General features: G+C 33.1%; 4 protein-coding genes across 4 annotated transcripts in view; all 4 read left to right on the top strand.

Moving 5' to 3' along the window:
• Window positions 1–4967: 4967 nt before the first annotated feature.
• LOC107915054 (stearoyl-[acyl-carrier-protein] 9-desaturase, chloroplastic) lies at window positions 4968–10716 on the top strand. The gene is made up of 3 exons (XM_016844162.2): window positions 4968–5148; window positions 9412–9916; window positions 10004–10716. Exons 1-3 carry the CDS (start codon window positions 5024–5026, stop codon window positions 10562–10564), a joined length of 1191 nt encoding a protein of 396 aa, XP_016699651.1. The 5' UTR covers window positions 4968–5023; the 3' UTR covers window positions 10565–10716.
• Window positions 10717–41740: 31024 nt separating this feature from the next.
• Window positions 41741–44719, top strand: LOC107914927 (stearoyl-[acyl-carrier-protein] 9-desaturase, chloroplastic). The gene is made up of 3 exons (XM_041102193.1): window positions 41741–41933; window positions 43470–43974; window positions 44059–44719. Exons 1-3 carry the CDS (start codon window positions 41818–41820, stop codon window positions 44617–44619), a joined length of 1182 nt encoding a protein of 393 aa, XP_040958127.1. The 5' UTR covers window positions 41741–41817; the 3' UTR covers window positions 44620–44719.
• A 1673-nt stretch (window positions 44720–46392) lies between these two features.
• On the top strand, window positions 46393–48185 carry LOC121222051 (uncharacterized). Its single transcript, XM_041101937.1, has 5 exons — window positions 46393–46437; window positions 47114–47224; window positions 47313–47419; window positions 47750–48011; window positions 48171–48185. Exons 1-5 carry the CDS (start codon window positions 46393–46395, stop codon window positions 48183–48185), a joined length of 540 nt encoding a protein of 179 aa, XP_040957871.1.
• A 22078-nt stretch (window positions 48186–70263) lies between these two features.
• Window positions 70264–72089, top strand: part of LOC107914601 (stearoyl-[acyl-carrier-protein] 9-desaturase, chloroplastic) — a 4974-nt gene continuing 3148 nt past the window's right edge. The window contains exon 1 of the mRNA XM_016843547.2: window positions 70264–70537. Coding sequence (XP_016699036.2) covers window positions 70413–70537 — 125 coding nt within the window. The 5' untranslated portion in view covers window positions 70264–70412. The remainder of the gene's footprint in view (window positions 70538–72089) is intronic.

Raw genomic sequence — 72089 nt, 5'->3', positions numbered from 1 at the left:
AGTTGATTAGTTAATGTCTTGATGTCGAAAATTAAAAACTTAGAAGAATTTTAAAAATACGATTTTTGTATTAAAATGTTGAAAATTTTCGAGAAAAGGGGATATTTCACGTTAATCGAGAAAATGAATCATATCCAGTAAGTTAGGACACAATGTCTTGAATTCTCGATGCGCGAACGAATGCCAAAATTTACTTATTTAAAAAGATATTTAATTATCTTGGATTTTAAAAGAAAGGTATCGTGCCCAGTAAGTTAGGACATGATCTTTTCTTAATTCCCGAGATCATTTTAAACTTTGAGAAAAAAAGACACGATCTTTCTAATTCTCGAGATTGTTTTAAAACTTGAGTTTGAAAAGATTCGTGTATTTAAATTTATTGTGAAAATCGAAACCCAGTAAGTTAGGGTACGACCTTCTCGAATCTAAACACGAGATTTTGCTTATTCAAAAAAAATCGTAATTTATGCATCAAATAAAATTAATCTAACATAAAATGGTAAAAATAAAATACGGTGTCAATATGCGAACAAAACAAAAATGAATACGATGATGTAACATAAATAATACGAGTAATAGCAAAGAAAATAAATTAGATAAAAAGGACAAATCAATGACATACAAAATAATAATGCATATAACCAAATAAAATCAAAACATTCTTTCAAAATAAATAATGAAAATGTAAATAAAGAAATAAACAAAGAAAATGTATAAAACTATAAAAATATAAAAGATATATATATGTATATACATGAAATTATGGAAATATGAAAAATATATGTAAGTATATACTTTAAAATTATTATATAAAATATATATACATATATAAGTAAGCATATAAAAATTGTAGAAGGTATACAAAAGTATGAATATGTATGAAAATAGAATATGTACATAGTTATATAGATATGCATATAAGTTGTAAAATATAAAGAATGTACAAGTATATATATGTTATAAAAACGCACGTATGTATATATATATATGCATATAAATATATATAAAAATTATGAAAATAAAAATAATATAAATATATATATAAATATGTGTATATATATTTACAAAAGTTAGAAATATGTACGTGTATATATATATTATAAAAAGTAGGTATATTATAAAAATATATATATACATGTGTATATAGATAACAAAATTTGAAGTTTAACAAAGTATAAATAAGTAAATAATAATTAATAGTAATAATAATAGCATCAAATTTACTAAATTTAATGAGAAAATAACCAAAATAACACAAAAAAGGCTAAATTGAATTTAAAACAGGACTTTGGGGGGGAAATCCGCAAATAAATAAAGGAAAAGGACTATTCTGAACACGCGCCTGACATGAAGGGACTAAAAAGGCAATTTGTCCCTATCTTTTAAAACGACGTAGTTTCGGAATGGACTAAATTGAAAATGCAATAAATTAACAGGGTAAATTTAAAAATATAAAAAAAACCTGATTGCGAAAACATTAAAAAGTGGAAGGGCTAAAAGTGAAATTAGCCCTTCTATTGAAAACACGCGGATCCCCCTAGAGCGAGTCGGGTCACACGCGGGTCGGCCTTAAAACGACACCGTTTTGTGCCTGAGAGGCTTGCCCCAAAACGACGTCGTTTTGGGGCCTATAAAAGCTAAGTTCTTTAGAAAAAAATCATTTGGTCTTTTTGTTTAAAAAAAAACTTGAAATTCTCTCCCCTCCCCTTTTTAGCCCAAACTCTGGTCAACATCCGGCGAGTGCTCCGGCAATCGGCGCCCTCGCGCCGGCCACCGTACACGGTGGTCGGAAAATCCAAAAAAGGTATTTTTTTTCTTTTTTTATACGTTATATATATAGTTTTAAAAAATAAAAGAAACAAAATCAAATACAAATAGTTTGAAAAAAAAGAGAAAAAAAATAAAAATAGAAAAGGAAAATAGATATACTGAAAAGGGTTTTTGAATATGCTTTTTTGCTTTTTTATTTCTTCAAATCGTGAAAGAGGGGCTGAACCCCTATTACAGATGTTTGAATGGCTTTTTATAGCCTTTTTTACATGAATTTTTAATCTGTTTTTGTGCACTTGTCACTTCTTTCTTTCTGTTTGCAGGCACAAGTGGGGTGAGAGTCGGTGGTGGCAGGTGCGGCGCTGGTCAGAGGTAGTGGCAGGGCAAGTGGCCGATGGGACGTGCGGCGCTAGGCAGAGAACCCTAGGTGTGGCGCACCTAGGGTTTGAAAATTTTGTTTCTGATTTGGATTTCTGGGCTAGGGTTAGGTTTGGGCTTATTGGGCTGGTTTTTTTTTGTTGTTTGGGTTTTTTTTTAGTTTGTAATGGATTTTGGGCTGGGCAAAATATTGGGCTGTACAATTATTACTAACAAAAACCTTTAAAATAAATTATTTGAATGCTCTCTTGAAAACCCAAAACAAAAATCTATTCTCTAATCCCCTCTATTTCTTAAAAACACACAAACAAAATCCTCTTTTTTCTAATTTTTTACCCGCCAAAAACCTAAAAACATTTTATTTCCTACTCTTTCTTTTTCAAACGGCAATTTTTTCCCTTCCCTTTTCCTTTCTTCGTCTCTTTTTTTTCCCCTTTTACTTTCTTTCTCATTTCCTTTTTCTTTTACTTTCTCTACTAATCTCTTTTTCTTTCTTTTTTACCTTCCTTCTTCTCTATTCTGCTTTCTTTGTTTTTCACTCTAAAATTTTCCACTCTTATTCCCAATGGGGGACCATGGTTATAAGGACCCCCCATACATCTTTTTTTCAGATGAGTCAAGTCCTATGTCCCCCAACCCTTAAAATTTCTATTATGTTTAAGTCTCATCTCCCCATCTGCCTGAGACGCTTTTGGCATGGTAGTGTGACAGTGGTGCTGCTTATCAAATGGGCTTCACCCCATCAGTGCCACCTATCAAATAGGCTTCACCCAAGTGATCCTTTCTCGTATTTCTACCAAATTTTTGACCCACAACCTATATACTAAACTCGTATTTTGAAACAAAAATCAATATAATATTATTTTTTTAAGTAATCTGTTAGTGTCAAAACTGTTGGGGTGGTGCCGCCTCTGTACCACCCCCACCACACCAACCATACCATTTTCATAATTAATCCAGTTGGTATCTCATTTTTTTTTTATATTATACATGTAAAAAAAGCCTAAATTTAACAAAGAATTTAACAATGTTAACAATTCTTAAAATTCGTATAAGCTTTTTAATTAGAATAAGTATTTAGACTAACTATTAAACTAACTATTAACATTGTAAAAGTTAAGGTATCAAATTATGTCAAAATTTGAAGTATGGAGATTAAATATCAAATTTGAACATAATAAAGGGACAAAAACTAAAAATTGACCATTGCTATATAATCTTAAAAAAAACAGAGGGATAAGAATTGAAATTTAACCATTATGCTATAGTGTAAAAAAGAAGAGAGAGAGAGAGACTTGGATGTGTATCAGTGTATCATGTAAGGAATGCCTTAAATTATAAAAGCTAAGATTGTAAATTATAGAAAAAAAAATTAAAGTATATAGATTAAATTTTAAGCGCAATATAGGGACTAAAACTAAATTTTGATCATTGTTATATAATTTGACTTATCATATTGAGATAATTTTTTTGTATTAGATAAGAGTTTTTAAAAATAATTTGTGTATTTTAACCGATTATTGAAACATAATAACTATTTGAACTAAGTAATATCATTGTAAAAATTCAAATCTAAATTATTATGTCAAATAAAAATAAAAATATTAAATTATAAATTTGATTATAATAGAGGAATTAAAACTGAAAATTTATCATTTATCCTCCACTAAAAAAAAAAAAAAGGATGGTGAGGAAACACACGTGACATGACAGGCAAGGAAGGCCGTATATATATATGTATAGTTAGAAGGTATAGAAATTTAATGATTTCCCTAACATAGATATGCGTCTTAATTATATTAAATTCTCGAGTAAATAATATCTTTTATATAAAATCAAATAATTTTTTTACCAAATACTTGGGGATTTAAAATCAAATTTTCTATTTTAATTTGTATAAAGTGATTATTAAAGTTTTTATTAAACGCGGATTTAAATTGTGTTACTCATTTTTTTTACTTTAATATTGTATAAAAATTATACATATTCTTTCATAATAGCAATATTTTCAATTATTCTATAAAATAGTTATTAACATTAAAAATATGCTGGTAAGTTACTCAAATTAGATATTAAAAGAAGAAGCAATAATTTTATAAAAAAGAAAGTTATCTTAGTTCTTCATTTAAATTTTCACGTCTTTTGATCTTTAAACTTACAATATTTGTCAAATCATCTCAAAATGAATGAAAAATTAATGTTTGTTAACTTTGCTAATGTAGCATACACGTGAATTGTCATGTGGATATCATGTCAACAATTAATTAATTTTTTAAAATTTAAAAAGTTATTTTAAAAAATTAAAAATTATTAAAAAGTATAAAACTATTTTTAATTTTTTAAAATAATTAATTGTTAGCGTGACATATACATGGATTGTCAAGTCAGTAAAGTTAACAGACATTAAATTTTCGAGAAGAGATTATATGAAACTGTGATTTCAGGTCATCCCTATCCATTTCCAATAAGAGAATGACCAATCAGATTTTTACTCTTGAAACATTTAAATTCTACTAAAAATACTAAAAATTAATAGGAAAATTTTGATTTGTCATTCTACTATTGGAAAGGGATAGAGATGAGGTAGAATTTCACTTTCATACAATCCTTTCTCTTAAATTTTCTATTCATTTTGGAGTGATTTGATAAACAATACAAATTTAATGACTAAAAAAGTTTAAAAATTAAAAATAATTTTGAAGAAGTGAATAAATCATTATATCCACCATACAAGGGCAATCAGTAATTTAAAGAAAAGTTAGGGGTAATGTGATAAAAGTAAGAGTATATATAGGGCTCATTCTTCCTTAGAAAAGCAGAGGGGAACTCCCGAATAAGAAAGAATCTAAATATAAATCAGAAGGAAGAAAAGAAAATGGCATTGAAATTGGTTAGTATGAGTTTCCAGTCGCAGGAAGTCCCATGTTTTGGTCTTCCAGCAATGGCGAGCTTCGGATCTCCCAGGTTTTTCATGACATCCACTGTGCCTTCTGCCAACATGTTAGTTCTTATTGTGTTACTCTTGTTATTTCTTCGCTTGAGTTTCTGCACTAAGTTCCTTAGTTTTAAATTTTTTATTTAAAAATTTTATCCTAGGAACAAAGAGAATAATCCCAACATAAACATCTGATAATCAGTCCTCATAGTATACCTCCCAGGTCCACCACTCCCTGCAACCAAACAACAAATGATCCACAGCAACTGCCTATGAATATATATTAAGATAAAATTCGATTTGGACAATACTATTACATATATTACTACTTTTACTGTCTTTTGTCCTTTCTCTTTGTTTGATCAATGTTTAGGATGGGCTGAGAAAGAATGAAGAACAGTTAAGACCAACCACAAGTACACCTAATCCCAAGCAGTAATGAAACTCCAATACAGTTGCTCTGACACGCCTTGTATAGAACAAGAATGCACCAATGTCAGATGAACCCAAAAATAGAAACAAAGAACGGGATGTCCACCCCCAAGTTTAGCATAAAACCAGTTCCTTTCCCAAAATTAAACCTCTTGCGTTTTAATAATATTTGTGGAATTCGTTAACTCCCATGAATGATACATGCATCTCCCAATAAAGTTGACGTCTCCCCCAGAGTTTTATACCACCTTGCCATATTAATGTCCCATTCACCTTTCCATTTCTAGTTCACCTTAGGAGGGAGATTCAACACCATTTTCCCTTCCTTTTTTTTTACTATACTTACCACTAAAAACTTCATTTATTTGATATACATCTTTTTATTAATTTTTCTAAATTTAAATGAATTAATTATATAATAATAAATTCCGTTAGTTTAATTAAATACAGTAGGTTAGGCCATAACTAAGCCATTAAATCGTAGAATTTTACATTGATTTCTTTTAATATAATTTATTAGAAGAAGATATTAAACATTTAATATTTTAGGGATAAATTTAGAGTAATTATTGCATAAACTATTCATATAAATGAAATAAAATATTATTTACTCTTTTAAGAACATAATCATCTTTAAAATACAACTATTGAAACTATGTTAAGGCAACTCACAATCATCTTTTTTTTTTGTTAAAAAAATAGAATATTTTTTATTACATAATTTGATCACCATGTTAAATAATTCTAAAATAAGAGCTTTAAACGAGTAAAATACTTAGTGAATGATTAATATATAAACAAATAATTAAAAAATTACACATTTCTAGGATTGCAAAAAAAAATTGAAGAAAGGAATTTCATTTTTATGATTAGTAATTAATTAAAAAATATAATAGAAAATATTGATCATAATTATCCTAATTATAAAGATTAACAATTGTAAAACGATTGTGCATGATGAAAATATTGATAGTAAACTGTATATGATGCATAAAAAAAGAGAAAAAGAGAGAGTAAATTACACATAAAATTACTCTACTATGAATCAGGTTTGGGTTGACTTTAATCATTACAGCTGTCAATTTAGGCACCAAATTTAAGACCTATAATTATTATATCATTTATAGGATGTTAGATGATATCGGTAGCCACCACAAATGTCATGTGGCTATATGAATTTTAAAAATGATAATGACTTAGCTTTCAATGTTAAAAACAAAAACTTTAGCTTCTCACTTTTTTTAGTTTTTAAACTTGTATTTGTTCATCAATTCACTCATATGAAAATTTTAATGTTTGTTAATTTTGCTAATGTGACATAACGTAGATGTAATGTTAGCAATTAATTAATTTTTTAAGTTTTTTAAAATTCAAAAAATATATATAAATTATTTTTTGAAAAAAAGTATAAAATTATAAAAAATATATTTTTATTTTAAAAAAATTAATTAACTGACATAGCATTGCAACACCAACAAAATTATGCCTATTTAGAATGATAAACGATATAATTTACTCTAATTTTAATAGTTGGGATAGAGTCCAAGCTTATTAAATAGTTAAATGATTATCTATATGTAATTTATTCATAATATACAATAAATTTCATAAATAAAATCTAAATTTGTATAAATTGTAATGATTGATAAATAACATTTATAGGCACCAAATTTAATGATATTAAAATTTTAGTTACTTATTTATTGGTCATTAATGGTTATTATAGCATTTATAGGAACAACATGCAGCTACCGCATTTTGTTTCAACTTTATTGTTTCTCGTTTAATTTTTTTTTTAATCTTTTTTTTTAGCCTTTAAATTTGAGTTGGGTTGTTTGTCAAATCACTTGAAATGGATAAAAAAATTTTAACTTTTGTTAATTTTACTGACGTGGCATCACGTGGATATCACGTCAACAATTAGTTAATTTTTTAATTTTTTAAAAATTCAAAAAAAATATAAAAATTATTTTTTTTAAAATAATTAAGTGTTTACGTCGCATATGCATGGTAACATCAACAAAATTAACAAATATTACTTTTTTTAATCCATTTTGAGATGATTTAATAAACAATACACTTAGAGGTAAAATAATAGTAACTAAATAATAACATAAATGTAAACGCATCATTACATATTAATAAATAATTTACAATACACAAGTAAAGTGTATTATGGGTAAAATAATATGCCACAAAAGTAAATGATTGATAGTAGAAGATAATATTAAATTTTATAATTATGATTCTAAGCATTTATATACGTTATTAATTAAGTAAAAAGTATTTTTATAATACATAATTGAAATTATATTTATAAAATTTATAAATTTATAAAACTAACTTAAAATTGTATTATCAATGATATATTTTTTAAATTATTTTATCAAAATTAAGTAATATAATTTTTTATAAAATATTCATATTTTAAGTAATTCGTGTAACAATATATATATATATATTTACTTATATAAAGTTATTGATTGGATTTGATGTTATAAATTAACAAAGAATCAATTTAGAGTGTGTTTGGTAAATTAAAAATTTTAGTGTTGATAAATTAAGTACTGAATTTTTACTACTAAATTTTATAAGTGCTGGATTTATATTAGAAAATTGTTTGGTAAATTAGTGAATATAAGTATTGAATATAATTATGTTTGTTTGATTCAAGTAAATATTGATTTTTAAAAGATTATTTATTTTTAATTTTAATCTTATTAACATAATATTTTATATTATTTTAGATAGTTTTAAATGAAAGATAAATACGGTAATTTGAATAATTCTTTTTTTAAATAAAAATGATAATTTATTTTAATTTTTTAATAAAATAAAATAGACTAAATATTTTTTATATTAAGTGATAAATAGTTACCAATCTACTTATCTTATTTAACTTTTTTTTGTTGAAATTTTTTTATTAAATAAAAAATTAAAATATTTATTAAATGCATTTAATTTGAAAATTTTCAATGGTATCAAATGCTCCCTTAATTAGAAAGACTGCTCTGTTTTGAGAAAAAAAAAACTAGATTAAGGATTAATATTTAATGCACTTACCTTATACAATTATATGTATTGTCATTTTTGGCATAATGACTTATTTGGCTCTCTAAATTTATAAAAAAAAATTTATTTGAGCCCTTCATTTAATTTTTCGCCTTTTTTAGTCTTTAAATTGATTTTTTTATCAAATCACCCCAAAATAGATGGAAAAGTTAACATTTTTTTAAACTTTTTTGACATGGCATACACGTGGATTGCCACGTGGATGACACGTAAGCATTTAATTAATTTTTTAAAATTTAAAAAATTATTTTTAAAAAATAAAAATAATTAAAATTATTTTTAAAGTATATAAAAAATATTTTTAATATTTTTTAAATTTTGAAAAATTAATTAAATGTTAATATATCTATGTGTATGTCATGTCAGCAAAGTTAATAAATGTTAACATTTCTATCCATCCATTTTGGGTTGATTCGACAAAAACTGAAAATTCAAGGACTAAAAAAGGTAAAAAAATTAAACGAATAACTAAAATGACTTTTGTAAAGTTAAAGTTTTTTTTAAAATAAATCCTTTTATATATATGTCAGCATCTAATTTATTGATAATGCATAAAATTATAGAGCATCAAAATGTAAATCATTATTTTAACACAAATATATTTTTATATAAATATTTCATAAATATATTTTCACATAATCTTTTCTCTTTTCATCTAAAATATTTTCCCTCGTACACTAGAAATAGGAGAAAACAAGATGTTATTTTGAGGACTTAGCTTAAAGCTTAGAGTGCTGACACAAAACTTACCCACTTGCTACCACCACCATGTTATATAATCTAGTATACATCTAACCATATGAATGAAATTTATTTGAATCCAGGAAAGTTGAGAATCTAAGAAAAAAATTCATGCCTCATCTGAAGGTGCAAGATCAGATCACACATTCTATGCCACCGCAAAAGATTGAGATTTTTAAATCATTAGATAACTGGGTTGAGAACAACATTCTAATTCACCTGAAACCAGTTGAGAAAAGTTGGGAACCCCAGGATTTTCTTCCAGATCCTACGTCGGATGGATTCAATGAGCAGGTGGAAGAGTTAAGGGAAAGGGCAAAGGAGATCCCAGATGATTACTTTGTGGTTTTGGTTGGAGATATGATCACAGAGGAAGCCCTTCCGACTTACCAAACAATGCTTAATACCTTAGATGGAGTTCGTGATGAAACAGGCGCTAGCCCTACTCCTTGGGCAATTTGGACAAGGGCTTGGACTGCTGAAGAAAACAGGCATGGTGATCTGCTTAATAAGTATCTCTACTTGTCTGGAAGAGTCGACATGAGACAAATCGAAAAGACAATCCAGTATTTAATTGGTTCAGGAATGGTAAGTAGGTTACTCACTTCTTGTAGTATAAGATATTTACTATATCTATTACTTTATTAAATAAAATTTTCTTTTGAATGTTTCTAGGACATGAAAGCAGAAAACAATCCATATCTTGCATACATCTACACATCATTCCAAGAAAGGGCAACTTTTATTTCCCACAAGAATACTGCCAAAATTGCTAAAGGGCATGAGAATATTGAGTTGGCTAGACTATGTGGTTTCATTGCCGCAGATGAAAAGCGGCATGAGACAGCCTATACTAAAATCGTTGAAAAGCTGTTTGAGATCGATCCTGATGAAACTGCCCGAGCCTTTGCTGACATGATGAGGAAGAATATCACCATGCCTGCTCAATTCATGTATGATGGCCAAGATGAAAACCTTTTCAACCACTTTTCAACTGTTGCACAAAGACTCGGAGTTTACACTACCAAGGACTATACTGATATTCTAGAGTTCTTGGTGGATCAATGGAAGGTGAAGGAATTAACTGGACTTTCGGCTGGTGGGCGAAAAGCTCAAGAATTTGTGTGTCAACTTCCTCAAAGACTTAGAAAGCTGGAAGTGAGAGCTCAATTAAGGGCTAAGGAAGCACCCAATGTTAAATTTAGTTGGATTTATGATAGAAAATTGAAGCTCTAAGGTATGTGCTTTATCCATGCAAGGGGCGAAGAGATGAAAGTTGTTTGTGGTTATTTCTGCTTTTTTAAAGTTTTGTTTCTTGAGTGTGTTGTTGGGTACCTCTTATGCTTTAAATGAACTCAATATAATTATAAACCAATCAACTTTATTTATTTTGTAGCTTCATTTTTGAGTTTGTTCCATAAAAATTTTAAAGTTATTCATTTATTAAAAATTACAAGACCTTAGAACAATTTAAAATAGATATTTATAACCTTCAAGATAGTTAAAATTCAGAAATCCTATAAAATAACTTTTAGAATGCAAATTGGGTCTTTATTTGTCTGCAACTGCATAGAATACTAACAGAGAATTTGCTTAGTTAATATTGATAAACAATCAACATTTATGTAATTATAACTAAGTTAATTGCATTATTAGAAGTTGATGTTGATTCAAGATGATGAAGAGGAGAATAGATTGAAGAATAAGCTCAAAATTATACATGAACTTTAATTTGGTGAAACTCTAATTGTGGTTCAAATGTATACTTGAAACTTTAATTTTGATTTAATCATACACATTTAAAGAAATAACGACATCAATATATCTTTATATTGGATAAATATAATTATTTATGTATGCAATATATAAACATAGAATGATGTTATATCAATAATTGTGTTAATAAATTACAAGAATCGGATCAAATCAAAATTTTATTATATACAAAATTTAAAACATTATCAAAATATTTTCTTGCTATATTATTAATTAGTTAAAATTTTAAATAGATAAAATCATTGAATAGATTCAACATAAATAAGTATAATAAATAAATTTATAATATTAAAAATATAGTTTTATTAAATTTTACAATTATTTCCTAGTTTGTTTGGAGATTGCCACACAACTGAAATGTAGTCTTGGGAGTACTACGGAAAGTCATATCTTTTAAGCTTCTAATTTGTTGATCGAGTTTTGATTTTTAAGTTTCATTCTTAAATTTTAATTTATTAAGAGATTTGCGAAATTCGTTGCTCATGTGTCAGTTTAGTAGACTAGGTAAGTGATTTGGCATTTCTTTAATGTTTAATTCTCAAAAAGCTAGCTTCAAATGTGTAATGCCATTTATGCAAAATTTATATATGATATTTTGACCATAAGTATATAGGAATATATTTTGTACTAAGCTCCGATTTTTATTGTTTTGAATTTGCTCCTAATATACCATGTTTTAATCTTATCAATGGGAGTTAAACATTGGTCATGTCAACATGTATTTCGTGTTTAGAAATCGGTTTCAACCATGCCACCAATTTAGAATAGTGATTTTTGACCCATTCCCACCGAGGTTAGTTGTGTTTTTTGCTCCAACCCACTCTTATGAGGGTTGGTTGTGGTTTTTGGCCTTTTTCAATGAGGTTAAGGATGGCCATAGAGATAAAAAAGAAAGTTGATTTTTATCTATCGATATTTCAAGAATTATTAGTTTGTCTTTAACACATTTTATATAGAGAATATGCTTTGAATTATTTATTACGAATTATCCATAAATCTTGCAATTATGCATTAATTTCTACTAAATATTTGGTCTAAACGTTTTCGTGTTTGCTTAACCTAACTAAAGGCAATGTGAGTTTCTTATTGAGTAGTTAAACTCACTCCCTCTTTTAATATTTTTACAGATTCTGGCTTGATTCTTGAACGTGAGACATTTTCAGAGCAGTGATTAGAGATTTCAATAAATTTTAAATTTTCGATACTACTAGAAAAGTTTTTATTTTAAACTTTCTTCATTTATTACACATTGTCGAAGCCTTTTTTTTTGAAATCGACTTTATTTTGAAAACGAAGATGGAGTTGCCACCAACCTTTTTTACATAGGTGTGATTGGATCACCTCAAAACTCGACCATTTTAATAAAACGTTAGATTTGTTAAAACGATAATATTCAGTCTTACAAATCCAAAAAAAAGGGTTCGGGAGTCGGTTACGTATGAGGAATGATTAGCACCCTCATAATGCCTAAAATTGGTACCTAGTTGGTTACTTGATGTTTTGATGTCGGAAGTTGAAAATTCGAAGAGAAATTAAACTACGACCCCTCTTTGTTTGCATGACGTTCTTTAAGACCAATTAGCTAAATTAAATTTTACGAAAAGGCCTTATTACGAGTTAGTCGAGGAGAAAAGATCGTACCCCGTGAGTTAGGACACGATGCTTTGAATCTTCAAAAACAAGAACAAACACCATTTGGTCTTATTTTAAATCTTATTATTATTGTCAAAACCATTTTTTTGAAAACAAAAATTTAGTTGTCGACTTTAAAAACAAAAATTGGAGTCGCCACCGATCCTTGATTGAGGTGTGATCGGCTCACCTTAAAAATAATTTTGGTCTGCGAAATTTGAGAAAATAGGTTCGGGAGTCAGTTACGCACGAGGAAGGGTTAGCACCCTCGTAACGCCCAAAATCGGTACCAAATTGATTATTTAATGTCTTGGTGTCGAAAATTTGAAAAGACTTTAAAAGAAAACTTCTTATCTCGTGAATGAATCAAAATAACAAAACATTCTCACTTCAAAGAAATAAAACACCACGCCCAGTGAGTTAGGGAACAATATTTTTAAATCTTCAAAATACCGAATATTGCCTTTTGTTTTAGAAATTCTTATTTCAAGATAATAAAATGTCATGACCAGTAAGTTAGGACCCGACATTTTTGAATTCCCGAGAATAAGCTTTTATTTGAAATTTGTGAATTTATTGCGAAATGAATACTTGGCTTTCTAAATTCATCGAAAAATAATCGCAATCCAGTAAGTTAGGACACGATCTTTCTCAAGAATCATAAATAAAAAAGGACAAACTTGAATGTGCGAACAACAATGGAGGACTAAAAGGGAAAATAATCCCGCCCCTAAAACGCTGCGCAGCAATGGGGACTATTTTGAAACAAAAATAAGATGTGTGGCCACATTTAAAAGAAACAAAAACTGATTTAAAAAACGATTTTAAAAATTAAAGGAACAAATTCGCAAATGGACCATTCAGGCCAGAACGCGCGGACCCTACTTGCGGGTCGGGTCAACGCGCGGGTCTGGCCATTAAAACGGCGCCGTTTTTGTCTTAGTTTTAATTAAACAAAACAAAGCAAAAAAAATTAAAATCATTTTATTCTTTTTTTAAAACCATGGCACTGCTAGGGTTTCTTCTTAACCCATTTTGCGCCGCGGTTCGCCTGTGCCAATGCTCCAATCGCGACGGAGATGGCAACAATCCGGCAACTTCGACAAAAAAGGTAAGATCTCATCTCTCCTTTCTTTATATTTTGAGCAAAAATAAAAACAAATGATCTAAAAAAATGGCGAACATTAAACGAAGATAGAACGAAAAAATCACCTTTATTCAAAGAACAATTTTTTGTATCTCTCCTTTAATTTTTTTCTCTGTATATCTTAGTATCTCCCCCTTTCACTGATCTTTCACGGCTTTAAATAGCCGAAATAGAAAAGAAAAAAAATGAACAAAATCAAAAGAAATCTATTTTGTTTTTTGTTGTTGTTTTGTTCCTTTTTCTTCGTTGTATTGTTTGCGTTTGTTGTTGCAGGTACTGCTGGCGTACGGAGCGGCGTGTGCCGTGTTTGCGGAGGGGTGGTGCGCAGGGTGATGCGGCGCTGGGGCAAAATCTGTAGGGTTCTTTTTCTTTTTTTGGGTTAAGGCTGATATGGGCTTGGGTAAATTGGACCTTAGATGGGTTTAGGCCTGCTATTACAAAAAACGGACTGCCTGCTTTGTTTTGTGCGGGCCCAGGCCAATTGGGCCTGTTACAGTTGCCCCTCTTTGCTCTTTGTCGTGTAACGGGAACAGAGCAAAGACTAAAAGCCCCAATTGTGCCCAGTCTTACTGGCTTGACTTTTTCAATGCTTTTCTTCTTCAGGTAGCCTTATTCCTTCCTACTGCATCTTCAGAGGTATAGGAACTGGTACTTCAATCTACTCCACCGTAATGTCGGGGAGATAGGATTCATACGTTGTAGCTTCTTAGAAGAACAAAATTTGCTATCTTTAATCTGCTTCGCTACTAGTACAGGTAGACAAGATCTGCTATCTCTGATCTACTTCATGTCAATACATGAAGACAAGATCCATTATCTTCGATCTACTTCACCACCAGTATGGGAAGACAAAATTTGCTATCTTTGATCTACTTCATGTCAATACATGAAGACAAGATCCATTATCTCTGATCTACATCATGTCAATACATGAAGACAAGATCTGCTATCTTTGATCTACTTCATGTCAATACATGAAGACAAGATCCATTATCTCTGATCTACTTCATGTCAGTACATGAAGACAAGATCTGCTATCTCTGATCTTCTTTATGTCAATACATGAAGACAAGATCTACTATCTTCGATCTACTTCACCACCAGTATGGGAAGACAAGATCTGCTATCTTTGATCTACTTCATGTCAATACATAAAGACAAGATCCATTATCTCTGATCTACTTCATGTCAATACATGAAGACAAGATCTGCTATCTCTGATCTACTTCATGTCAATACATGAATACAAGATCTGCTATATTCGATATATTTCACCACTAGTATGAGAAGACAAGATCTGCTATCTTTGATCTATTTTATGTCAATACATGAAGACAAGATCCATTATCTCTGATTTACTTCATGTCAATACATGAAGACAAGATATTTTATCTCTGATCTACTTCATGTCAATAAATGAATACAAGATCTACTATCTTCGATCTACTTCACGCCAATACATGAAGACAAGATCTGCTTTCTTCGATCTACTTCGCCACCAGTATGGGAAGACAAGATCTGTTATCTTTGATCTACTTCACGCCAATACATGAAGACAAGATTTGCTATCTTCGATCTACTTCACGCTAATACATGAAGACAAGATCTGCTTTCTTCGATCTACTTCTCCACCAGTACGGGAAGACAAGATCTGTTATCTTCGATCTACTTCACGCCAATACATGAAGACAAGATCTGCTTTCTTCGATCTACTTCACTACTAGTATGGGAAGATAAGATCTGCTTTCTTTGATCTACTTCGCCACCAGTATAGGAAGACAAGATCTGCTTTCTTCGATCTACTTCACTGCCAGTACAGGAAGACAAGATCCACTATCTCTGATCTACTTCATGTCAATACATGAAGACAAGATCCATTATCTTCGATCTACTTCACCACCAGTATGGGAAGACAATATCTGTTATCTTTTCAACCTGCTCCACTGTTGCTCAGGGAGATAAGGCTTTATGATTTCACCGATTTGTTCTCTGTGGAACATAACCTGTATAATTTATCTTATGAACCTAATTATGCCTAATAGGATGTCATGAACAGAATGAATCAAATGCTCCTAACTAGACATGTATGAATGACATTTGGATGAATATAGAATGTCATTTTTCGAAAATGATCCCTCATTATCACTTGGGTTATCACTACTCAAAGTTTATTAAATTTTTATCGCAAATGTGCTATAGCGCCTTTTTTCTCAGCTGGCGTCTCCAAAGAAACACTTGACCAGATTGCCCCCACTGTAAACCTCCAAGTTTGATCCACTGGGATGCAAAAATTTATACCATCTTCCTCCCGTTGTAACCCAAGAGTAAAAAGTTTTGGCCTTTTCTCAATCCTCTGCTATCACAATTCAAGGATACAGGATGTGAAACTCTTTGGTCTCTTACACCATTCCCAGGGTGTCATACCAAATGCACATGCACAAATGAAAAATTTTCTTCTCCAAGAACAACTTCTTATTATTATTCGGTGATCATTGCTTGCTTGTTCATTAAAGCTTTGTCACCAACACGACATCTTGTCATTTTGTTTTAGACAACAAAGTTCAAAGGGATAGTCTTAATTTAGACTCTTCCTTATTATATTTCCAATCTTTAAACCTTGTGCGTTCTAAACAATAGTCCTGTTTCAGGTTCCTATATTATTTAAAAACTTCTAGAGCAATATGCAAAACTTCAATTGTGAAAGTTTTATTAGCCTATTAATCATTATTCTAATGCAACATGCTTGCAAAAAGAACAAAATGATGGATAAAATAGAATTGGTTCTTATAGCTCAAAATGAATAAATTGTCAAAGATAATAAAGATGAATAACAAAGAAATTGATTTAGGAATGCGTGTCTTGAAAACGAATGAAGTGTTCCAAGAATAACAAAAATGGTATAAGGATTAGGTGCCCCAAATATCATAGCTTGAACTTCTCTGTACAAACTTTTCAAAGACCATTCTGAGTTTAACATGTGTTTCGGAGATCTATACTACTTTGTCGATGCCCCACGATGTCGCTTACCCTTTTCTATTGATTCAGGTATAGCAAGACCACTGCATGCCCCATTCTGATCAGTATTTGAGCTGCTCTGATAATCTCATGCCCTATTCTGATCAATATTTGAGCCGCCCTTTTCAAGTTTTCAACTCAAATCCCCTTTGGTCTAAGGTGCCCTTTGCAGGTTTTCACCTTAGCCTCTCCATTTTACTTTTTCCATTTTTCATTTTTCCTTTTCACTTTTTTATTTTTTTCATTTCATCATTTTTTAATGACTCAAAGTGCCCTTTGTTGGTTTTTACCTTGGTCATCTCCTTCTTTAAGCGGAGTATTTCCTGACTAAATCTGAGTTTACAGGACTTATCATCCATCTCGCTCACAAGCAAAGCTCCTTTGGAAAAAAAAACTTTCTCTATAACATAAGGTTCTTCCCAATTTGGCATCCGTTCCCCTCCAAAACATTTTTTATAGAGGGAAAATCTTCAAAATTTGGTCACCCTCGTAGAATTCTCTGAGACGAACCTTTTGTTATAGGCTCGCATCATTCATTTCTGGTACATCTGACCGTAATGAATAGCTTTTAGCCTTTTTTCTTCTATCAAGTTCAATTGATCACATCGCGATTGGATCCGTTCTACTTCATCCAACTTGCTTAACCAATACCCGGAGAGAAAGAAATTTGACTTCAATAGAAAAAGAAACTGTTATAAACTAAAAAGAGAGGCATTGCTCTGGTAGAGTTTTCACTACATCATTCATGATATTAATCTGGAACATACTGTAAATTTTTGATATCGTGCTGTTGTTCAGATTGTAATGACAGTGCTTAACCCGGGCATACTCTGGTATGACCATGCGAAGATATCTTTGAATTCTTGAAGTAACTCAATAATGTCTTGCTTTGTCTCTTCGGTCATGCATATTCCCTCAAGGTCACGGTCTCCATTGTCTCCTCATGAGGTAAATTTGTTTCTCTTATTGCTTTACCATCCTCAACAAGTTAAGAGATAAGTTACAATCTATGACATCTTCAAAGTCATGAGATCCCTCTAAACACATGTCTCACTCAAAAGGAGATTCTGAGTCTGTAGCAGCGTCACTCTTGTCATTGATATCCAGGGACCTATTGTAGGTGCTAAAGAATATACAAAGAATGTACGGGTTTATAAATAATATGATTATGAATGAAAGAATGGTTTGACAGAAAAAATCCAAAAGAATAAAAGAATCGTAAAATGAAAGAACGTTTGCTCAAAGATGATTGCAATAATGTGTTTCATTAAAACAATAATGTTCAGACATGAGCCTATTTCACAAAGAAGTTCTTATTGCTTCTAGGCTAAAAGCAACAAGTGTGTTCTGAACATTACTCTAACAAACTCTAAATACTATAGAGGTTTCTTCTGTAGTCCAATTATTTAGAACACCTCAAAGGCGAATATCTAACAAGAACCATTTTCATTGTGTCTGCACATATGGCACCGATGTGAAAATTTCTCACCACTTCTTCATACATTGCATTTACCCCATTATCAATCATGATTGGGTAGCGAATTTTCTGCACTAGATCAGTCACCAAACTTGACAACACCCATGTCAATGAGTCTTTCAACTAGTTTCTTGAAGACAGTGCAATTCTCTATTGAATGTCCCATAATTCCTGCATGGTAGTCACATTGTGCGTTCGCATCATACCATTTGGGATACGGAGGTTGTAGAGGCTTCACATGAAAAGGGGAAACAACACGTACATCGAACAAATTTTGATACAGTTCCCTATACGGTATTGGGATTGGTGTAAACTGGAACTTCTCAGTCTTCATGCCGGAATCTTACCTCGATGAATTCTGTTGATTACCAGCCACTTTTCCTGGCTGACTCATGGTAACTGATTTAGAGTAACTTGTGTTGTTAACCTAATTTTCTCTTCTCTTTGAGACTGACCTCTTGTTACTCTCCTCTACATCAATTTTCCCGTTCCTTATAGCATTTTCGATCATTTCACCATTCATAACTATGTCAGAAAAGCTCTTTGTAGCACTTCCTAACATATGCGTAATGAATTGGGCTTTCAGCGTATTGATAAAGAGTATTGTTGTTTCTCTTTCCAATAGCGGCGACTGAACTTGAACAGCAACTTCCCTCCACCTTTGTGCATATTGCCTAAAGCTCTCGTTCGGCTTTTTTTCCATATTTTGAAGGGTGATTCTGTCAGGTATCATGTCTGTTACATGATTGTACTGTTTCATAAACGCTTGTGCTAAATCCCTCCATGAACCGATCATGGTACGGCTCAATTGATTGTACCATTTAGATGCTTCCCCTGTGAGGTTATCTTGGAAATAATGTATCAATAGTTGGTCATTGTTAACATATCCAGCCATTCGCCTGTAGAACATGGTGATATGTGCTTCCGGGCAACTTGTCCGATTGTACTTTTCAAATTCCGGCATCTTAAACTTATGAGGGAGTACCAAGTCCGGGACTAAACTCAGCTCTTTAGCGTTAATCCCACGATAACTTTCAGTGACCTCCATCGCCTTGAACTTCTCCTCGAGCCACTTGCACCTTTCTTCTAACTGTTTCAGTAACTCTTCCTTTATTCTTTCCTTCTCAGCCACTTCATCAAAGTCAGGAATGGTAGAGTTAACAGGGTTGTTTCCGGGGTTAGAGCCCGATCCAGCCTGGAATTTTGAAGCACCGGCCTAGAACTGCTGAGGCCTAATTGTGACAGTAGATTTGTGCAGATATTCAACTTGAGTTCGTACACGTGGATGAGTACAGCCTGGAGGATAGAGTGATTCATCCTCGTTACCCTATTCGATATCAGCCATGGGACCCTTTCCCTTATCACCCCCTCTAGTCAACAGTTGGGTTAACTTTGCCATCATATTGTTTTGGGATTCCTGCATCTTCTCTGACATATCCCGTTGCATCTTGTTTAACCGCTCCTGTACTTGTAACTGGAGTTGGTCTTGCATTTCTTTCTGGTGCTGTTCGAGCTTTTCCAATCTCTGATCCATGTCTTTAATCTTTGCTCGAGTGCCATAACTGAGCAGTGATTTAATTAATTAGGATTATTTAATGGTGTGTAATGCATATGATGTAATGGAATGCAAATGCATGAAATGAATGCAAAAAAGATACTTGATTCTGGTTCAATTCTTTAGTAAAAAACTTCTCTAGAAAGCAAATCTCTTTACACAAAGCGGATATATATATACGGCTTCGCCCTCATACTCCAAGCAAAGACATCGACCATTCAGGTATTAAGATGCATCTCACGAATTTGATCTCCTTTTTGTTTGATCTAGGTTGTAACTCCTTGCTTACTCACGTTCATTAGCTTCTTTAAGAGGTTGGGACCTTTGGTGACTTTTGAATAACCTTTGACAATTTGAATCCTCAGGTCACGCAGCAAAGTCGTATACTCCTCTTGTTAGGCTTTTCGTGTTATGTTTTCTTAGACTATATTCAGACAACCGTATTATCTTCCGCTTTATCAAGAAATCCATTTTCCGTGGCAAGCTCTCTATTTAACAACCAAACATGAATCAACATCTCTTTTCTATGATGAAATGTCATGTAGTCAAAAATGCCATGCAGCCAAAACAAAACACACAAGTTAGTATCATGCATAAAATCATAATTGAACGTACACAAGAAATAATAAAAGCACCTATTCAGGACTCCTATAGGGTTGACACCCTCGTAACACCCAAAATCGGTACCAAATTGATTATTTAATGTCTTGGTGTCGAAAATTTGAAAAGACTTTAAAAGAAAACTTCTTATCTCGTGAATGAATCAAAATAACAAAACATTCTTATTTCAAAGAAATAAAACACCACGCCAAGTGAGTTAGGGCACAATATTTTTAAATCTTCAAAATACCGAATATTGCCTTTTGTTTTAGAAAAGTTTATTCTCGGGAATTCAAAAATGTCGGGTCCTAACTTACTGGTCATGACATTTTATTATCTCGAAATAAGAATTTCTAAAACAAAAGGCAATATTCAGTATTTTGAAGATTTAAAAATATTGTGCCCTAACTCACTGGGCGTGGTGTTTTATTTCTTTGAAATAAGAACGTTTTGTTATTTAGATTCATTCACGAGATAAGAAGTTTTCTTTTAAAGCCTTTTCAAATTTTCGACACCAAGACATTAAATAATCAATTTGGTACCGATTTTGGGCGTTACGAGGGTGCTAACCCTTCCTCGTGCTTAACTGACTCCCGAACCTGTTTTCTCAAATTTCGCAGACCAAAATTATTTTTAAGGTGAGCCGATCACACCTCAATCAAGGATCGGTGGCGACTTCAATTTTTGTTTTTAAAGTCGACAACTAAATTTTTGTTTTCAAAAAAATGGTTTCGACAATTATTATTATTATTTTAGAAAAATAAATAAATAAATAAAATGGATATTCGATTACTTCGATTTTAGAAAAATGACATACTCCGTAAGTTAGAAGCACAACTCCTCGAATCCTAAAAATAATGAATATTGCCTCGGTTTTAAATATTTATTATGCATTATGTAAAACGAATGTAACTTTTAAAATGATATACATTTATTTGGGCAAAGTAAAAAACGATAAATACATTGTAATATGACCCATGGGATAGTGATAGCGAAATAAAATGAAATAGTCATGTAGGTAAAAATGGAAGGACGATATTAGGGTAATGAACAAAAAGATAAAATAAATAAATAAATAAATGTGTTGATAAATGATGATAGTAATGCAACTACAATAATAATGAGAATATCAATTTATAATAATAATAATAATAATAATAATCATAGCATAATTATTATTATATTAATAATATAAATAAATAAAATAATGATAATAATAATGGTGCATAAAAATAAAAATGTATAAACGAAATGAAACGTCAATAGTATAAATTTAAATGCTAAAATAAATGGCATAGTAAATTTAAAAAAAAACAAAGTTAACCAAATTAGGGATTAAATTGAAATTTAAGTGGAAATTAAGCCATAAATCGCAAAATAATTAAGGAAATGGGAAATAAAGGACTAAATTGAAAGTCCAATAAAATCTAATGTCTAAAAATAAGATTAAAAAAGGGCTAAATTAAAATGCAACGCAAAAGTCCAGGGACCTCGAAGACAATTAATCCAAAAATAGTGTACATGTCATTCCCTGAAGGGTCAACAGTATAAGGACTAAATTGAAAATGGATTAAAATCAAATGGTATAATCTAAAAAAGAAAAAAATGAAATTAGGACCGAATTAAAAAAGGGTCTAAAGGCGGAAGGACCTAGGTCGCAAATAGACCATTGCCACAAAAACAGATGGATCCTACGATCTGGTCGAGTCAATTTTCGGGTCAGCATCGAAACAGCACCGTTTTCGGTGTCTATTTCCCAAAACTGGCCTAAGGACCAAAATGAAAATAAAATAAAGTTAAATGGTAAAATAGAAAAGGTAAAGCGGACAACATTGTAGATCATCTAAAAAGTGGAAGGATCGGGGTCGTAATTATACCCCAATTGTAAAAAAAACACGCGGATCTTGAGGTACTGAGTTGAGCGTTTGGGTCGTACGCCAAAACAACGTCGTTTCGGGGTCTTAGAGACTTTCCCCAAACTACGTCGTATAGCACCTATTATAAATGTCAAAAATTTCTCAAAAAAAAATCATTTCAGAAACAGTTTAAAAAAAAACTTGAAACCTCCCCCTTTTTCCTCTGAAATCGACCCCACGTCCGGCCAAGGGAGTCATCGCCAATCTACCGTGGCCACCAATCGTCGGCACCGGCAACCGCTGTCCTCGGTGGCTAGATTTTTTGAAAAAAGGCTATTTTGGTTGCTTTATTTCTCTCAGCCCTGATCTGAGGTCAAAAACTCAAAAAAGCTCCCCAAAATACCAAAAAAAAACCTTTCAGTTTTTCTGCATTTTAGTGGCCTTTTCTTTAGAAAAAAGGGTCATCTTTCATCGGAGATGACGACCTCGGCCACCCACGGTGGCGGAACGTGAATCGTCAGGTGTGTTTTCCAACCTTTTCTTTTTAGTTTATGTTTTATTTATATAAAAAAAGATTCAAAAAATAAATAAAATAAAAATCACCTTCGGAATTTTGTATTCTGTTTTTTGATTACTTTGTGTTCGTGTAAAAAAAGAATACATTAGGTTTGGCTTTTACAGCCGAATAATACATTAGATCTTTTACTTTTTTATATATTTTTCAATGTTTCTGTTGTTTTTGCTGTGTTATTTCATTTCTGTTGTTGTCCTTTTTCGTTATTTTTACAGGTACATGCGCACGATCAATGGAGGGGAGAGAAGGGTTACCTTTGCCGTTTTGGTGCAATGGCGACAGGGGCATCAGACCTCGAGACGAGGAGCCTCGCGTGACATGCCTGTGAAGGGAAGAACGGTGCAGAAGGCATTAGGGTTCCTGTTTAGTTTTTAGTGTCGTGAGCTTTAAGGTTTTTTCATTTAGGCCATATTAGACCACATTTGTTGTAAATAGACTCTCTCTTTTTTATTGGCCTTTATTATTTATTTTTGGTTCAGTTTATTTTTTATCTGACTTATGTTTAGGCCTTTTATTTTCTTGTAATTCAGGCTCGGGCAAAATTGGACTATCACAGCTGCCCCTCTTTGCTCGTTATCGTGTAACGAAAATGGAGCAAAGACTTTAAGAAGGACCAATTTTGTCTGGTCTCGCCGGATCTGAACTTCTTTGGTGCTTCTCTTCTTCAAGTAGCATTGTTCTAATCCACTGCAACTTCAGGGGTATAGGAAGTGTAGTTTCAATCCACTCAACCGCAACTTCAGAGAGATAGGATTCACTATCTTCAATCTGCTCCACTGCAACTTTAGGGAGATAAGATTTGTAGCTTCAATCTGCTCTACTGCAACTTCAGAGAGATAAGATTCACTATCTTCAATCTGCTCCGCTGCAACTTCAAGGAGATAAAACTTTTGGCTTTAATCTGCTCCACTACAACTTCACGGAGATAAGATTTGTGCTCAAATCTGCTCCACTACAACTTCAGGGAGATAAGATTTGTAACTCCAATCTATTCCACTGTAACTTCAGGGAGATAAGATTTGTAACTCCAATCTGCTCCACTTCAACTTCAGGGAGATAAGATTTGTGGCTTTAATCTGCTCCATTACAACTTCAGGGAGATAAGATTCGTGGCTTTAATCTGATCCACTAAGACTTCAGAGAGATAAAATTCACCACGATGACTTCAATCCATCCCACTATAACTTCAGGGGTATAGGATTTATGGTTTCACTGATCTGTTACACCGTTCTGGGGAACATGACCTACAGAATACATTTCATGGGTCTTATTTAAGCGATCAAATGTTCTCAACTAGATGTATATGAATTATATTTGTGCACATGCAGAATGTCATTTTTTTCGAGAATGATTCCCTTTTTAATGCTTAGGTTGACATTGCTCGTTGTTCGTCAATGTTCCATCACTGATGTATTGCCATGCCTTCTTGTTTAGATTTGGTATCTTTGACAGGAAATTTGAAGAAATAATCACAATTCAACTATTCGTTCTTAAATATTTCCAACCCTTAGATTTGGTTAGTTCTAATTAGTGGTCCTATTTCAAGTCTTTGTACTATTTAGAAACCTTTCAGAGCAATATGCAAAAACCTTTTTTCTTAAATATTGTTAGTCCATTAATCATTATTTCAATGTAAAAATGCTTGAAAAAGATTGTAACAATGGACAAAATTGAAATTTATTGGGAGCAAAGCTCGAAATGAATAGATTAATTAAAATAGAAAACGTTGCTAAAATACAGAATGAGTAAGATGAAAATAAGTGCCTCAAATATCGCATCATGAGCTTTTCTACACAAACTTCTTGAAGACCATTTTGAGCCTGATATGTGTTCAGGAGATCTAGGGTACTTTTTTGATGCCCCAAGATGTAACATCTCTTCTTCTAAGAGGACTCGGCTACCACATGTTCAATCTTATGAGACTTATGACATCTCTTGGCATAATTGATATAATCCCCTTCCATGGTGGACCAATAATATCTGAATCTCATGATTTGTCTAGCCATTGTAAAACTATTAGCATGTTTTCTGTAAACACTCTCATGGATCACTTCTAAGATTTTCTTTCTCTCAACAGCATCCACACATCTTAGTAGCACATGATCCTTTCTTCTTTTATATAGGATCTCCCCGTCAAAGACATAGTCATCGGCTAGTCTTCTTAGCGTCCTTTTATTATTCTCAGTTTTCTGCTCCGGGTATTCACGATTCTTTACATATCGTAGTATATCATAATACTAAGGGTGGTCATCTTTTTCTTCTTCTTCGATGTTGTAACAATGAACTGGAGCCTCATAAATACTCATCTGGATAGGTTTTACATCCTCTTTTTTGTTCACTTTAACCATGGAAGCTAAGGTAGCCAGGGTGTCAGCCATTTGATTTTGATCTCGAAGGACGTAGCAGAAGGTGATGTCATCAAACTCTTTAATTAACTCCATGACTAGCCTTCTATACTCGATCAACTTGGGATCCCTTGTCGCCCATTCACCTTTGAGTTGATAGATCACTAATGTAGAATCTCCATATACCTCTAGTATTTTGATCTTGCGTTCTATTGCTGCACGGATACCCATGATGCATGCTTTGTATTCTACCATATTGTTCGTGCAATCAAAATCCATTTTACTAGTAAAGGGATAATGATCTCCGTTTGGGAATACCAGGACTGCCCCGATTCCGTTACCCATAGCGTTGGAGGCCCCATCAAAGTTTAGTTTCTGGGGAGCGTTTGAGGCCCCATCAAAGTTTAATTTCTGGGGATGTTCTTCTTGAACACCTTCTTCAGTAATCACAACATACATCAGATCTTTATTCGGGAAATCGAAATTCAAAGGCTCATAATCTTCTAGAGCTCTACTAGCTAAAAAATCTATTATTACACTCCCTTTTATTGCCTTTTAGTTCACATAGACTATATCAAATTTGAAAAGTAGAATTTGCCATCGAGTCATCCTTCCATTCAGAATAATCGACTCCATCATATACTTTAGAGAGTCTATTTTTTAGATAAGCCAAGTTGTGTGGTACAACATGTATTGTCTCAATCTTCGGGTTGTCTAAATTAAGGCGTAACACAACTTCTAAATTGGCGAGTATCTTGTCTCACATTCAGTGAAATTCTTACTGAAGTAGTATATCGCTCTTTCTGTCCTTCCTGACTCATCATGTTGGCTCAACACGCATCCCATAAAATTTTTAAACACTGCCAAGTACAATATCAGTGGTCTATCTGGGCTAGGTGGCATCAACACTAGGGCATTAGACAAGTAATGTTTAACATTGTCGAAAGTCTTCTAGCATTCTTCATCCCATACGCTAGGATTGTGTTTCTTAAGGAAACAGAATATGATGTCGCATTTCACAACTAGTTGTGAAATGAACCGGGCGATGTAATTTAATCTCCCTAGAAAACCCCAGACCTCTTTTTGAGTGCGCGACAGAGGCAACTCTTATATAGCCTTGACTTTATCTGAGTAAATTTTGATCCCCTTTTCACTGACTACGTAACTTAACAATTTTTTCGACCTAGCCCCGAAGGTACATTTTGCTGGATTGAGCTTTAGCTAGAATTTTTTTAACCTCAAAAATAATTTCCTCAGGACTTGTATATGCTCTCCTTATTTTTGGAACTTTTCGATCATATCATCAACATAAACCTCAATTTCTTTGTGCATCATATCATGAAACAAAGTTACCATGGCTCTTTGATATGTCGCTCTTGCATTTTTCAGTCCGAATGGCATCACTTTATAGCAAAATGTTCCCCACATGGTTACGAATGTGGTTTTTTTCCATGTCTTCAAAATGCATCTTTATCTGGTTGTAACCGGAGAAGCCATTCATGAAGGAGGCCTACCGTATTATCCACTAAGGTGTCGATGTGAAGCAACGAGAAATTATCTTTCGGGCTGGCCTTATTTAAATCTCTATAGCCTACACACATTCGTACTTTCCAATCTTTCTTAGAAACAAGGACTATATTAGCTACCTACTCTGAGTATTTAACCACTTGTAGAAAACCGGTGTCAATATGCTTCTTGACCTCTTCTTTTATTTTTAACAAGATGTCAGGCCTCATCCTTTAGAGTTTCTGTTGGACTAACTTGCATTCTTCCCTTATGGTAAGTCGGTGTACCACAATATCATTACTTAGCCCAGGCATGTCTTGATACGACCATGCGAAGATATCTTTGAATTCTTAGTGTAACTCAATTAGGTCCTACTTTGTCTCTACAGTGATGCAAGCTTCGATCTTTACCTCTTTCTTTTCTTGTTCGTCTCCTAAGCTCACAACTTCTACTAACTCTTTGTAATGTAGGATTTGTTTCTCATCTTGTTCTACCATCCTTAACAAATCAGGAGATAGGTTACAATCTCGATCATCTTTAAAGTCCTGAGGTTCCTCTAGACACATATCTTACTCAAAAAAATATTCTGAGTTAGTGGCAGCGTCACTTATATCATTGATATCTGGGGACCTATTGTAGGAATAAAGGAAGACTCAAAGAACAAATAAATCTAAAAATAATTATTTGCGTGGTGTGAGTATGAAAATAAAAAAATATTTGCCAAAATGAGACACAAAGATGTATTTTATTGAAATAAATATATTGGGTATATGCCTATTTCACAAAAATGATTCTTATTACTCCCAGGCTTAAAGCAATAAGCCTGTTTTGAACACTACTCTGAATTAGTTCTAAAGATTTTAGGGATCTCTTCCGCAATCCAATTTTTCAAAACACTTCCAGGGATATAAGGACAAATGTCTGATAAGTTTTCTCCAATTCCTTCTTTGGATATAGCGTTAATGCTCAGATTTCCCAACATTTCTTCCGCGGTTTCTTTTCTTGACGTCTTTCATTCAGGATAAATGGTTTCTCTTGACATGAACGTTTTGGATATATGAGGAAATGTCATTGGTTCCCATTTGACCTCTCCCTCACTCAATCGCGCTCTTTCTTCTTTCTTATTTCTCCTCTCCTGGGATCATCATGTTGTAGTTATAATTTCACGGAACCCTTTTGCTATCTCCATAGAGAAAAGCCACGGGTTTCTGAATTATGACTTCTGGCACAGTTTGTGTTCCCGCCTCATTACTTCTTGGTCGTGAAATAATCACCACTGTGTGGTTGAACTTATAAACCTTCTCTGTTGATCCTCCCTTTAAGGCGCAGATGTCTCCTCCTCCCGAGCCTTTGACATTTTCAAAGAATTTCAAATCATTGTTATCCATCAGACTTTACACCAAAGCTCTGAATTCAGTGCACTCTTGGATCTCATGACCTTTTTCAACGTGGAACTCACAATAGTTCCTCATCCCTTTAGATACCTCCTCCGAATTTTGCATGATTAATCCTCCGTCTATCATTTTTTTCCAGACCCATTTTAGCGAGGATTTCACCTCCGTAGCATCAATTTCGATCATCTTTCCTCCACTCTAAGTTATCGTGTTTAACCCTTGGTTTGAATGACTGGGTAATGAATTTCCTGCCACATTAGGTCTCGATGGATCATCAAACCATACAATCCCCATCTTGATGAACCTTTCAATCAACCTTTTGAATGTCGTGCAATTCTCAATTGAGTGTCATGTTATTCCTACGTAGTACTTGCATTGAGCATTCACATCATACCATTTTGGGAACAGAGGTTGTATAGGTTTTAAGTAAAACGGGGATACCACATGCGCATCGAACAAATTTTTATATAACTCCATATATGTCATCGAGATGGGTGTGAATTGGAGTTTTTTTCGTGTTTGGCCTTGAGTTAGAACTTTTCTTAAGGGGACTTGATGGCTAGTTGTTACGGTCCTTGGTTGGCTTATAGTGACCTGTTTTGAATAACCTTTATTATACACACTCACGGTGTACACTTCATTTTCCTTCTTTCTCTGGGCTGATCTTTTAGCGTTTTCCTCAGCGTCTATTTTCCCACTCTTTACTGCATTTTCAATCATCTCTCTAGACATTACTATATCTGAGAAGCTCTTGGTAGCACTTCCAAACATATGGTTAATGAACAAGGCTTGTAGAGAGTTTATGAAAAGTATTGTTGTTTCCTTCGTTTATGAAAAGTATTGTTGTTTCCTTCTCCAGAAGAGGTGGTTGAACTTGCATTGCTACCTTCCTCCATCTCTGAGTGTATTGCCTAAAGCTTTCACTTTACTTCTTTTCTATGTTTTGTAGTGTAATTCTGTCGGGTGTCATGTTGGTGACATGGCTGTATTGTTTCATGAAAGCCTGTGCCAAGTCTTTTCATGAGTTGATTTTAGCACGGCTTAGCTAGTTGTACCACTTGGCAGCCAACCCGACCAAACTATCCTGGAAGTAGTGGATTAACAATTGGTCGTTATTGACATATCCCGTCAATCTTCGGTAGAATATTGTGATATGGGCTTGAGGACAACTAGTCCCATTATATTTTTCAAATTCTAGAGTTTTGAATTTTGGTGGGAGCACTAGATCTGGGGCTAAGCTCAACTCTTTAGCATCAACCCTGCAAAGGTAGTCATCATTCTCCATAGCTTTAGATTTCTCCTCCAACCACTTGCATCGATCTTCCAGCTGTTTGAACAATTCTTCTCTTGCTCTATCCATTTCTGCCATGTCGTCTAATTCTGGAACAACGGGGTTGGTCAGATTATCCCCGGGATTAGAACTTAAACCTGTTAGGTAATTCACCGGTGCTGAGGTACCAGCTTGATATTGTTGAAGTCTTATGGCAACGGGTACCCTTCGTGGATATGTAGCTGGTTGGGTTTGGATATTCACCGCGGTAAATTTTAGGGGTATGTAGGGTCTTCATTACCATCTCCATAGTTAATCACAGTACTTTTCTCTTTTTTAATTCCCCCGGCCAGCAATTAGGTTAACTGACTTATCATGCTCCGTTGGGACTTGTATTTGATCTCTCATGTCTTACTATACTTTAGCTAATTGTTCTTGTAGCTGCGCTTGCAACAGATCTTGCATGTTCTTCTGAATTTGTTCTAATCTCTCTTATCTTTGATCAACTGCTTTAGTTTTGCCACGGCCACCGTAACGATATTCAATTGGTAGATTCTTGTTGGTTTCTAGGGTAATTGTCATCATTTCGATTAATTAAAGTCTTTTATGGAATTTAATGCATATGATGAAATGAAATGTAATGCTGATGAATGAAATGAAGGAAAAAAAAAACATTGATTCTGATTAAATTCTATTAGAACAACTTTACTAGAAAACAAATCTCTTTACACAAAACGGATATATTTTACATATATGACATTGCCCTAATACTCAAAGCCTTAACTTTCCTAAGAAGCCAAGCTAATTCTCGGCCCCGATCTTATTCATATTCATATTTTAAGCTCAGCATGTCGGCTTGAACTGCTAGGATTTGTAAATGGTCGGCTACTTCTCGTACTTGAGTCACAGCTTCGTCCATGATGTGATCTCTATCCCTAATCTAACCTTGAGAGCGTTGGAGTTGCTCTTTCCAGTGTTCATTGTTCATTGTTCATTTCAAGAAGCTCAACACGAAGTTTACAATTTTGCAGTGCGGTCTTAAGTTCTTCTATCTTTACCTCCAACTCTTCAATTTTATTTAGGCTTGCTTTCAACTCAATTGCAAAGTTGCGACTACGATGTTGATGTAGTGACCTTTCTAATTTTGCTACCTGGGTTCTTAATCCAACCTTTTCATTTTGACTTTCTAAGAAATACCTTTCTAGAGCATCTTCTCGAACTCGAGCATCTTAGATTTTTTTCCCACTCATCAGCTCTAATCTTTTCATCTTTGATTTCTTACAGCTATTGTTCTAATGTTTTACCCAACTCGGTAGTCATTATCAACAAACGTATCTTCTTATAATCTATTTTTAGACTGTCCAAGTCTCCTTCAGCCTTGTTCTTTCCTTTTCTCATTTTCTCGGCTTATAACTTCTAGACATTGACGTCTAATCCTAGCTACATCTTTTCCTCTTCCAATTGTTCTATCTTTTTCCTCAGCTTTGAACTTCTCTTTTCAAAGTCTTACTCTATGATTTCCAACTCAGACGGGATCACTTGCAAGTCTCTTCTATCGGTCGAGTGTTTTCTTGACTTGACATAGGGACGTTGTCATTGACTCATTTAAAAAACCACCAATCATATTCGGGGGTCGTCATGGGATTTGTAGCAAATCTTTTCATTCTATGGGTTTGGTTCCAAGCATTCGATATTTCACGAACCTTTTTCTTGTAATTATCACCCCTGTACGCAAACTCACACTGAGACAACCCTTGCGTTGTCAGTATAAACTACCACGACCTATATTGCCTTAATACAAGAAGAGAAGCATATCCAATAGCTCTCTATATCCCAAGTAGAGGGACTCAATCAAAGTCTCCACATCGGTACAAAATCTCATCGGGTATTATCCAAGGGGCCCTCCATTTGACTTCTTCGTCTTGGAGACTCTAGAGAATTGCCATCCATTTTTTTCAAAAATGTTGTCTCGCTTTGGCGTAACCATGAATTCTTTCAACGGAGAGTAGTTCTCGGAGAATACTCGATAAGAGACTTTTTCTACCTTTCAAAAGTGGCTATGGAACTATGCTAACAAGAGTTTCGCACACCTGATAAACCTTCTTTCACCCGTTCTCCGGCATGCACTCAAAGATTTAAAAGTTTCAGCCAAAATTACAAGGACGGGCGTGACCCTTTTGTCAAGTCAGTCAAATAGATCTGAAATTGCATCATTTATATGCCCTAGGGCTTTGGAAAAGATGACCACCCGTAAATACTCAAGGCGAAGACGTCGAATTTTCCTAAGGATGCATTTACTATCTCCCTTTTGTTTAATCCGGGCCGCGACCCATTGCTCGCTTATCCCAATTATGCTCATTAGCTTCTTTAAGAAAGTTCGAACATTGGCGGCTCTAGAATAAGCTTTGTAGGCTTGAATCCTCGGACAACGAAATAGAGTTGTGTACTCTTCTATGGTGAGCACCAAGTCTACCTTCCCAAAAGTGAATTAGCTATATGCGGGATTCCAATACTAGGCAAGAGCTTGAAATAAGTGTTTATCCACTTTGACATCGAGTATATAAGGAAAATCACCATAGTCTCGGTAGAATAAATACTTGGTTTCGTCATTCCATTGGTCCCATATTTTTTTTAACTCTTGAAGGTTATTCTGAGTCACATTGATACGAGCAAAATCCCAAAATTTTAACATATATCCCTCTGTTAGGCTGTCACCTTTCTCTTAGCGTGTTTTCTCGGACAATATCCGGATGGCCGCATTGTCTTCCACTTTATCAAGAAATCCCTTTTCCATGACAAGCTCTCTATTTAGTAACTGAATGTGAATCAACACCCTTTTCTATGATGAAAATGCAATACAATCATAGCTGAAAACAAAACGAAACAAGTCAGTACATTTCAAACAAAGCTAGAATTCAAAGCAAGAAATAATAAATAGAACACCTATTCGGATGACCACTAGAGGTTAGATATGGTTCTATCTAGGGTAGGTTCTTCGGGCTCATTATATGCTATTTGGTTCTAAAGTAAAGGTACCTGAACCAACAGATTCCTCGATCCTCACCCATTATAGGCTCATACGGACTGAGTTCGCTTCAGGGGAATGAATTTCCCTATGGCAATACAGAGATGAAGATCTCACCAAGACATAGGTACAGATGTATCTCGAAAGCGATCAACTATCCTATACGGAGGTGAAAACCTTAAGAAGGAATAGCTTCTCACTCCCACTTAAGAAGGGAAAAATCAAACGATTGTGCAATGCAATATGCAGAAAATACACAAAAAGAAACTTTCGAACCAACAAAACATATATACTAGATCGCTATATAGCCCGAGATACCAAAGATAAAGCAGGAAGGATGAAACGCAATAAAGGGATCATTAATTTAAACCAAATTATCAACTTTCGACAAAAAGACCAAAAATTAATCAACTTGTGGTTTGACTCTCTTATTTTGTCCCCGGTAGAGTCGCCAAGCTGTCGAAACCTGTTTTTGAAATTGACTTTATTTTGAAATCAGATTTTGCGAAAAAAGGCTATTTTGGCCGCTTTATTTCTCTCAGCCCCGATCCGAGTCCAAAAACTCCAAAAAGCCCCCCAAAATACCAAAAAAAAAACCAAAAACCTTTTGGTTTTTCTGCGTTTCGGAGGCCTTTTCTTCAGAAAAAGGGATCATCTTTCATCGAAGATGATGACCTCGGCCACCCACGGTGGCAAAACAAGAATCGTTAGGTATGTTTTCCAACCTTTTCTTTTTATTTTATGTTTTATTTATATAAAAAATATTCAAAAAATAAATAAAAGAAAAATCAACTTCGAAATTTTGTATTCTGTTTTTTGATTACTTTGTGCTCGTGTAAAAAAAGAATACATTAGGTCTAGCTTTTATAGCCGAATAATACATTAGATCTTTGATTTTTTTTTCCATATATTTTTCAATGTTTCTACTGTTTCTGCTGTGCTATTTCTTTGTTGTTGTTGTCCTTTTTTCGTTCTTTTTGTAGGTACCGATGCGCGGTCAACGGAGGGGAGAGAAAGGCTGCCTTTGCCGTTTTGGTGCAATAGCGGCAGGGGAGTCAGACCTCAGGACGAGAAGCCTCAAGCGGCGTGCCTGTGAAGGGAGGAGCGGCGCAGGGGCATTAGGGTTCCTGTTTAGTTTTTAGTGTCGTGGGCTTTAGGGTTAATTCATTTGGGCCACATTTGTTGTAAATGGACTCTCCTTTTTTTTATTGGACTTTATTATTTATTTTTTGCTTTTATTTATTTTTATCTGATTTCTGCTTGGGTCTTTTATTTGCTTGTAATTGGGCCTTGGCAAAATTGGGCTATCACACACATTTTTTAAAGTTATTTTTAAAGTGAATTTATAAAATCTTTATGAAATTATGAAACTATGATTTTTATATTTAATATTTTGTTTTGCTTAAAATTTTAATTAATTAATGATAGCATTGCATATTCGTGAGATTCTATTTTATGAGTGTGCGGTGCCTGTTATGCCTTGATTTAGGATGACACTAAATGTAATAATCTATTGCTTAAACTTTTACTTTTTGTTTTGTTTTTTATTTTTTATTTTTTCAAATTATATTATCAAAATAAGTCCCGTGACATTTAATTTCTTTTTAATTTAGTCTCTAAAATATGTTTGATTTATTTGTAAAATCTAAAAAATTCTAAAAAAAAACTCTGTGCAAACTAATTTAATGAAATTTAATTATTAAATAAAATGAACCCAAGCATTGAACGGGTAAGATACACAAGCAAATTTGGAAACAATTCTATGTGACTGTTAAACAATTGACACATCATTCTTAATCATATTAAAATAAAATGTGGACCGAATCATTATTGACCAACATTTTTAATTTCATTATTGATTTGATATAATTTTTCAATGAATTTTATTTATATGATAATATTGAAATTGAAAAAATATTTAAAAATTATTTAAAAATACTTTTAATATTAAAAGGGATAAATCTCAAAATTATATACGAACTTTGATTTAATGTGCAATTGTATACATGAACTTTAATTTGGTAAAATTATATACGTAAAACTCTAATTTTGATTTAAATGTATACTTGAAATTTTAATTTTAATTTAATCATGCACATTTAAAGAAACAAATACACCAATTTATTTTAATATTGGATAAATATAATTATTCATGTATGCAATATATAAACATAAAATGATGTTATATCAATAATTGTGTTAATAATTTACAAGAATTTGATCAAATCCAAATTTCATGTATAAAATTGCACAAAACCAAAGTTCATGTGTACAATTACACATTAAACCATAGTTAATGTATAGTTTTGGGATATATCCCATATTTAAGGAGGGGAGCACTAAATGTAACCTCCCCGACCCGGCCTGGACGGTAGACCCCAGCCGAAGAGATCACAGTCACCACAGACATGGCTCGGTTTTTAACAAAAACATTTTTTTTCCATTTTAAACTTGTTTTATACAAGAAAATACCTCATTCTGATCACTTTAAAACTAACACCAATATAGCAGTAGGAGATAAATCAATAATCTTTTTTAAAATAAATTAACTCGTTTTTATTACATAGTAATAATATCATTTTAAATCCTTAACAACAATGTAAATTAAATATCCATCCATCTACTTATATGCCTTTTCATAATAATTAATGCCATGTACCCTAAATGTTAGAAATAAAAATATTATCTCACATATCTCGTGCACACAACAATAGTATTGCAGTTGGAATCTGCCGTTTTGTTGGTACACAGTAAGACCATTGTAGTTGGAATTTGCTGAGGCTATAAGTACACAACGAACATTCGTTTAACTGCGAAGTCACAACTGCTCGCAGATAATAGTTGTTAGAGAGATCGTGTAGCACAGTGGGATTGCAGTTGGAATTTGTCGTTCTTTGGGTACACGGTTAATCATTCGTTCATGCAATCAATCCGAGCTATCATTCTTCCTCCTTTCATATCGTCCCCCCATGCATATGCAATGCAATCATTTTTTAATGCATTCATTCATTGAATCATTAATACTTTCAACATTCTATTTCATTGCATAATAACGATCTTCACGAATATATCCATCAATAAATAGCCCATTTGTCTAAAAATTTTCAAAAATAAGATAAACTAATGTGTATAGAACTTTTGTAGTGAGAGGAAAATTAGGAAAACCTTAACCATTGGGCTAGTGCCCACATTTATTCTCAAAACACACAAATAAATACATAAACTATATTATTTAGGTTCTAAATGTGCAGAAAAATTAAAAAAATAAAATCAAGTTTGTAAGACTTGAATCTAAGTTCTCAAAACTTTCTACTAGGCTTCTAACCAACAATGCTATGTTTTAATTCTTAAGAATTCTAACCCCCTAATTTTTTTGGGATGTTACAATCCCATATTTATCAATATTTTACAATTTTTTTAAAAATAAAATCTATTTTACTTATTTTTGTTCAAAAATAATTAAAATGATAGAAACATTAAAAAAATATAATTCTAGAACTGTTTGATAAGATAATTTTATTTTTAATAAAATCTATTAAATATTTTTAATTATGAACAATTTTATAAAATATATGTAGGGATAAAAAAAACTAAAGTGGGTATATGTATATATAAAGACAGTTAAATATCCTTAAATTGTGCAAACAAAATGTGTTTCACCCCCATCAAAGCAGCCCATCCATCATGCTTCTTTCATGCTCACTACACTTCCTCACCTTTCACGTTAACACAATTTCATACAAATTGTGTTCGTGTTCAGAATATTTACGTATTTGCATAACTTGCTGATTTTATAGAGGCAATGTTGCTTATTCCGATGCTTTTTGGAGTTTTTGGGTTTCACTTTAATGCTTATCACAATATATATACTGGGAATGATTCAATTATATCAGTATAAAATTTAAGTGATTTTATATCTTTTCAAAAAATTTTATACGATTAATAATTGAACAATCTAATTGTCATATTTCATGTTCCATTCACATAGATCAAACATGTCTAATTTGTTGTAAATTAAAAATTTATAACTATTCGTTTTATATCAATAAAACTTCCAACCATTAAATATATAGATAATATAGATAATATTATTAAAAAAATAAAAACTTAATCTATTTTTCAAAATTATTAAAAAAAATTTTAACTTATATGCAAGACTTCCAAAAAAATTTTAAATTTCATAAAATTTAAAAAGTATTTATTTGGAATTTTATGATTTTTAGAAAATTTTATGATATTTTTACTTAAAAATTCAAATTTCTTTAAAAATATAAAAAATGCAATAAAAAACCATAAAATTTCCCAAAACTATACCATGAAATCATTTAAAATTTTAATAAAATTCTAAAAATTTCTGAAAACTTAAAATTCAAAAAATGCAATTTTTTTTATTTTATGAAAATTTTGGACGTTTCGCATAATTATAATGTTTTTTAAAAAATACTTTTATGATAATTTTTTTGGATTTTTAATGATTTCTAATTTACAAGTAATTTTTTTAATTTTTTATACATGGTAGCATGTTATTGGTTGGTTTATTTTTCAGTGAAACTTTTAAAATGGTTAAGTTGAGTGACAAAATTAAAATAGAGGGGCAAACTGACCAAAAAATAGTAAAATGGCTAAAGTGAGAATTTCACTATGATACAGGGGAAATGGTAAGCCTATTTTAAATCAATATGATAGAGATATCAGATTAATTAAAAATTTTACATGCACGACAAGTACAAATATCTTAATTAATTCAACAGTCGAGTTGTATAAATATTAATCGTATAAGAAGTTATGAAAGGGTGTAAAATTACTTAAGCTTTACACAGGTGTAATTGGATGCCTATATATATATACATGTATATATATGTATATATAGATGCTAGTTCCCATTTTACATGTGTTGCATGTGATTTTACATGTTTATTTTTTAAATTTTATTAAATAATACATTTTATAATTTTTGAAAAAAATATATTTACAAATTAAATGAGAATTGGTCTAACTTATAATAAAAGTTGATTAATTTTGAAAAATAATTGAAAGAATAAAATAACATCTTAAAAGTAAAAAAATATTAAAAAAAGTAGAAAACATCCAATGGTAAAATATTAAATAATTAGATTAAATAACTTGTTATTCGAATATGAGTCCAAATTTCATCTACAAAGAACTATTACTTTAATACTTCATTTCCTTTCACATAATATCTCACAAACATTCACAATTATGTAAATGCTATTAAAATCAAATAATAATAATAAAACTGTTGAATATCAAATAATAAAAAGTATACATCTCAAATAATAATGAAAATTGTATCTTTTTTTTAGAAACAATACCTATTAAATAATGTTAAAATATGATTCTTTTAGTACTTTTTTAGATGTTATTTTAAATGAAAATGTCTTGCTAATGCATATATTTAGTGTTAAATATTAGTTTTAATTGGTATGTAATTGTAACACTAATTATGTCACAAAAATGGGATTAGAAGAATTGGGTTTATGACTTATTGATTGATTAGATTTAAGCGTAAATACGCATGATTTGTATGATCTATGTATGATATACAATATGTTAGAATAGGAAAAATTGGCATGAAAACACAAAATAGTATGTATAGGTGTCAATATGTCGTATGTAGGTTGGGCATGTTTTGTTATCTTTGCAAGTAAGCCCTGATTTTTATGCTATGCAATTGAAGTCCCTAAATATTACTTGAAAATTTGCATTACTAAATCTTATTTGGATAATTCTGTAATTTTACTCTTGATTTTACAAAAAATTTTAACTAAAATATTTTACTAAATTTATGATTTAGTCCTTAGACTTTGCTTTAAAAATTAAATGAGTTTTACTTATCAGTTCTAGAATTTTTTTTCAATTATTGCCCTTATTAAATTGTTTTATACTGTACATATGATTTAATTGTTGAATTATGAATGTTACTTATGTCATATGTTAAATAAGAAATGAATATTAGGCTTGATGGTTTTCGTGTATCTAAGTCATTTTATTAGAGTTTACTAAAGGTGAAATGAATTAAAATATTAATATTGAGACTTGACTATGAGTATTAGTTGTTATAAACTAAAATAGAATGTGCCAAGAACTATAAGTTAATAAAAAAAATTGAATAAATGTGTAAGCTAATAAAAAATATGTAAGTTGAGTCTAAAATAAATATATACAGTTAAGAAATAAGATTAAGTAAGAAGTAGGCTTTAGGCTTAATGGTTAAATGCTAGCTTTCCTCTTTTGAGAGCTTAGGCTCAAACCCCCATCTTTCCATTTCTTTTCCTTTTAATTTTCAACAACTTAAGATAAAAACCACACTACAATAAATATTGTTGGGGGTAAAAATTAAATAAGAAATAGGCTTAGATCAAATGGTTAGCATGCTAAAATCATTTTTGGAGGTCATAGGTTCAAGTCTCTCATTCCCTTTTAATTTTGAGATTTCACGGCCCAAAAACATATCAATATGATTAAGCGTAAAAAATAAATCAGAAATAGACGATAGCCCAATGGTTAAAGCAATATAATTCACAATTTGCTCCTTCCTCAAAATTCCAATAGAACTAGAATTCCACCATCTTTTTATCTTCTTTTCCTAATTAGATTTTCGTATTACTCCTTTTCAAATCCTAATAGAATTTGCTTTCCATCTTTCTATTTATTCTCTTTTTATTTTCTTCCATTTTGTTTACACCATGTTTTCATCCTAAATGTTATTGATCACTTTGCTACCCCGAATCAAATCATTCCCCGTTCAATCGTTTTCTATCGGAGTTTAGATTTGTCATCAATAAACATTCATTATATTTCGTAGAATTTCTATCTAACGTTAATCTTTCAATTCAATTACTTAATCTTTTTCGGTTCTTGCAGAATCTTTCGATAATCTTGACAAATCTTGAAATCAATCGTTAACTCATGTATAAATGTCGTTTAAAGGACCTATTTTAGGTGTGTCAGATTAGATTTGACCACAGGGAACGTCATTTGGACTTTCGATGAAAGCTGTGTATTCTTTTACAAGTAAATTGGAGCAAAACGAGTGTAGGAATAGAACCACACGATCTCCCACACAGGTGTGTGGACCACACGAGCCCCCACACGACAATACCCTTCCACATGGCCTGGCGACACGGTTATGTGACCTCTATTTTACAATTTTACCCAGAAATTTATGTTATTTGTAGTTTAGTCCTTAAACATTCTCGAAACTATTTTTAGTGTTTTATTTTATTTAATTGAGTCCTTGACAAGGTGAATAATGTTAGAATCCATGATCTAATTAATTGAATTATTATATATATGCATGATATGTGAATTATATATGTTTGTTGCATCTATATTTTTTTATTGTACTTTCAACATACCTCACGATACTGTTAAGTCGTATCCATGAAAAACATATGTTTTGCTACTGTATTTATTAGTTAAAAGCGTATCTATTGTTGTCATATTGATCTATATAAGCATATTATTCGTTAACGTTTTGATCTTTCATAAGCATACATATTGCATTTTATGGGACGAGACGCTTTAAAAGGAGGAAGTTCTGACAGATTAATAATCTGCAACTCTGGTGGTTCATCCACAGATTATTTGGTAGCTTTTATCTGCAAATATGTTGTGCTTTCACAACCATCTGACAGCATATTAACCTACAACATTGGTGGTTCATCCACCCATTTTTTGGCAACTCTTATCTGCAATTATGTTGTGTATCCACAACCATCTAACAACGTATTAACCTGCAACATTGGTGGTTCATCCACCCACATTCTGGCTGCTCTCATCTGCAATTACGTTGTGTACTCACAACCATTTGCCAGCGTATTAACCTGTAACTTTTGTGGTTTATCCATAACCCGGTGTGTAGGGATGAATGAGTTCTTAGGAACTCTTACTATGGTGTGTAACGACGGGGTAAGATCTTTTCTGTTAAACCGAAATCTGTATTGCATTCATAAAGAATGTGCATACAATTATGAGATTTCTAAGATGATACATATACATATACATTGTTGAGTTGATCTGATATATCAATATTCTGAAACTACTATTGTGGATTATTCTATGTGATGTGATTTTGCATGCTAATTGGTTGCACTGATTTTTTTGTGATGGAACTCACACTGAGCTTCATAGCTCACTCCCCTTTTATTTCCATCTTTATAGATGACCCACTAGGTTAGAATGCGGACACGACATCTAGAGGGTCTCAGCTTGATTTTAATTTATTAAAATATTTTAGATTTATTATTCGATATTTTTACATTTCAGAAACTGTACCATTTTATTTTAGAACTATGACATGAGATTTATGATTTGTTTTTTTATAGCCTACTTGACTTTTAATTTGATCTTAGGATATCGAAATATGGATTTTAATTATTTTTGCATGAAATACAATTTTTATTTAAATTAAGTGAATTATCATTTTTCTGGTGCTAGATAATAATTAAATCTTGGATAATAAATAAATTAGAAAATAACTAACTTTTCAAAATCTAGAACACCGTTACAAGAAAAATCGGTTTTTATTAACCCATGAGTTGTTGTTTTTTTTCCTAAAAACAGACTAAATTTTCTTCTAAAATAAACAAATGTTTTAATATGACCGTTTTAAAAACTTCAATAGCTTATTGGACCATTTCGATGACTAATGTAATCTTTCGAAACCGGGCTTAATGTTTAGGCCGGGTTGGGGAGGTTACAAATTAAGTGATAATTACTATTACATTGATAATGAAAACATTATAAATAAATGAATAAATTTTTACATTATAGATTAGATTACCAATATACTGATATTATCTTTTTTATATATAATTTTATTTTGATGCAATTAATTTTTATTGATTGATTTTAATATTATTAATTACTATTCATATTTAAAATAAAATTATATTTATTTAATTAAAGAACTTTGAATTTTATTATTTTAATTTATCCAATTATATTTCATGATTTATTTTATAGTTTTACAATTTTGTTAATTAATAATATAGTATGTTATTTTTTAAGTAGAAATTTTTAAAAATATGACAAAATTAATTAATTTCAGATTGATATACTATTATATTAAACAATATCTAATTAATAATACTTTTATTATTATGAGAATTGTAAAATTGTTGAGTAAAAAGAAGAAGAAAGACAGAAGATTTGAATTGGTAATTAAAACCAAAATTAGGGGTAATGTGATAAAAGGTGGGAGTTTTAATTGGGTTAGTCCAAACAAGATTTCCCGGTTGTAGAGAAAATTGAAAGGCAGACCCAAACTGAAATCGAAAGAAAATAAAGAAAGAATGGCGTTGAAATTGAATCACATCCCACAAAAACTCCCATGTTTTGGTCTTCCGGCAATGGCTACCTTCTCATCTCCCAAGTTTTTCATGGCCTCCACTCTCCCTTCTGCCTCCAAGTTAGTGCTGCTTCTTCCTTTTTCAATATCCCCTTCATCTTCTTTATCTTTCTTCCTTTTTCATCATTTTCTTTCTACTTCATATTAATATATAGAGAGAAATATGTTGAAAAATGTGTTTGAACTTGGTTATTGGCTGGAATTTTCTATTAAAAACATATATATACAGTTCACTCACAGTTGGTATTGGGTTCAACATTTATTTGCATCAAACATTAAAATATACTTTAAATAAAATTGGTAATTTTAGTTATTGGTAAGTTACTTAAAATAGTTATTAACATTAAAAATATTCGCTGGTAAGTTACTCAAAATAGATATTAAAAGAAGACGTCCTCCAATTGTATAAAAAAGAAAGCCATCTTAGTTCTCCATTTAATTTTTCAACTCTTTTAATCTTTCCGATTTAATTTCTACGCTTTAATTTATAACATTATTTTATCCCTATATTTTAATAAATTTATTAATTAGTTTAAATGGTTATTACGATTAGTTTTTTTATTAAAATATTATAGTGTTATATATAATTTAAATGCCCTAAAAATCTTACAAACTGACATATAGTTTCTCATTAATCAAACTAAAATTTTGCATCTAGGTTATGCTGAAACTTGAGATTTAATTTATATACTTTAATTTTTTTTACATAAATTGGCCCCTCTACTTTTATAATATCATTAATAGGTATAAATAGTTAATATTGCTAAATATTTCAATCAAAATGTTGATGTCAGAACACCATTTTCAATAGAAAAATATTTTATCATGACAAGTTTGAACGAGTGTTTTTAAGAAAAATTCCAATAAGTATTTTCAATGTTATTTTTATTGTTATATAACTATCAAGTGATTTTTTTTTAATTTCAAAATGTCACTTTCGACCTTCTTTTATCGACACAAGAATGTACCATGTTGTTTTTATTCTTTTTCTTTACATTATAGAAAAATAGTTCAATTTCACATTTGGTCCCTCTATTGGTTTTGAATTTGAGATATACTTCTTACAGTTTAATTTCTAACATAATTTGGTCTCTATAAATCATACAATTTTTAATTAGTTCAAATAGTTAATAACATTAATTTTTCGATTAAAATGTTACATGGTTATATATAATTTTAAAGTGGATTTTTAAATCAAAAAAGTAGAGGGATTAAATTTAAAATGTACGAAGACTTAGGATGTACTTTAATTTTCAATTTTTTATTCTATAAATTAACACAAATAAATAATCAACTCAACACAAAACGTGAATAAACCATATTAGTTATAATATTATTTTCAATAGTTGTTGAGTTATTAGATACTTAAATATTTAGGTTCGAGATTTATCTTATATAATTATCATATGTGAGCCTTCAATTTCATTATGTGTTGCTGCTATATCTAAATTTTAATTTAGTGAGCTAATTTTAGTTCGAATTATTCCTATTCTTCTATTGTTTGTGCTTAATATTGATTCTCTAAAAGAAACTATGAATCAAAATTTGAGTAGAAGACATATAAAAGTAACTCAAAAGATATATATTTGAATCCAGGGAAAGTGAAAATCTGAGAAAGACATATATGCCTCGTCCAGATAAGCATGTTCAAGTCACACATTCGATGCCCCCGCAAAAGATCGAGGTGTTTAAATCTTTGGAGAACTGGGTAGAGGAAAACCTTTTCAGTCTCCTAAAACCAATTGACAACAATTGGCAACCCCAGGATTTTCTTCCCGATCCTACGTCTGATGGGTTCTATGATCAAATCCAAGAGATACAGGAAAGAACCAAGGAGATCCCAGATGATTACTTTGTTGTTTTGGTTGGTGATATGATCACAGAGGAAGCCCTTCCAACTTACCAGACGTTGCTTAACACCATGGATGGAACTAGTGATGAAACAGGTGCTAGCCTTTCTCCTTGGGCCATTTGGACGAGGGCATGGACCGCTGAAGAAAACAGGCATGGCGACCTACTTAATAAGTATCTCTACTTGTCGGGAAAAGTCGACATGAGGCAAATCGAGAAGACAATCCAGTATTTGATTGCTTCAGGAATGGTAAGTGAGATGGTTGCCAGTTGCTCCACTATCTTATTATTTAATTCAGAACCAATTGAGCTAAATCTGAGTTTATATTTGTAGGACTCGAAGAGCGAAAACAACCCATATCTGGGAGCGATCTACACATCATTCCAAGAAAGGGCAACTTTTATTTCCCATGGAAACACTGCAAAACTCGCTAAGGAGTATGGGGACACTGAGTTGGCTAAAATATGTGGTTTCATTGCCGCGGATGAAAAGCGGCACGAGACAGCCTATACCAAACTCACTAACAAGCTGTTTGAGGTGGATCCTGACGAAACCGTTCGAGCCTTTGCCAACATGATGAGGAAGAAAATCACGATGCCTGCTTACTTGATGTACGATGGGCAAGACGAAAACCTTTTCGACCACTTCTCGGCTGTTGCACAAAGACTTGGGGTTTACACTGCTTCCGACTATGCTGATATTGTGGAGTTCTTGGTGGATCGATGGAACGTGAAGGAATTAACTGGACTTTCAGCTGATGGGCGTAAAGCTCAGGATTTTGTATGTAATCTTGCTCCAAAAATTAGAAAATTGGAAGAGAGATTTCAATTAAGAGCAAAGCAAGCGTCAAGTCTTCCCTTCAGTTGGATTTTTAATAGAGAAGTCATGCTCTAAAGTCTTGAAACAACAACTATGGAATGCGATCTTATCTTTCAAGTAAAGTCATAGCTATTCAAAATATTATAAAGTATAAAAGTTTGAGTATTTCTATGGAGATTTGATTTTCTTAAACTATTAAATATAATATTTTATGGATGTTTTATCATATAAAGGTATAGGTATAGCTTTCTAATTTTGCAAATATTATGTGTAGTTTTTTTTACGGATTTAAGTTTTATTATGTTTGTGCTCTTTTTTAGTATATTTTGGGTTTCTATCTGTTCTATTTTGTATTGAGATGAATTTAACTCTAATTATTTCAATATGTATTACTTGTGATTTGTACTATACATGTTGTGACCATTTTTAAAATTCTTAAAAATAGTTTGACCAACTTTTTAAAATAAAAAAGTCGTCACTAATTTTTTTTATTCTAGTGTAATTTTAATGAAATTTTAAAATAAATCAATTTTTTTAAATAAACTAAATTTCATTAAAACAGCAATTTTTTAGTTTATGAAATCAAATTTTAAATTTATGAGTTCAGATACAGAGGAGAAAGGTATTAAGGGCTAGTTTAATAATGCTTCTAAGAAGCACTATTGAGACAAAAAGCGCTTTTGAGATAAAAGTATTCCTAAACAAGACGCTTTTGAGAGAAAGAAGTGTTTTTCAAATGCCAAAAATTGGCCAAACGCGGAAGCATGAAATTTGAGCTTTTGCTGTAAAATCGCTTTTGCTGCAAAATCACTTTTGGGTGTCAAATTACTTTTCACCCTTATTTAAACACACTGACACCATGTTTGGTTGGGTGTAATGGATTAGCCATTACACCTCGATTCGGTGGCCCCACCCAATACGCCGTTTGGTTCACCGTTTACTGATTCGGAGGTTTTGCTATTCCTTGCCTATTCCCTCTGCAGCTATAATAGGTACTCCGAGATTTTAGTTTGTTATAGCTATTCACCGTTTTCTTCTTTAATTTTGAGACCAAAATAGCCTGCCTTCTTCTCCCCAAAAATTTCCCATTGATTTCATATCCTCAAATCAAGCCAAATCGATTCACCTTCATGTTTTCACATCTTCTTCCAGCCAAATCGATTCGCCTTCATCTTCTTCCAGCCAAAGGTACGCTGATAGCCAAAGGGCTTCACCATTCTTCCGCTTCTTGCAGCGACTGAGAAACAGTAGCGGGAAGGGAGGTAATCTTTTTCTGCCCTCATCAAGCTTATCCTCTCCGACGTTTCCCTTCCATTGATTGCAGAGGTAATCTTTTTACTTCTTTTCTTCATTGATTTTTCCTTCTTACATTTGGGAACTTAAAACCGATTTCTGCCCTCAGCTCCATCTTCTCCTACGTTTTTGCTCTTCATTTTATCAGGAACGAAAAATGTCATCACTTTCACATATTTGAACTTCCAGCACCGCCACCTGCGCCTCTACTACCAGTGAGAATACCTTGTCTCCTTTCCTTTAATTTCTACGCTTTAGATCTTTATCTATGTTTTCCGATTATCCTAAATTTTAGTGTTTTTAATTTATTTAGTTTAAAATTTTGATTTAGGTTCAATCTTTTCTTTTTCTATCTGTGTTTATTTCGTTGTAATATTAATAAATTTTATAATATTTTCTGTTAATGCCACTATGCAGTATCAATTAAGCATTTTTTTACATTTATTTCTAATTATAAATTTAGCGAAGCATTTAATTTTGTTTAGAACTTTTGAGAAGGATTTTGATGAGGTGAAGAAACTATAGCAACCAATTCAGGAAGAGGATACCCTACAAATGGTTCCATCTATGTTTGTAATTTACCTGAGGGAACTGTTGAAAGTATGTTAGCCGAGTATTTTCGAACCATTGGCTTCAGAACTTGAACTTTTCCAGAAGTGCATAAGTAAAAGTTTAGCGTTTATGCAGTAGTTAACGTTTACTTTGCAGTAATTGTAAAAGTTTGGGGTTTTACTTGATCTCTTTAGTCAAAGAAGATAATGGACAAGAGGATAAAAAATAGTAAGTTTCATTATCTTTTTTCGAGTTCTCATGGATTTCCAACATCATAAAGCTGTCATTGCTATCTTTGCTTTTTCCTGAATACATCAAATCATAAGCTTGTAAGCAATATGAACCTGTAATTGTAATTTGTGTTTTTAGATGTATCTTGATGGTGTTTCATGTTTTCAGTAGGAAAAATAATGAAATTTCGTTTTCAAATATTGCTTCTATACTGCGGCTAGCATCCGAATCCTATGTTTTTGATTAATGTGATAAGTGATAATTATGGTTTATTATATGTATATCTAGAGGGAGATTTGTTAATGTTTGGCATGAAATTTTATGATAATGTGGTAAGAAGGAAATTTTGTGAAAATATGTTGAAAACTAATGCTAGTTGTTTGAATGAATGAAGTCAAACAGTTATGCATTGAATATATATATATATATATATGCATATAGCATAGTTATGCATATGCATTGGATGTAAGGTTTAGTTTCTTGTATTGCGCAGATTCTTGGTTGCTTGACTGTTGTTACATTTTTCGGTGCAAGCAACTCGGATGAGACTGAATCAGTAATGAAGTTACTTTGGGACTTAATTAATCCTGGAACTGACTCTAGTGTATGAATTTTAACTGATATTTTTATCTATATATTCTGTAATTTAAATTGGAGCCTAAAAGGATAGGTTTCCTTCTATGTCTCATCAGATTGAAAGGAAAGATTCACCAGCTGTTTTAACTGCCATGATATCCGCTTGGTCCTTTCTTCTTTTTACCATTGATGGGTGGGGGCTAAGTCACAAAAATTGGCAAGGGTGAGCCTTTTAATTAAAAAGTCTCATTTATTGTAAATTTTTAATAATTACAACCTCTAGATAGTTATCGTCTTTCTTTTTGTTTTCCATCTGCAAACAAATTTGAAATGTCATTGACCATGATATCCGCTTGGTCCTTTCTTCTTTTTACCATTGATGGGTGGATGCTAAGTCACAAAAATTGGCAAGGGTGAGCCTTTTAATTAAAAAGTCTCATTTATTGTAAATTTTTAACAATTACAACCTCTAGATAGTTATCGTCTTTCTTTTTGTTTTCCATCTGCAAACAAATTTGAAATGTCATTGATAGATCTGCAAATTTGGATGCAGGGCAATTACATACTTCTCCAACATATTAGACAGTAATAATGAAGCAATATGTGCAGCAGCATGTGAGGCTCTTGCTTTAGTATTTGAATCCAACTGTCTGGAGAAATTCTCAAGTAAAACCAAGGATTCAAACAAAGAACTTAAGGACGACATTATAAAGCAACTCAGAAGCCGGTTGTCAGAAACAGGCAATGAAAGAATTTCTAGTCAAGATCCAAGAACAGGGTTCAATTCTGCCTCGGCTGCTTTAGATTTCCTAAAGGTACTGATTTGACTTTGTTTTATGCATATATTTAATAGATTGTATCTTGAGCTATCATAATAGTCTTAATAACTTTCAGGATGGGAAATGTGCAAGCTCATAAATATTTTCATTGAAAAATTCATTTTTTTTCTTTGTATTGTTGATTTACTTTTCTAGGCTGGCTTTGTGTAGTTGATCATTTACCATAATTCCAACAGCAAACAGGCTGATTTTCCAATGTTTCTTTTTCATATAAATGCACTTTGTAGGACTTCTTTGGCACATGAAATGGCCATATTAATTCTTTTTCATGGATTTTTCTCTCAAACCTTTCTAATTATTATTGTGGTTGATCTTCTGATAGACATTATTACTATTTACATTTTTTAAGCAAACCAATGTCAAGTATTGATTTTGAGTTTAGAAAAGCAAAGATACACCACATCTATAACTGGATGTAATTGATGAGCGTTAGATATAGGTATGTACTTGACATACCCTTGAATGAATTCACCAATTTTATATTCTGATTTTGCTCGAGTAAATGTCATTAAGTTACCTTGTGCAAAAGATGAATTTGCCTCATCAACATTTGTCAAAGTCCTTGTGCATATTTGAGATGGTCTTAATTTGGCAGAAAATGAAGTATAGTTTAACTCTCCTTGCGGTTTACTTGGCTTTTCTTAGCACTTGGCCGATCTATGTGCAGGCATCCCAATATATAATATAGAATTCACAATGAGGCTTTATTCTAACAGCCATCCTGTCTGTGGGAAATCTCTCTCAAGTTATAATGAACAAAAAAATAGAAGAAGAAATTCGTTCATATGATCATTTCTGCAAAAGAAATTATAATCCAAATGTTGCACATCAAAGTTACCAAAAAACAACCTTCCAATTCTCCATTTGATAAGTTGCACAGTAATAGGTCTCTGTTCCATGCTAAAAACAATCCAATTCCTTCAGAATACTTGAAAAACAAACAAAACGGTAAAAGTACTATAGAAGCCATTATATTAGGAGTTGCATTGTATTTTGCCCTTTCCACTGAAAAAATGAGTAAATTACTCCTTATACATTAAATCAAAAAGTAAATTAGTCTTTTTATTAATATATGAATATTATGCTTGGATATTATGACATGTAAACTAATGAAATTATGTAACTTTTTGTTAATATATGAATATTATGTTTGGATGTAAAATATAATTCTCAAGTTATTTATTACTTCTAATATTTTTGTTTTTATTGTAGAATAATTAAATTATTTGTTTCACTAATGATATTTTAGCACATTAAATATGTATTATATATTATGATTTTAGTAAATTCATATAAGAATATTTAATATTAAGAATTTTATTAAATTCTATATTTTAATTAAATTATATTTAATAATAATTATGTTAAAATATGATTAAATTATTTATTTTTGATATTAATAATCTTATTAAAATTTAATAACAATAACAATAATCATTTACCTAAACAAATTTCTGCTAAGGGTATTCTAGTCATTTCAGTTTTTTCCCTTATGCTATTACACCTCCATTCCATTCAACCAAACACAAGAATACTATTACGTCTCTATTCCATTACATTCAACCAAACAATTGAATTGCTATTACGCCTCAATTCCATTACGCCTCTATTCCATTACGTCTCTATTCCATTACAGCGAACCAAACGTGCCCTGATGGTATTTTTTATTACCATACACCAACCAAAATAACTTTTTTTTCTAGTTCTCTCAACTTTGCAGTAGTTCTTTAAACTACTTTCCCAACTTTCTCTTACTCTGGTCATTCAACTTTTGCAGAGTTCTTTGAACTACTTTTCCTTCTATCATTTTCTTTGAATAAAAGTCTGATTTGTGAAGTAGCAGTGGAAGAGGACCTTGCCCTTCTGTTTCAAAGATACATCTTTTGATATTTGTTCCTTCAAGGTATGCTTTTTTTTTCTTTTTTTTTTTACTTTTTCCGTGAGAGGTAAATGGCTTTAGTCTCCATCTAAAAATGGGTTTTGTTTGGTCTCCTTCTATTCACTTTGTTGTTCTTAACTCTTGACAAGCTATATAGGATTTGCTTTTGTGTTCATTAATAGTGTAATGTACAGTAGTTTATTGATAATTCCCTGTCAAATTGTTTGCTTCACTGGCTGAAGAAGCACGTCCACCGAAAGCATAATCCCAACTAAACTCTCACTTGTATGCTTTTAGATATATGTTCATATACATAATGTTTAACTTGTAAAATACTAATCTAAAAAATTTGGTGAAATTCATGAACAAAAGTAAATAGTATTGTTGTATGCAGGGGAAGATTGATATATACAAACTAAATTTAAAGATTATTTATTTATATTTTAAGAATTTTTTGTAATATTGATTTTCAATTTTCTATGTGATCATATATATTTATATAATAGATGGAAAGTACTTCGGTCGTTGAAGTTAGTGGTGAAAAGGTCAAAGCAATGTGAGATAAGAGATTAACAGAAATATTCTGATATATTTATTAAAGAGATATTGAAAGGCAATAGACCTGGTACTCATTTCACAAAAGAGGGATGGCTGAAAATAACGGTCATCTTCGAGAATGAAACAGATAACGCTTATTCAAAAAGACAATTTAAAAATAGGTGGGATGCCTTGAAAAAAGAATGGAAGGCTTGGAAAAAGCTTAAAGGTGAAGATACTGATCTAGGGTGGAATCCTTTAAAAGGAATCGTTAATGCATCAGATGATTTTTGAACTATCAATTTATATGTAGGTTGTGCCTAAAGCTCAAAAATTTAGAACTTCAAGCATTAATCCTAAATTTGAAAGGAAGTTGAACTAGATGTTCATGGGGATAGTTGCCACCGGTGATAAAGCACGGGCACTTTCTTCGAGTACACTCCCTAGTGAATTTTTTGAGGATGTTGACAATGAAATACTTGAAAAGAATGAGGAAGAAAATGCAATAAATGATTTTCACATTTCAAGTCAAGTGGGATATGACTTTAATGGAAACAATAAAAAAAGAAAAACACTTAAGCCATGAACTTCACATTTTAAAATTGGAAGGAAGAAATCCTAAAAGAAAATTAAAGGGACTACAAGATTTTCCAGACAAATTTAAAATTTATGCAGTGCAACTAACAATATGAGTCAAGTCACATTTAGTTTGACCCCTATTATAGATCCATATGGTATTCCACAAGCAATCAAAGTGCTTGATAGCTTGTCGGAGGAAGTTCTAGAAGCTAGTCTGCTATACTTTTTCTCAATGAAATTATTAATCAATAAGGACAAGCGAATTGTGTTTTTATCAACTAATCCCAATATTAGAGCTTGGTGGCTTAAGATGGAAATGAAGGAGAGCTCAAAATTTTGTAGTCTTCTAGGTATTGAGATATCTACTATGCGACTTATAAATGCCATCCATGTGTAATCTTCGTTTGACTATTTATTTATGTGAAATCTAGTTTTATAAATAGTTGTTTATGCTTGTTTTTTTTATATAGAATTTGTTCACATGTGCTGAGTATGGTTGACAATTCTAATGGTGATGGAAGTGATGATGAAAGGGAAAAGAAAGAGATTTTACAATGCATGGAAAGTTTTAACCAATTATTTCATGTTGCGTCTTCTTCTGTGCAATTATATTATAAAAAGTATATACTGAAGCAACCATGCTTGGATTCAAAACAATTAGGTGAGGCATGGATCCGAGAGATCCTTGACGGTCATGAATCATGTTGCATGATTAATTTTAGGATGTCAAAAATTGTATTCACAAGCTTGTTAAGAGTTTTGGAGACATGATTAATTTATGTATGGAAATGACTTGAGAATTAATTGAAATTTAAAAATAAAATTAATTGGTCATTGTGAATCCATTGAATATAGAAATTAAATATATTTCTCATAGATTCTTTTACAGTAAAATTGTCATAATTTTAACGGAATTAGAATTTGGTTAAGAAAAGTATTTAATTGGAAAATTAATTATTTTAAATTAATTTAATAAATAATATTTATTTTGGGAAATAGAAAAACATGTATTAGGTTGGATTAAATTATAAAATGCAGGGTTAAAAATCTAGGAAACTCATATAGTTGGACCTGATACAGGAGAAGTCCAAAACCCATCATGACAAGCATGAGGGGTACTAGGGTTGCCTCCCTTCTCTCCTAATTCAACAAGGTATTACTTTTTTATTAAATAAATATTATTTGTATTATACTAATTCAACTAGAATAACGCCCCAAAAATGTGGGTTTTCTTATTAGGTTGTGTCAATGAACATGTGGGTGTTTCTGTGGTAATGTGCCTGGTTGCTCACTGAAGGTCTGATGTTCGAGTTTTATCTTTTGAAGTTTTACGTATTCTTTGATTGAATTTTAGACTTGAATGTGTCACATAAGTTAAATTATGTGCGTTGATGTTTAAATAATGAGCCTAGTGGTTCAATGGTTAAGCATTTATTTGTTTCATTGGTCCTGTGTTCGAATCTCTGCGTGTGCATTAAGGAATATTATTTTTGCACTTCTCCATAAATACCGATCTTAGAATTTTAAACGAGTTTCCTTATACGTATAACTTCTTTTTCCCTCATTGTTTTTTTTTTATTTCTTTCTTTTTGGCATCATTCTTGAATTCCTCTTCGTATAACATTCTGTTGGGTTAATTGTTAATCATGTTATACTGTTGGTTGTTCGGTGCTTAAAGGTAAGATTAAATCGTAGTAATTCTGGTTGTTAGGTATGAATTGTGAATTTCTTTGAAATCCCAAAGTAAGGGTGTTGATCGGTTTTGTTTTGCTTTGTTTGCTCGTGGTTACGGAAGGTTAGAGGAAGGTCAAGTGACGCCTAACGCTTCTCTTGTCATCTAGAACTCGAGTGTGCACTGTTGAACTTTCGGTAAGCAAGTTTTGTTTGTTTCGGGTTTGTATGTTGAAGGTTTCGACGTTGATTGTTATTGTGATTTAGCATATCCCTTTGAATCTTTGTTAATTGAGTAATTGGATTTGGTTTCTAGGCTTTGAGAGTTTCAAAATTGTTTCTAGGTCGTCGTTGTTTCAAGTAGGGTATTGAAACTCTTATTCTTCTGTATTTTTTGTTGTTGTCAGAACGGGACAGCCAACAACACACGGGTGCGTGTGCAAGCCAGGTGTGCCATGCGGTGGTGTGAAAAGTTGTGTGGTGGACCGTGTAACTGAATAACTTCAGATTTGTTATATACAGACAAGCTACACAGGTATGTGGTAAGCTATGTGTGAGATATTAAGGTGTAGTGTCACACGGGTTGGTATAGGAGCGTGTGTCCAGACTATGTGACTCATTTTTATGTATTAGGGACACACGAGCAAGGGATATGGGCGTGTGCCAGATCATGTGAGGTACGTGGGTAGCACATTGGCGTGTGCCCAAACCATGTAACTCACTCACTTAGTGAGTAGGGGCAAACAGACAGCCACACGGTCGTGTGCCAGATCGTGTGGAGCCATACGGGTACCCGCACAAGCATGTGAGCCTGTGTTAAAGTATAAAGTATTAACTAATATTGTTAGGAGTAGCTAAGCAGTTAGTTTGTTATTCAGTTCAGTCTGTTAAACATTAGTAGCAATTATCAACAATAGCTAGGTAGTATATTCTTTAAATACTGAGTTTGTAAGTAGAAAAGAGAGAGTTTTTGTTTGTGAATAATAAACTATTATCTTGCCTTATTCATAAGATATGTTTACATGGTATCAGTCTCCTTGTTCTTGTTCCTAGAGCTTTGATTTTTTTTCCTTTTCTTGCTTTTCTTTTTCTTCCTCATGGCTACATCTGTTGATTCTGTTTTGGTTGAGTCTGGTTGCTTGACATTTACTGGTGATCAGGTTGTGCATTCCTTCCCTCGTCATTACATCATTAAGCTAAACAATAGCAATTTTGTTCAGTGGCAAGAACACGTTAGGTTAGTTGTTGAAGGCTATGAATTAACAGGGTTTTTGCATGGGACTTTACCGCCTCCATCATGATTTGTGCCATCAGATAGTGGATCTTTAGTTTTGAATCCTAGTGCATCGACTTTTCATCAACAAGATCGTTTGCTAGATTCATGGTTGCTTTCCACTATTCATCCCTTTTTACTACCTTCATTCACTAACGCTCAAACGACATCTGATGTATGGACCACTGCCACTTAGTTGTTTGCGGCGGTCACAGGAGTGAAAGTATCTCGTATCTGTCATGAGATGTATTCGCTTAAGAAATGTACTCTTTCGGTTACAAAATATGTTGCAAAAGCCTAAAATCTGTATATTTTGCTTGATGTCTCGAGCTCTCGGGTCTTGGAGGTAGAAAAGGTTGAAGTTATTTTGGCAGGTCTCTCACGGAGTTTGGTGCAGTACTGATGTTAGCTTCGTTTTCCTCTGAGCTGTTGCCCTTTCAGTGCCTCGTGGATATTCTTCTCGAGTTTGAGAATCGTCAGGTGCCCGTTGTTCCAGAGGTGTTGATTCATGTGAATATTATAGAGTCTGTATCGTCGCCGATAGCTGTCGAATCTATTCGTGGTGGTTGCATAACGGACGTGGTAGAGGCTTTCGATTACGGATTCAGTGCCAAATATGTAGACGATTTGGGCACATTGCTCAGTGATGTTACTATCGCTTTAATTGAGAGTTTGATGGCTCGGCCTCTGTGGCTTAGTTGTGTGCGACTGATGGTGTTTCTGGTGGCTTCTTAGCATCGAATGAGTTTGCTTCTAGTGGTGTTTCTGCGAATTTTACTAGGGTGCCGTAGCGACACTGGACCTCTAGGGTTTCTCAATTTGTTCCCAATTATGCTGAAGGGTTTGGATGTGTGAATGGTTTTAGTTTGGCTGATTGGACTGGGCGTGCTCCTGATTGGACTGGGTGTGTTCCTTCTTCTTTTGCGCCTGGGATAAATTTTTTTTGGGTCGCACGTTGCTCCTGCTGGGCAGTCGACTGGGCATAGACAGCATGCTGAATTTGGGCATCTTGCTGGTCATTGTAGATCAGCTACTTTTGGCCTCATGTACACCCTCGTACGTTTGGGCCACAAGTCAATCAAGTTTCACATGGGCCAAGTTATAATCTGGGGCAGTTTAATAATGATCAGTCTGGCGTTGATGTATGTCCTGAATCTGGGCCATCCGTTCCTTAATGAACCAAACCTAGGGCTCGTGTGTACACTGGGATCGATCCGTGTATTGGGCTTCCTTGTATTCTTGATTTATGTACATCCGATGTGTCCAATTCTACTGAGTCTAATATTCATACTGCTCAGTTTGGGTCTAATCTTGATCGTACTGACTCATATGTTCCCTTACTTGTGGGTACTATGTCCTAGTATCCAGACTCGGGAGCCACACATCATGTTTGTCGTGATAACTCTGCATTGAATGATTTTACTCCTTACTCAGGTAAATCTTCCCTTTTAAAGGGTGATAGAACTTCTACTCGGATTTCGTTTGTTGGTAATTCGGTCATTCCTACACGGCAGAAATTACTTCATCTGTCTAATGTTTTATGTGTTCCAACTATATGAAAAAATCTTGTCTGTCTCAGTTTACGATTGACAACAATGTGATTTTTGAATTTCATCCAACCTATTGTGTTGTTAAGGACATCCAGACTCGATTCGTTTTGTTGAAGGGCCACATTCGTGATGGGCTTTATCATTTTTCTCTACCAGATGCGTCTGCTGTGGGTCGACTCTTGCCAATGTTGAAATTCAAAATCAATCTGATAACTGTGATGTTTTTGCGCTGTGGCACAGTCATCTTAGTTATTCGTCTGCTTCTATTGTTAAATCTGTTTTAAATAATTATAATATTGATTATAAGAAGCTATGCCTTGATAATATCTATGTTGCATGTCAAAAAGAAAAGTCTCATAAGTTGTCATTTCCAGTCTCATAAGTCTCAGATTTATGGGGACCTGCCTCTATCGCCTGTGAACGAAATTGGTATTATATATCATTTATTGATATGTGTACATGTTTTACTTGGATGTATCTTATTTGACAAAAGTCTCAGGCAGTGGAATGTTTTGTTTAGTTCCAACAGTTAGTCAGAACTCAGTTTGGCAAGAATATTTGTCAATTTCAGAGCGATTGGGGGGTGAGTTTTGAGCTTTCACTTCTATTTTGGCATGTTAAGGGATAATTCATAGACTCTTTTATCCTCATACGTCTGAACAAAATGGGGTGGCTGAGTGTAAACACTGACATATTGTTGAAATGGGTCTTACCCCTCTTGGCTCAAGTAAATATCTCTATGAAGTATTGGGGTTATGCATTCAGTTGTGTTGTTCATTCGATTAATCGTCTTTCTACTTCGGTGTTAAAGGGACAATCTCTGTACAAGGTTTTACATGGGAAAGATCCAACGTATGCTCATTTACGGGTGTTTGGCTGCTGTTGTTTTCCATACTTGCGTCCTTTTTTGCATCACAAGTTGGATTTTTGCTTTAACCATGTACATTTTTAGGATATAGCTCTCAACTTAAAGGTTATCAATGTCTTACACCGGATGGTAAGATCGTTGTCTCTCGTCATATTGTGTTTGATGAACGTCAATTCCTGTTTACTGAGTCTGGTCTAGACGACTCCTCATCTTTGTTTGAGCAATCATTTTCACCGACATATGTTCCTCTTATTCGGTCTTTCACTTCTCAACCCACAGAGCCAGTTGTTCCACCTCCTAAGGTATCCTCTTCATTCGCTACGAGTCCTTAGTCCTCTGGTGTTCTTCAGAATAACCTCAACTCTGTCCCTTCGTTGTGTTCTACTCGTGATGATATATATACTAACCCAAATTCTCCTCTACCTTCATCATCAACAAATCTCTTATGTCATTCCTCTATTCCTACCTTTCTGCTACCCCCAACTAATATACATTCAATGGTTACTAGGTCTAAGGCCGGCATATTCAAACCTAAGGCTCTTTTCACTGAAGATGTTGAGCCTCACTCAATTGAGGAAGCGTTTTCTACCACAGAATGGCATGCTGCTGCTCAAGCTGAATATGATGCCCTTATTAAAAATTCCACATGGGATCTTGTTCCGTTTCTAAGTGGTCGAAAGGTGATCGGGTGTAAATGGCTATTCAAAGTAAAAAAATTCGGATGGCACAATTGCTCGTCGAAAAGCTCAGCTTATAGCTAAAGGATGTTCTCAGGTGCCTGGATGTGATTTCAAAGAAACGTTTAGTTTGGTGGTCAAACTTGCTACTATTCGAGTTATACTATCAGTTGTTGTTTTAAAAGGCTGGCCGATTCATCAGGTAGATGTCAATAATACTTTCTTAAATAGGGATCTTACTAATGAAGTGTTTATGCAGCAATCTCTGAGATATGTTCAATTTAGTTCTGATGGGAAACCTTTGGTGTGTCATCTAAAGAAGGCATTATATAGGCTCCGACAGGCCCCACGTGCTTGGTTCACCAAATTAAAGGATTTTTTACTTTCCCTTGGTTTTTTTATATCAAATTTTGATGCTTATTTATTTGTTCAAGTTATATCTACCTTCACTATTTACGTTCTTGTGTATGTAGATGATATTATTATTACTGGAAGCATGCCTACATATATAGATAGTTTTGTTAAACAGTTGCATAAGGAGTTTTCACTAAAAGATATGGGTGATCTTCATTACTTTCTCTGTATTGAAGTTACTCGTTCCTCTACTAGGTATATTCATCTCTGCCAACAAAAGTATACTCGTGATTTACTTGACTGGTGTTATATGACTAATGCAAAGAGTGTTCATACTCCTATGGTTAGCTCCTCGAATCTATCTAAAGATAGTGGGGAATGTCTTTCTGATCTCACTGAATACAGGAGTCTTGCAAGGGCATTACAGTATGTGATTTTAACTCAGCCTGATATTTCTTATGCAGTAAATCGCATCTGTCAATTTATGCATGCACCCACTATTGTTCATCTAATTTCGTTAAAATGCATCTTGCGGTATTTGAGTGGAACTCTGGATTATGGGGTTGTTTTTCGTCTGTCTACTCGACTTTCTTTAGTTGGGTATGCCGATACAAATTAGGGGCTGGATTTTGATGATCATTGCTTCACGACCAGCTACTGTGTGTATTTTGGTCACAATCCATTGTCCTGGTGTTTTAAGAAACAAGTAGTTGTTTCTCGGTCCATAGCTGAAGCTGAATATCGAAGTCTTGCTGCGGAGACAAGTGATGTTATTTGGCTAATGTCATTACTAAAGGAGTTACAACTTCAATCTGATGACTCTCCTAATATCTGGTGTGATAACTCAAGTGTAGCTGCAATTGCTGCAAACCCTGTGTTACACTCTAAGTTTAAACATGTAAAGCTTGACTTGTTTTTTGTACGTGAGAAAGTTGTTGATGGATCTTTAGTTGTGGGTGAGTACCTGCGTATGATCAAGTTACGAACGTTCTTACTAAACCTTTGTTTGTCTCCGTTTCAAATTCTTTTTTTAGGTTTTTTTCGTTAGGAAGATGGGTGAATGTTAAATTATAAAGTATCAACTAATACTATTAGGAGTTAGCTAAGCAGTTAGTTTGTTATTCAGTTCAATCTGTTAAACATTAGCAACAGTTATCAACAATAGCTAGGTAGTATATTCTTTAAATACTGAGTTTATAAGTGGAAAAGAGAGAGTTTTCGTTTGTGAATAATAAATTGTTATCTTGCCTTATTCATAAGAGATCTTTATAGCATGAATCGCCAAATTTTTGTTAACGCCATAATTGTTATAAAAGGCGAGTGTAAGCTGTCTGTAGGATATGTATGAACTAAACTGAACTGTATAATATGCTTTATCATGATTATAAACTAGTTTTACATACTGTATGAGACAATTCGTAAGAATTTCAACCCTTTGTTATATTGGAACTATATGATTGTATCTGCTTGAATATATATATTGGTAATCTATTCTCTGCATTTGCATGAGACGAGAATTATGAATTGAAGAAAGTGTTCTGTACTGATTTGGTAGTCAAACCACTAGTAATTATATCCGATCTAGCAGCGAGATTATAAACACTGCAACGTTTTGTACCGACACTATGAGGTGTGTAAGGTTGGACATGTATTATATATCTACTAGTGTATTGGGTTGGGCGGAGATGGTGTGTAGCGGATGGGGGGTAGGATAACTGCATATGTATCTATATTTATATTTGAATCTGTTTCTGTATCTGATCTGCTATGTATCTGAACTACTTTGCATCTGAAACTATTGTGAATTATTAATCTAATCGAATAAGACTGGGTGTGTTATTTTGCTTCTCAATGATATCTGAGTTATTTATGTATGTTGAGAATTTATATTTTACATTAGGTTACAACGTACTAACTAGACTAAATGAATTTTAGGAACCTCCCAAAACTAAGTAGTCGCGGACACGAAACTCAATCATATAATTGTTCTATTTTAAATATGTTTGTGTGTGTGTTTAAACTTGTTATTTGTTTCCAACTTTAAGTTTTTAGATTTAACTATGTTGAATGATTGATGGTTTTAAGACTTATTTATGTATCGATTAAACCGACTTGAAGTGTATCTGTTTTCTGGTAAGTTCATTTGACATCCTAGGCTTAGTCTTTTCGTCTAGGATGAGTTTAGGGTGTTACATTTAGTGGTATCAGAGCCAAGTTAAACAACACTCGGAATGTGTAATTGGGCCTCTTTTTTGATAAAAAGGTATTTTAAATAAAATATTTTTATATCATGAGTTAAATAACTGGTTTAGTAAAGGACCAAGTCTCCGACACCGAGCCTGGAAGTATCTCTTCTGATATGTTGTGTACATACTGTATTGTGGTAACTAGTTTTTGTTGGTTAATTCTGTAACCTGAAATAAACTATTATAATATTTCTGATGGAAATATTAAATTGATATGTACGCTTCTAACATTGTAGACATTGAAACTTATGAGTTCACAAGGAAGTCGTGGATTCACAAGGAAGTCGTGGATTCACAAGGAAGTCGTGGATGAGGGTCACATGGGTGTCGTGGACGTCATGAGGGAGCTCGAGTTAAGTCATCCTCCATGGGTAGCATACCCATTTTGGAGACTAACGAGACCGTTAGTACTCCTACTACTGAGACAATGTCTCAGACTGCGCTAACTAGGGATGATCTTGTGTCCCAGGTGATATTACGAGTACTGGAGAGGGTTATTGAAAATCGTATTGCACCTAGAGTTTAGGGGTCAGTTATTGAACGGTTGAGCAGTGTGGCTAACAGTTGAGCAGGGCACCCAACCTGAACTGATTACTTGGGATTACTTTAGGAGCACCTTCTAGGGTAAATATGTGGGGCCTAGCTATGTTGCGACTTGTAGATGCGAGTTTATATATCTAGTTCAAGGGAAGAGGTCCATAGCTGAGTATAACGCCGAGTTTCTAAGATTAAGCAAGTATACTCGAGCACTGGTCGCGACTGAATATGTTAAATACATGCGGTTTGAGGACGGATTGCGATATAATCTACGTGTTCGATAGCTACTGAGAGGGAGCGGGTGTTTGCGTTCTTAGTTGATAAGGACAAAATAGTGGAAGAAGTCAAACGCATTGAGCACGAAATGAAAGATCAGGAGAGAGCTCAGAGTAAGGTGAGGAAAGATTTAGGTCCTTCTAGTTCTGTTTAGTGCCCCAAGAAACGAGCTAAATCCGATGGACCTTTCAGGAATGAAGCGTCAGTTGCTTCTAATATGATCTCGGGCTGTGCTGATTACGGTAGACACTATCCGGGTGAGTGCTGGAGGAAATTTAGGGATTGTCTCTGTTGTGGATCGATGGAGCATCAAGTTTGAGACTGCCTCACCAACCTGGTCAAGTGCCAACTTTGGCACCAGTTATGACTACGAGTACTATTTAACCTCTAAAAGTAACTCCACAGTCACCTAAAGGTCAGGGTACCTGTAGAGGTAGTAGTAGTTCTAGTAGGGGTCAACGAGCACCGGACAAAGGTGCGACTCAGATTGAGGCACATTAGCCTACACTTGTGTACACGGCTAGACGTCGTGAGGACAGAGACAACACATATGTTATCGCGGGTACATTTTTTATTTACTATGTACTATATTTTACCTTGATTGATATAGGTTCTACTCGTTCCTACATAGCTAGAACTGTATCTGTGAAATTGGATATTTCTGCTAATTATAATACTAGCAAGGTTTCTATGGTTAGTCCTTTAGATCAGTTCGTCCGGGTTGACAAGGTTTACGGATGTGTACCATTAGAGATTCAGGGGGTTGTATTTCTAGCTAATTTGATAGAACTACCTTTTGAAGAGTTTGATCTGATTCTGGAAATAGATTGGCTCGTCGAATACCGAGTTACTCTCGGTTGTAACTCTATGAGGGTTACTTTGAGAACAAAAAAGAACTGTGAGATAGTGATGATAAGGGAGTATCGAGATTATCTTGCCAATGTAATCTCCACCCTCGTAGTCAAAAAATTAGTCTGAAAAGGATGCGAGGCCTCCCTTGCTTTCATCTCTGACTCTACTTCAGCTAAGGTATCTATTAATGATATTCAGACGGTCCAGGATTTCTTGGATGTCTTTTTCGATGAATTGCTAGGTGTACCACTGAATCGGAAAGTTGATTTTGGTATCAATCTGATACCTAGAACAGCTCTAGTGTCAATTGCACCATATTGCATGACACCGAATGGCTTGTTGAGCTGAAAGCTCAACTTCAAGAGCTTCTCGATCGAGGGTTGATTAGACCGAGTGTGTCCCCATGAAGAGCACTAGTACTTTTTGCCAAGAAGAAAGATGGTATAATGAAAATGTGTATTGATTACCATCAACTGAATAAGTTAATAGTCAAGAACAAGTATCTGCTCCCAAGAATCGATGATTTATGTGATTAGTTCTACGGAGCTTCTATGTTTTCCTAGATTGATCTCTGTTATGATTACTATCAGCTCAAAGTTAAGGAGACAGATGTGTTTAAGACTGCTTTCAAGACTCGTTACGGATATTACGAGTTCCTAGTTATGCCTTTCGACTTAACAAATTCCCTGACTGCATTTATGGACTTGAGGAATCGAGTATTTCAGTCGTATTTAGATCGATTTGTAGTAGTGTCCATCAATGATATTCTGATCTACTCAAAGATTGAAATCGAGCACGACGAGTATTTTCGTATTGTACTACAAACACTCTATGAGAAACAACTATATGCTAAGTTTAGTAAGTGCAATTTCTGTTTGTCTGAGGTTGCCTTTCTCAGCATGTTGTGATCGCCGAGAGGATCCTAAGAAAATTGAGGTTATAGTTGAGTGGAAATAGTCGAAGAATGTATCTAAACTTTAGAGTTTCCTCGGGTTAGCAAGTTACTACCGGAGGTTTATCGAGGGATTCTCCCTGATTGTATCTCCCATGACTAAGTTACTGCGTAAGAATGCCCCATTCAGGTGGTCTGAGGAGTATCAGTTGAGCTTTAAGAAGTCAAGTTACTACTAGAAGTTTATCAAGGGATTCTCCCTGATTGTATCTCCCATGACTAAGTTACTGCGTAAGAATGCCCTATTCAGGTGGTCTGAGGAGTATCAGTCGAGCTTTGAGAAGCTCAAGTTCGTTCTGACATAAGCTCCTGTTTTAGTTTAGCTTGAGCTGAGTAAAGATTTTGTGGTTTACAGTGATGCGTCACACTTCGGCTTAGGGTGTATTCTGATACAAGATGGTAGAGTAGTAGCTTATACATCCTACCAGCTTAAGTCGTATGAGGGTAACTATCCTACTCATGATCTTGAGCTAGCTGCAGTAGTGTTTGCATTTAAGATCTAGATGGATTATCTGTACAGTGAAAGGTGTATTATCTATGCCGATCACAAAAGCTTCAAATATCTATTAACATAGAAGGAGTTAAACCTTAGACAACGTAAATGGGTTGAACTACTTAAACATTACGACTATACCATAAAGTATCAACCTGGTAAGGCTAATGTGGTAGCCGACGCTCTTAGTTGTCGAGCGATGTTTGATCTGCGAGTGATGCTCGCTTAATTGATTTTATTTGATAACGGAAGTCTGTTAGCTGAATTACAAGTTAAACCAACTTAGGTTGATTAGATCCTTGCTAAATAGTTGGATGATGAGTCTTTAGTTCAACGGTTACGACAGGTTGTGTCTAGTGAAGATTCTAAATTTAGCTTGAACAATGATGGGGTTCTGTGCTTCAAATGTCAGATTTTTATGCCTAAAGACCGTAAATTACGACAATTGATCCTGAAAGAAGTGCATAACAACCCTTACGCTATGCATCCTGATGGGAATAAAATGTACCTTGATCTACGAGTGTTGTACTGGTGGTCCGGTTTGAAGCAAGAAGTCACTACTTTCACTTCTCTTTGTCTAACGTGTCAGAAGGTCAATGTTAAGCATCAGTTGTCTTCAAGGTTGTTTCAATCAGTTAAGATTCCCTAATAGAAGTGGAAGCATTTGACAATGGATTTCATTAGCAGGTTACCTCTGACACCTACTAAAAAAGATTCAGTGTGAGTCATTGTTGATCGATTGACCAAGTCTACACATTTTCTTCTAATCAGAACCGATTATTTGCTATAGAGGTTAGCTAAACTGTACATGTCTAAGATTGTGAGGTTACATGAAATCTCGATTTTGCTTATCACGGATAGAGGTTACATTTTCTTCTAATCAAAACCGATTATTTGCTATAGAGGTTAGCTAAACTGTACGTGTCTAAGATTGTGAGGTTACATGAAATCTTGATTTTGCTTATCACAGATAGAGATTCGCTTTTCACCTTCCGATTCTAGAAGAAATTGCATAAGGCTTTAAGTACACAACTAGATTTCAGTATTGCTTATCATCCTCAGTCTGTCGGGCAATCTGAGTGAGTTATTCAAATTCTAGAGGGTATGCTTAGGAGTTATGTGATTGACTTCAGGGGCAGTTGGGAGGATCACTTACCGTTAGCTGAATTTGCGTATAACAACAGTTTTCAGTCTAGCATTCAGATGGCATCTTACGAGGCTCTATATGGTCGTAAGTGTCGTACCCCTCTATGTTGGACTAAGTTAGGTGAACGACGGGTTTTGGGTCCTGAGTTAGTATCTGAAATTGAGAACACAGTTAAATTGATCCGAGATCGTTTAAAAGTACTTCTAACCGACAAAATTCATATGCTGACTTAAAAAGAAAATATATTAAGTACTCTATGGACGATCAAGTATTTCTCAAAGTATCGCTGTGGCAAAAGGTCCTTCGATTCGGACAAAAGGGTAAGTTAAGTTCGAGATTTATCAGACCTTACTGTATTCTAAAATAGGTTGGACTGGTTGCGTATAAACTTGAGTTGCCACCTAAACTTGATTGAATCCATGATGTGTTCCATGTCTTGATGTTACGAAGATATCAGTCTGACCCTTTTCGCATAGTGCCTATAAAGGAGATTGAGGTGAAACTTGATCTGACCTTTGAGGAGGAATTAGTTCAAATTCTGAAACGGGATGTTAAAGTCTTACGAAGGAAGACTATACCTCTAGTTAAGGTCTTGTGGCAGAATCAAGGTACCAGGGAAGCCACTTGGGAACCTAAAGATTTGATACGCCAGCAATATCCGCATTTGTTTGAATTAAGTAAAATTTCGAGGCCAAAATTTTCTTTTAGGAGCAGAGAGTTGTAACACCGAAAAAATGTGAGTTTTCTTATTAGGTTGTGTTAATGAAAATGTGGGTATTTCTGTGGTAATGTACTCTGATTGCTCACTAAAGGTCTACAGTTCGAGTCGCATCTTTTGAAGTTTTGCGTATTCTTTGATTAAATTTTAGACTTGCATGTGTCACATAAGTTAAATTCTGTGCATTGATGTCTCAACGATGTCTAATTGTTCAATGGTTAAGTATTTTTATGTTTCATTAGTCTTGTATTTGAATCTCTGCATGTGCATTAAAGAATATTATTTTTGCACTTCTACGTAAATACCGATCTTAAAATTTGAAATGAGTTTCCTTATACGTTTAACTTCTTTTTCCCTCACTTTTTTTTATTTTTTCTTTCTTTTTGGCATCGTTCTTGAATTCCTCTTCGTATAACATTCTATTGGGTTAATTATTGAATTGTGTCGTACTGTTGGTTGTTCAGTGCTTAAAGTTAAGATTAAACCATAGTAATTCTAGTTGTTAGGTATGAATTATGAATTTCTTTAAAATCCCGAAGTAATGGTGTTGATTGGTTTTGTTTTGCTTTGTTTGTTCGTGATTATAGAAGGTTAGGGGAAGGTCAAGTGACGTCTAACACTTTTATCGTCATCTAGAACTCGAGTGTGCACTGTTGAACTTTTGGTAAGCAAGTTTTGTTCGTTTTGGGTTTGTGCGTTGAAGGTTTCGACATTGATTGTTATTGTGATTTAGCATATCCCTTTGAATCTCCATTGATTGAGTAATTAAATTTGGTTTCTAGGCTTTGAGAGTCTCGAGATTACTTCTGGGTTATCGGTGTTTCAGGTAAGATATTGAAACCTTTCTTTTTTGTGTTTTTTTATCGTAAAAAATAGGATAGTTTACGGTACACGAGCTGCCATACGGACGTGTGTGCAGGCCATGTGAAAGTCATGCGGTGGACCGTGTAACTGACTGGCTTTAGATTTGAGACACACGAATGAGCTACATGGGCATGTGGTAGGCCATGAGTGAGATATTAAGGTGTAGTGTCACACGGACATGTGTCAAGATCGTGTGACTCATTATTTATGTATTAAAGACACATGGGCAGGGGACACGGGCTTTTGTCGGACTATGTGAGGTACATAGGTAGCACATGGGTGTGTGTCCAGACTATGCAACTCACTGACTTAGTGATAGGGGCACACGGGTAGTCATACGGCCGTGTGCGAGATCGTGTGGAGTCACTCAAGCACCTACATGAGCATGTGAGCCTAAATCACCAAATTTTTATTAACGTCATAATTGTTATACGAGGCGAGTGTAAGCCGTCTGTAGGATATGTAAGAACTAAACTAATCTGTATTATTTATTTTATCATGATTATAAATTGGTTTTACATACTGTATGAGACAATTCGTAAGAATTTCAACCCTTTGTTATATTGAAACTGTATAATTGTATCTGCATGAATATATATTGGTCATTTGTTCTCTGCATTTACATGGGGTTGGAATTATGAATTGAATGAAGTGTTCTGTACTGATTTGGTGGTCAAACCACCCGTAATTATATCTAATCTAGTAGTGATACTGTAAACACTGTAACGTGTCGTACCGACACTATGAGGTGTGTAGGGCTGGATGAGTATTATATACCTATTAGTTTGTTGGGTTGGTTGGAGATGGTGTGTTGCGGATGGGGGTAGGATAACTGCATCTATATCTGTATTTACATCTAAATATGTTTCTGTTTTTGTATCTGATCTGCTGTGTATCTGAATTGCTCTGTATCCGAAACTATTGTGAATTATTAATCTGATCGAATAAGACTGAGTGTGCTATTTTAATTCTTAATGATATCTGAATTATTTTACGTATGTTGAGTATTAATATTTTACATTTGGTTGCAACGTACTAACTAGACTGAATGAATTTCAGGAATCTCCTAGAACTAAACGGCCGGAGGACACGGTACTCAGTCATCTAATGGTTTTATTTTAAATGTGTGTGTGTGTGTGTGTTTAAACTTGTTATTTGTTTCTGAATGTAAGTTTTAATATCTAATTATGTTGAATGATTGATGGTTTTAAGACTTATTTTTGTATCGATTAAACCGAATTTAAGTGTATCTATTTTCTGGTAAGTTCATTTGACATCCTAGAGTTGGTCTTTCCGTCTAGGTCGGATTTAGGGTGTTACATTTAGGGTTTCACTTCCTTTCCCTATAGATAGATAGCACCAGTATGGCTAAAAAAAACCACAAGAACAAAAGTTCTACATAAGTTTTCAATATTGTTATTCTGCTCGAAAATAGTCAAAATTTATTTCTAAGTATAAATTCTATTTTCGAGAATAACAATTCTACTAGTTTCTATAAGAGAGAGATTTACTTTCTTATTGAAAGTAAGAAAATTATTTTTGGTTTTGTGTTTGATTCAAAATTGTTCAAGCTCACACTCGAAGCAGTTTATGATATGAGAATAGTGGAGAAGGTCGTGCAGTTGAAAGTCAGGAACATTTAGGATCTGTCTCGCTCAAAGAACATGTACTATTTTTGGAAAGAAATATAAATATCACAAACCGGTTTGATTTTCAAAATTTTTATTTTCTGCTGTGCAATAAAGTCGTTTTCGAACCAAATTTTTTCCAACACCTATTGTGGTCCTTAATCCTAAAAAAAAAGCTTGATTGTATAAAAGATCTTTGACCCATCATGTTGTGCAATGTTGTTTATAAGATCCTTACTAAAACTTTTGCCAACCGATTGAAAACTATTTTGCTTAAGATCATCTCGCCTTTACAAGCTTTTGTTCTTTTGCGGCTTATAACTGATAATGTGCTAGTGGCTTTTGAAATCATTCACTATATAAAGAGTAAAGGGCATGGAAAAGTGGGTGAGGTTGCTATGAAAGTAGATATCAATAAGGCATATGACAATGTTAGTTAGGACTTTTTAGGTTTTCTTTTGACTAAATTAGGGTTTTATGAGAAATAGATTAGTTGGATGAGGTTATGTGTTTCCCTTGTCTAATATTCGATTCTTTTGAATGGTAAATTAGTCTCATTATCCCGTATAGGGGTTTGTGTTAGAGAGATCCTCTATCCCTTTGCCTGTTTATCATATGTGCAGAAGGGTTGAGCTTTTTGTTTCGACAAGTTAAAGTGCATAGAGAGCTTTATGGGGCTTGTATTTGTAAGGGGAAACCCTTGTGTTTCCTACCTCCTTTTTGTGAATGATAACTTTTTCTTTCTTTAGGCAACTAATTTAGAGTTTCAAACTGTTAAAAATATTATTTCAACATATTTAGAAGCTTTGGGTTAACTTATAAATTTCCAAAATTCTAGTATCATGTTTAGCTCTAATACAAGCTAGCATAGAAGGCAACCTTCTTGTTCCATTCTGAGTGAGTCGGAGCCGATTTCTCATAGTCATTATTGGTAAAAAAGATTGTTATTAAAATATTAGCCCAAGCATTACTGGTTTATTGCATGAGCATCTTCATGAATTATGATCCCTTTAGGTCCTTGTGAGGAACTCTAACGAATGATGAATTCCTTTTGGTTGGGTTCAAGGTCAAGTTCGAAAAAGGGTATTCATTAGTCCTCTAGGTATAAGCTCTATGTGCTTGAAAAACACGGTGGTATGGGTTTTCAAAGTCTCAACTCTTTCATTAAGAGGAGTGTCTTTGTGGTCTTAAATTTGTATTTTATAGGTCTTTATTGGAGATTAAAAGATGGTAACTGTATTTGGGATTTTGAGGATCCTTGGTTACCTAATGATGATAATTTTTTTGTTGAATTTGAGGCTTTACGGAGGTCTACAAATTTCTTTGTGAAAGATTTATTGAATAATGATGGTTCAAGTTGGAATTCTTCTCTCGTTGAGGGACTCTTGGCACCTCGAGATGCTATGCAAATTCTTAGCATTCTTTTTTTTATTTCTAAGCCACCAAATCAACTTATATGGCATTTTCCTAAGGATGGTCGATACAATGTGAAGTCCAACTATCGTGTTGCTCATCGTTTGCGGTTGAGGAATCTTGATAGAGACTTTGGAACTTGACTCTTCCATCAAAAACTAAATCCTTTGTATGGCGAGGGTTGTAACATATTATCCCAAGTAAAAGTCGTTTACTTGAGAAGGGTTGCGTCATTGATCCAAGTTGCACTAGTTGTGTGGAAAATGAGAGTTTAAAGCATGTTGTTATTTATTGTTCAACTGTTGCGACTATTTGGAATAGTCTTGGCATGGTTTATGTGCATAATTCATTTATTGATTTAATGTATTACTTTTCTTCATCTTTCGAACTCCTCTTGTAGCAAATGTTTTCTCACTATTTCTTGGAGTATTTGGTTCCACCGAAACCTATTGTGTTGGAAGAATGTGGTGATTCAACCTTCCCAAATTGTTTCTTTTGTAGACACGTTCTTTCAAGATTGGCGAGAGGCAACTATGGTTTTCCAATGTGTCCAAGGTGCATCTTTCAAGCATCAACCTTGCCTATGGTACTAGTTGAGACCTCTGATTGGTTGTTTTAAATGTAACATGGATGCTACCATCTTGTCAGATTGAAACATAATCGTCCAAATACCCTGAAAATAATATTTGTTACTTTATAAAAGTAATAATTTTTGATAATTTCTCAGTTGGGTTGAAACTCGATTAATATAGGTTACACCAATTTAATCAAAAACTTAAATATATAATAATATAATAATATATATCGTGTATATGCATATATTCTTTTAACTTCGGCATACCTTATAATAGAAAATTTCTTTGTAATTATTTTACAAATTTCATTTTTTGGTTGGCTGGAAGAATTTGTTTATAGTGACCATTATCTTTCTTAAAGGAATTCCAAGCATATATTTGTGCTGTTGATGGAGACCTCCACATGGGAATGTTTTTTTTTTTTTTTAAGATCAAAATAATATTGAATGAAAAAGATTAATACCATTTTTTTTATGATGAAACATTTCCTTTTATGTAATCACGTTCTTGATTTTATTTATTTTGGAATATTTTATATTACTACTCAAATTCTAATTCTGAATATTTAATAAGTTTTTTCTAATATTCTAAATTGAAAATAGAGAAAGAGTAAACATTAATTAACTTTCGCAATACCAACCTAACATTTGAAAAAGATTTGGTAGACAAAACAACAATCCTTTTACCATTATTCCTTAAACTTGATATGATTCAGATTTTAAATTAAAATTTTACAAATTTTAATTAATTTAATTGAAGTATTATTGAATAATAAAATTATAATTGTAATATAAAATAGGATGATTACCATTATATTATAAATTCAATTACATTTTGGCTCCTTCCACTTAAAAAATGAATAAATTAATTCATCTAGAAAAATATCAATTTGTTAGAAATTTTATCTATTCTACCGTTAAAAACTGACATAGTAAACGAAATAACTCGACAGTTATACATGACGTACCATGTGCATATCATACCCAATGAATAAAATTTTTAACCGAAGGAATGATGTGTTTGTACCTCGTACTTTAACCAATTTATTTTGTCGTTTTTACTAATTTATTATTATAAAGAATAAATGAATGCGCAATTAGTAATTAAAAGGAAAGTGAGGGGTAATGTTAAAATATAATGAAGGTCAGTATCCCTTAAATAGGCTATGTTTCTTTCGAGAAGCGTTTGCACTTTCTGTGGAGGAAACTGAAGCTGCCAAAGCTCGAGAACTCAAACCGAAACAAAAAAGAGAAAGTGCTCTTAAACCCCCCAAAATACCTAAAAATAAATGGCTCTGAAATTCAACCCCATCACTTTTCAATCTCAGAAACTCCCTTCATTTGCTCTTCCACCAATGGCCGGCCTTAGGTCTCCCAAGTTTTTCATGGCCTCTACTCTTCGTTCTGGTTCCAAGTTCGTCTCTTTCTTTCATATTTTATTGTTAAATCATGGATTTTGATTCTTCTTCCGTTATTTTTACCTCATTTTGCATCTGGGTCTTTTTTCTTTTCTGCTAACTTACATATATCTTGTGATCTTAATGTTCTTGTTGTTTAATGGTAATGTTGTTCTTTTCTGTTTGGGATAATACTTTCAATTTAGAAACGACTGAAATAAGGTTCGTTTCTTATTAAATGTTTATACTTTCTAGCTCAGTATTATGTTTTTATGTATGTAAGGTTTACTGATTAAGGTGCAAGAATAGGGAAAACACGTTTCTTTAAATAATTTTTGCTCTCTCTCTTTTTCTTTTCTTTATTTTTTTTAAATTTGTGTTTTCCTTCTTTATTTTGATCTTTTTGTGATTTGGTTTCATGTTTGGTGGGTTGTTTTGTATTTTTATTATAAAAATTGAGACTTTGATAACTTGGTTTTAGACTGAGTTATGTGCTTCATTGGAATTATCGCCTGATAAGGATCTTGAGAGTGAAAGAGGTCCATGTGTCATATTTAAGTTTCTAGCTTTATGTAGCTATTATGTGAAGGCTCCAAGGTTTTTTTTTTTTTTGTCCTTAGCATATTCTCTAGTATATTAATCTTGATGCGCGTGTTTCTTGTTGGATTTTAAGATTTGTTTAACTGTAAGATATGCTGGTTTCTTATTTTGATGTGGACAGCTTCCATTGTTAAATGTGTTTTGGATGGTTTGAACGAAAGATGTAAGAACAAAGCAATGTGGAACATGTTTTTCGATAGCTTGTTCTTATCAATAGTTTTTTTTTTTTTTTTGTGATGTTAACTTTCAAGAAAAATCAATTATTTGGTTTTTCCTGCTTCATGTCTCGTTTTTGTTTGAGAGGAGTTCACGAAACCGAAAATACCCTGTAAATTGTATTTTATAAATATTCTTAACCATTATTGATTGTCTGGTCTCTTTGCTGTAATCTATGATGTTACGGCCTTCACTAATTTTCTATTTGTCTATTACAGTTTGGTAGTTTTGGGAGTGGTTAGGATATTAATTATTTTCTCAACTATTTTTTTCTGAAGGAATTAAATTTTTCTTGGGGTTTGAATTACTGGGAAGCTATTTCTGTTGTGATATACATACTTTTTTTTCTTTTAAAGAATCTTATATTTTATCTAGTTAATCCGTATTTTCCTTATTAGTATTCATGCAAATTGTATTGAAGCATGTTCTTCCAAGTTTATGATCAACTGATCGGTTGAGAGTGCATCATTTGTCTGAAATTGATAATGTCTCATTTATGGACTTCTGGGGCTCATCCACAAATGCAAGTAGTTAAATGTGTTGCTTCATCCGTGCCCATCTCTAAATTTATTTCTATGAAGAGAATGCTAATGTTATATCATTGTGCATGCTGCATCTGCATCCATGTTATCCACTGTGTTTAACTTGATTGCGAATCATGCAAGTGTTCCACACAAACGGTCTTCCGATTTTCCATTTATGTCATTTTAATTTGTTTCAATATGGTTGAATCTGTCTTTGAAAAGAAAATTC

Source organism: Gossypium hirsutum, chromosome D10 (genome assembly GCF_007990345.1).
Source record: "Gossypium hirsutum isolate 1008001.06 chromosome D10, Gossypium_hirsutum_v2.1, whole genome shotgun sequence".
Lineage (NCBI taxonomy): Eukaryota > Viridiplantae > Streptophyta > Magnoliopsida > Malvales > Malvaceae > Gossypium > Gossypium hirsutum.
Note: the sequence above shows the minus strand (reverse complement) of the source record. Positions and strands in the feature narration are given on the sequence as shown.

What these genes read in the sequence shown, in the direction of transcription:
- LOC107915054 (XM_016844162.2), top strand. Translation starts at nt 5,024, where the DNA reads ATGGCATTGAAATTGGTTAGTATGAGTTTCCAGTCGCAGGAAGTCCCA. An exon ending in ACTGTGCCTTCTGCCAACAT is followed by an intron (nt 5,149 to 9,411) that starts GTTAGTTCTTAT and finishes ATTTGAATCCAG; the next exon opens with GAAAGTTGAGAATCTAAGAA. An exon ending in ATTTAATTGGTTCAGGAATG is followed by an intron (nt 9,917 to 10,003) that starts GTAAGTAGGTTA and finishes GAATGTTTCTAG; the next exon opens with GACATGAAAGCAGAAAACAA.
- LOC121222051 (XM_041101937.1), top strand. Translation starts at nt 46,393, where the DNA reads ATGGTTCCATCTATGTTTGTAATTTACCTGAGGGAACTGTTGAAA. An exon ending in ACCTGAGGGAACTGTTGAAA is followed by an intron (nt 46,438 to 47,113) that starts GTATGTTAGCCG and finishes TGTATTGCGCAG; the next exon opens with ATTCTTGGTTGCTTGACTGT. An exon ending in AGTCACAAAAATTGGCAAGG is followed by an intron (nt 47,420 to 47,749) that starts GTGAGCCTTTTA and finishes ATTTGGATGCAG; the next exon opens with GGCAATTACATACTTCTCCA.
- LOC107914927 (XM_041102193.1), top strand. Translation starts at nt 41,818, where the DNA reads ATGGCGTTGAAATTGAATCACATCCCACAAAAACTCCCATGTTTTGGT. An exon ending in ACTCTCCCTTCTGCCTCCAA is followed by an intron (nt 41,934 to 43,469) that starts GTTAGTGCTGCT and finishes ATTTGAATCCAG; the next exon opens with GGAAAGTGAAAATCTGAGAA. An exon ending in ATTTGATTGCTTCAGGAATG is followed by an intron (nt 43,975 to 44,058) that starts GTAAGTGAGATG and finishes TTATATTTGTAG; the next exon opens with GACTCGAAGAGCGAAAACAA.